General features: G+C 42.3%; 1 long non-coding RNA gene across 1 annotated transcript; it reads left to right on the forward strand.

Annotated features, from left to right (window-relative positions):
- The first annotated feature begins 5383 nt into the window (after positions 1-5383).
- Positions 5384-16508, forward strand: LOC103163249. The gene is made up of 4 exons (XR_003481928.2): positions 5384-5512; positions 10900-14169; positions 14728-14832; positions 15176-16508. It is a non-coding gene; the product is annotated as an uncharacterized LOC103163249 (long non-coding RNA).
- Positions 16509-72089: the final 55581 nt, after the last annotated feature.

Raw genomic sequence — 72089 nt, forward strand, 5'->3', positions numbered from 1 at the left:
AATGTAGAAAATAAATTAATTTTAAAAAATTTTTAAAAAGAAGTGACTTCACAAGGTACTGGGACACATGTGAAGTCTATACTTCACAATGAAAGTATTTTTTACATGTGTGCTTGTGCATAGTCACAGACCACAACTCACCTTCTACCTGCTGAAGCTGTGGCTCTTCAAGGACAATTTTCCTCACATAAGTATGGATATAGCACATGTTCCACCATGTTGTGTAGAGTTTCTTCTTTTCTTTTGCCATTTTGAATACTTTGAATCTCACACATACTTTACAGGAACTCTATCATTGAGTTACATTCCTAGCTCTGCTTTTACATTCTATCTTGAGACAGGATGCACTCAGTTGCGCTAATGGCTATGACTTGGACTGGGCATGGGTAGGCTGTTATAACTAGGCTCCTTTTGCTGTGATAAAGTTCATGACGATTAGTAACTTGGCACGGGAGGTGGGTGATGCTCAGAACTAATGGGCTGTTCTTTGGAAGCTTGGAAGAGGGTGCTACGAACAAGGCAATAAGCAACATCCCACAGCCTCTGCACCAGTTCCTGCTCCCAGATTCCTGCCTTGAGTTCCCGGACTGACTTCCCCCGCATAATGGACTGCAAACTTTGAGAGGAACTAAATAAACCCTTTCCTCCAGGAGATGATTTTGGTAATGGTGTTTTATTACAGAAACATAAGACGCAGGCCTTCCTTGGACTTGTAACTCCTACCTCTGTCTGCTGAATAGCTGATACTAAAGGTGCCACCAGACTGCTGTGGGGTTCTCTTAAATGATGCTCACAGATCTCTGGTGTTCTGGTTGAGAATGTGTGTCTTCTCTAGCAAGAGAGTGTGTGTGGTGTTTTTCCATACGTATGAGAAATGGGCGGGGGGGGGGGTAGGGCAATAGATAACTCACATTCCCACTGACTTTAACTCCCACGACCAGAGTTACTTGAAGCTCTCTCCTGAAGGTTGAGAGCTACCTCACACTATCATTTGGAAGTGGAAAGACACAGTCTGTGGCTGTGATTCATAGGACACCTGCTTTCCTTTTGTAAATAAAAAATTCTGAGTCTGAGCTTACTCATGCCCTGCCCTGTAGGCTCTGTTCTCCAATTTTGCTCTCACTTTTATGAAACTACACTTCACTACTACTTAGTGGCCTCAGTGCCTTTCGTTTGCCAGTCTTGTAGAAGATCTACAAGATGGCCCTTTCTTCTCCATAGCAAGGCTAAAACTTTATACTACAAACAAGGCAACACATATTTTAAAGTCACAATAATATCAACAGATCTCAGGAAAGTGGGTGAGGTAGGTGAAACATGGACTTACATCAAAAGGTCTTCCACTAACCCTAGCAGGAATTTTAAGAATTTTTGGGTTTTCCACCTCAATTTTCTCGAAAGCACAGCAGTGTGGGTAACTACTAGAAAGGGCTACCAAATCAAAAAGAATAAAGACGGTACTCCCAGCAGGCTGCACTAGAGTGCCCCATCACCAGACAGTGTCACAACACTAACCCTGTCTACTAACCCTTTGTTCCAGGAGTTAGTGGTACTTAGCAGGCTTGTCTAGATATGGTGGGAGTAGTGAAGGGTGAAAGGACAAGCAGGACACTGCCTCTAAAGACCTGGCCTGGCCACTGACACACTAGCAAGCCAAGGACGTCTCTGTATTCTCCAAAGATGTTGAAAGCTGTGAACATAAAAGTGCTTTGAACTATGAAGAGTTGACAAGACTTTGCACTCACCAAATTCAAAGCATTGCTTCCCTGCTTCCCATTATTTTAGAAAACCAACTGCATGCTAATGAAATATTTTTAATCCAAAGAACAAATATAATTTTAATTTACTTTAAATATGTATTGAAATGATGGCATCTAGTTTGTCCTGATGAGTACAGTCGGATTTTTCCCCTATTTGTTTCTGCTTTAGGATTTCAGTGAAGTTGGAACCTGGAGCTCATGGTCCCCATGCAAAGTCAGACAGAGGGTGACTGAGCAGCTGGAACCTGGAGCTCGTGGCCCCCATGTGAGCAGCTGAAAGAAAAAGCTAGCTCAACAAGTTAGTTACTCACAGAAAGAAGGTAACTGATCTATATCTTTGAGCAAGATGTTTCAGTGTTGTGTTGCTGTGCACACTTGAGAGGACTGCCTCATGTCCCTCGTTTAATGACAAGTGTGTCCACCCAAAATTGTCAGTGACTGAAACAAAAGATCCACTTGATTTGTGAAAGTATTGCTAGATCCAAACATGGAGAGAGAAGCAAAACTTCCTGGCATAAAATAAGATGTCTGGTCTACCCACCCCTCACTTCTCATGCAAGTTTCATTTTCATAATTTAAAAGTAAGAAGTCAGGAAGAACCAGAAACATGGCTTCTTCTCTCTGGTCTCATACCTTCCCTCAAGACCAGGATTAGACATAACTCATAGGAGGGAGGAAAGAGAAATACCACAGTAACTTAGTGGCCTCAGTGCCTCTCATTTGCCAGATAGGAGACAGGCATTTTGCCTATCCTTTCTTTCCTGTGATGACCCTCAGTCCATAAGGGACGCTTCACGAGGCATTTTATGCCTGGCAAGCTTGTGTCCTGGCCACTGTGAGAACTAAAATGAAAGAACACGCAGGCCTGTGATCCAGAGGAGACCTGGACACGTGAGAAGCTGGGCACATGTGCCGGGTGAGAGGCTCTAAAATACAAAAACAGCTATGGCTAACGAAATGAAAAGACCAAAATAAGATGGCTGCCTTCAGACCCCAGAGTACTCCAGAGAGTGAGGGCTCCTGGGAACTCAGTACAAAGTAAGACTTTAAAGAAAAAGTCTCATCACACAGTGAGTGAGCTACGCAGCAGCAGCAGACTTCCAGCCACTGTGGAGGGAACGCAAGGACCAAATAGATTTTCTTTTTAATTATCAAATCAGATGTGGAAGGACCTGAGCAAAGTCTTATAGCATCCTGATACCGTGTGCAAATAGAAAAACAAAGGTAAGTACGTCAGTATTCATTGCCACTGGACTTCCCAAAGAGCTTTGTAAGTGTGGGTAGTAGCCACCTTATATGACACCCGTTACTACTGTTCCTTTCTGAGGGTGTCAGGAAAAAAAAAAGAGAGTGTGAGTTGCCGTGTGCATGTGTCTCTGTGTGTTCAGCAATAAGTATGTACATATATGTCAACATCCTCCCCACAAATAATACAGAAATAAAATATAAAAAGCAGAAATATGTTCGATGCCTTTGTTGATTGCCTTGCCCTATTTTGTTTGTTTGTTTGTTTGTTTTTCCGAGACAGGGTTTCTCTGTATTGCTTTGGAGGTTGTCCTGGAACTCAGTCTGTAGACCAGGCTGGCCTTGAACTCACAGAGATCCGCCTGCCTCTGCCTCCCTAGAGCTGGGATTAAAGGCCTGCATCACCAACTCCCGGAGCACTGCCCTTTCTTAAGTAAATCAACATACAAGGGAGGACAAGGCTCCATTGGGCTCAATGTTTCTCATGTCAGAGTCTCAGTGAGATTATTTGACTGAATCAAAGAGAGAGGCGGAGGAAGAAAGAGGAGACAAAAAGGAGGGAGGAGGGGAATGGAGTACGGCTAGCACTACGGAGGGCCTTAGGCTGCAGGTGTTTTATATACATTTTATTTGGTATACATTCTTATCCATTTGAAACATTGTTGCCATCTGGATGAGTTCAAATGAGCTCAAACCTGTGAACAGTAGTTAAGTAGCATCGCTGCACTTTACAAAGCGTGGCTGTGTCCTCCGTGCAGAGAAGGGTGGCACCTGCCTCACCAGATAACCCCAGACTGCAGTGAGCCCCTTCAGACACATTTGAATATAGAAATGTTTAACTATTCTGATTCAAAGAAAAATCAGGGTGGATATTTCCTCAATACAGGTTGGACAAAACAAGTTACAAGCAATTCCTACGCAGGTACCAATCCAGCAAAATGCATCACTTCTCATAGGGAGGATGAAAGACACGGCTTCCGGTCCAAATCACCCAGCTACGGGCACTTTGAAGAATTCATGATTATTGCCCAAGAGGGCTTTCATTTACACAAGCCCAGGAGCGATCATCTAGAGAGAGGAATCAATACTGTCTATAGAGAAATAAATAGCCCTGGGATTTAAAACAAATAAATAAAATGTTTCTGTGGCAGCCCGAGCTTAGCAGGGAAGGGCTGCGCCCAGCTCTTGTAGTTCAGATGTCTGTCCTCCTCAGGGTCCTGCAAAGCGCCCTTTTGACACTGCTGGCTGGAAAGCCACTCTGTGGCAATACAGGGTCACTCCCTCCCTCAGGCCATGCAAGAAAGGAGCAGGGCCATTCTCAACTTTCAGCTGTTTCTGGGGAATCTGCTCCAGCACAGGGCCTGCAAGGGAGGCGATGCCGGTCCACTGAAATGCTGAAGGACAGGATCCACCGCTCAGCATCCCTCCTGGTGCTTCTGATAAACAGAAGCAGTGAAGCAGTGAGAAGACTCCCGCAAGCTTGCCCGCAGTCCTCACTTCCTCTCTCAGATCCTTTCATTATGTTGTGAGCTAGCTGCCTTGCCTTCTGCCTAGGCTTAGCCGGGCGGGAGATGAACCTGCTTCCCCAGCATCCTCCTCCAATACAGCCGCATCCTTGACCTGCTTCACAGGTCTTAGATTCCAGGCCCTCGGCCTGAAGGCTCAACCTTCGCCTTGAACCCCTGTCGGGGCTGGCGGCGCCCCCGCGTGTGAGTCTGAGGATTTATTGGCACTTGCACAAAATCCTTCTAAAGCTGGAAGAATGTGTCATCGACTGATAAAAATGCTAAATGACAACTCATTTTCATTTTGCAGAACAGAATTGTTTAATATTTCATTCCTATCACCTGCTCATTTTAGGGCAGCCCACACATGACAGGAAGGGCTCCCCGGAGAATTGCTTAAAAGGTTAAAGCTTCCGACAGACAGCCATCCTGAGGCTCTGTTTCCCTGCTGATGCGCGCCCAAGATCGCCTTCGTTGATGTCTCAAGGCCGCCCTCTGCTGGCGGATGGCGTACCGGCAGAACCTGGAAATGAGACGCCATCCTGCAAGGCCAGTGTAGCTGGGTGAAAGGTTTAGCAATTGAAAGTCTGAAGTTCACTACCTCCTCTGAGGCATCCTGACCTCTGTGCGGGGTCATTCAGCTGCTCTTTCGCCAGCATGGATCCCTCTACCAATTTTCAAGTTGTTTGAGCACCATCAATGGGGAGAAGCCACGTGGCCAAAGGCTTTCCTCCCGGAAGGACTGATGAATGTGAAACAAAGATGTCTGACAGGCGCAAATGAGGCCAAGAAGGAAAGAGTCAAGCTGCGCAGAGTACAGAGGCCCGATATGGAGAAATGATACAAACTTTTGACAGCAGCCACCAACCCTAAAAATCCTCACAACAGGAACTCAATCCGTCCACTCCAGCTGGTGCAACCCACAGCACTTTCGCAGTCTTCACTCTCCCGGGTTTCAGTTACCGACCCCCTACCACATTCTGAAAATGATATAAGAAAGTGGTGAGTTTTGAATTGCATGCTGTTCTAAGCGGCGCCTTGAAATTTCACAGCATCCAGTCCCATCCTATCAGGAATGTGAACTATACCTTTGTTCTGTGTATCCACGCTGTGTATGCTACCTTCCCATTAGTCACTAAACTACCAGATTGACTGTTAGAGTATCGTTGAGTTTGAGCTCAGGTAGACCCAATTTACCTCTATGATGCTTACTCTGAGCAAGAGTGATGATGCTATAAATTTGGCCGTGCCAAAGGCAAGCTGTAAAGTGTTTTTTATAAGTGAAAAGATACACAGTCTTGGCTTCATAAGCAAAGAAAAACATCTAGTGACATTGTTAAGATCTACACTTACTGTAAGACGTTTTGAAAAAAGGAGAAAGTAACTTTACTAAAGTTTGTTGTGATTTTCTACTTTACTATTGCCGTTTTTTAACCTTTTACTGAGCCTAATTTGTAAATTAAACTTTGTTGTGACTAAGTATAAGTAGAACTATAGTGAGTATATTATAAGGGTTCAGTATGATGGATGGTTCCAGGCATCCTCTGGGGGCTTTGGAATGTTCCCTCCACAGACCCCAAGGAGACACACTATTCTCCCTGTGGGAAAGTCTCAGCTCCTCTCCCCGTCTATCACATCTCCCATTATAGTGGGAAATTACCAATACGGAGTCAGGTAGAAATATAAGGGTATTTAATAGGGAAAAGCCTTACTTACAGAGCGACCTAGCCAGCCGGTGGGTCAACAGCCTGTACAGCAAGTACCAAAGAGAAACCGAAACCGCAAATGCAGTCACACTACGTCACTCTGACCACGCCCTCACAAGCCTGGTCAGGCACACCTGTAGCCAGCCCCTAAGAAGGCGTGGCTACAGCTTCCCCTACATCCCATCACAACCACATCTGATGTGCCCCCACCTCCAGCCTTGCCCTCCTCAGGCCCATCCTCCACATTACATCAAAGAGACCTTCCCTAAACAACCATTTCATATTCTTAATACAACACTGAAGACAGGCTCACCTTACACTTTTGACTGAATTTGGTTGCCCAGAGGATACTTTTAAGGATTCCTAATGCACTGAATAAGATTAGCAAATACCAACAGAGCATGGTGGCACATGCCTGTGACCCCAGGGCGTAGGTAGTAGAGGCCAGAGGACCAGAAACTCTAGGTCATCTCAATTTCATAGAAATTTGAAGGCCAGCCTGGGCTACTTGTGAACCTGCCTCGAAATAAAGAAAACAACAATTAAAAATGAAAGCCACTAGTCTGGGTGAAAGTCAGCCTTACTCTTCAAATACTTCCAAACTTGACAAATCAGCTGCTCCAGTTACTTTCCCTTGTCATGTTTTATGTCTTGTTGTCTTTGGCATCATGTCACTATGTAGCCCTAGCTGGGCTAGCACTTGCTTTGTAGACCAGGTTGGCCTTGAGCTCACAGACGTTTGCCTGTCTCTGTCTCCCATACTGGGATCAAAGGCATGTGCCACACCTGACTCTGTTACTGTAACAAGACACTATGATGAAAGAAGAAGTTTATTTTGGTTTACAGTTGGGGGGGAGTCCATTGTGGCAGGGAGATGTGTCAGCAAATAGCCAGCATTCTGGATAGATCACATCTTCAAACACAAACCAGAGAAGCAAACCAGAAGTGGGGCACGGCTATACTCAACACTTCCTCCAGCAAGGCCACACCTCCTAAACCTCCATAAATAGCACTGTCAACTGGGGACCAAATATCCTGGCATAGGGGGTGATTTCTCTTTCAAACGCCCAGGCCAGCATTACAGTTTTCTGGGTTTCCAGATATACCTGGGTCCCATTCTCCTTTGATAGTAATGCTGCCCTTGCATCTAACTAGCCCTCTCTTACCTTAATTCATCTTTCTGTGAATGGAAAAGGAAATGGGAAAGAGGCAGAGAGAAGCAAGGCTGGGAAATCACACGCAGGCAATAGGAAAGGCACCTCAGTAGCACAGAAGGCCCAGCAGAACCAACACTGGGTCACTTCTGAGATGGCCTTGTCACAAGTTGTGACACCCTTTCTTGCTCTTGATTCTTCAACATGTGCCCTGCACTGTGAAACAAGGACCTGAGGTTCTCAGTCTAACAGCCCTTAATGAACAGAGAAGTCTGTTCAGAACCATGTCAATGAACTGGAAGCTAATTCTTCAGTCCCTATTGATCCTTGAGGTGCCCACAGTATTACCTGACAACATGATCTCATCCTTTTAAGAAACCTTAAGCACAAAAACCCAGCTAGGCTCCCTCCTAGATTCTTATTTGAGAAAAGATGAGATAGTTACTCATGGTTTTATGCTGATGTTTTTGAAATGACTTATTATAAAGAGAAAGACACCTACTCACACATTCACAAGGTGAATGCTCTTACTTCACTTGGGTCTCGTATCATCATCTCTTAAGACAAAGCCCTAATCTTACTGTAACTTATTATGCCGTGTTTGGTTGATATCCCTGGGAGGCCTCCTCTTTTCTGAAAGGAAACAGAGGAGTGGATCTGGGGGGAAAGGGAGTTATAGGGGAGTGACTTGGAGGAGAGGAGGGAGGGGAATCTGCGGTTGGGATGTAATTTATGAGAGAAGAATAAATAAAAAAGAAAAAGGTCATCTTTCAGGACTCAAACTTTCCCAATGAAACTTCTCTGTTGGTTCTCTTGATTCAGACACCCTATTATTTTTTTCCTTTTATTAATTTAAATTAGAAACAATCTTATTTTATATATCAATCTCAGTACCATATCCCTTCCATCCTCAAATGCCTCCCACTGACTCCCAACCCATACCCCTTCTGCTCCATGAAAAGGGTGAGGCCTTCTATTTGGAGATCATCAAAGTCTGTCACATCATTTAGAGCAGGGCCTAGGCCCTCCCCCGTGTGTCTAGGCTGAAAGAGTATCCCTCCATGGGGAATGGGCTCCCAATGTCCATTCATACATTAGGGATAAGTACTGATCCACTGCCAGAGGCCCCATAGACTGCCCAGGCCTCCTGACACCCATGATGAGGGGATTTGGGTCGGTCCTATGCTGGTTTCCAAGCTGTCAGTATGGGGTCCATGAGCTCCCCCTTGTTTAGGTCAGCTGTTTCTGTGGGTTTCCCCAGAATGGTCTTGACCCCTTTGCTCATCACTCCTCCCTCTCTGCAACTGGATTCCAGAAATTCTGCTCAGTGTTTAGCTGTGGGTCTCTGCTTCTGCTTCCATCAGCTACTGGATGAAGGCTTTAGGATGGCATTTAAGGTAGCCATCAATCTCATTATAGGGGAAGGGCATTTAAGGTAGCCTCTCCACTATTGCTTAGATTCCTATTTGGGGTCATCCTAGTATATTTCTGGACATATCCCTAGTGCCAGATTTCTCCTTAAACCTATAATGGCTATAAATGTCTTAAACCTATAATTAAGGTATCTCTTTCTTGCTCTCCTCTATTCTTCCCCTGACTCAATCTTCCTACCCCCTCCACTTCTCCCCTTCTCTATCTCCTAACTCCCTCCTCCGCCACCTCCACCCCCACCCCCATGCTCCTAATTTGCTCAGGAGATCTTGTCCCTTTCCCCTTCCCTGGGGGACCATGTATGTCCCTCTTAGGGTCCTCTTTGTTTCCTAGCTTCTCTAGAGGTGTGGATTGTAGGCTGGTAATCCTTTGCTCTATGTCTAATATCCACATATAAGTGAGTACATGCCATGTTTGTCTTTTTGTGACTGGGTTGCCTCACTCTGGATGGTTTCTTCTACTTCCATCCATTTGCCTGTGAATTTCAAGATCCCATTGTTTTTATTTTTTCTGCTGAGTAGTACTCCATTGTGTAAATGTACCACATTTTCTTTGTCCATTCTTCAGCTGAGGGACATCTAGGTTGCTTTCAGGTTCTGGCTATTATTACAAGTAATGCTGCTATGAACATGGTTGAACAGATGTCCTTGTTGTATGAATGTGCATCTTTTGGGTATATGCCTAGGAGTGTATTGCTGGATCTTGAGGTAGACTGATTCCCAATTTCCTGAAGAACTACCATACTGATTTCCAAAGTGGCTGTACGAGTTTGCACTCCCACCAGCAGTGTTCCCCTTTCTCCACATCCTCTTCAGAATAAACTGTCATTGGTGTTTCTTATTTTAGCCATTCTGACAGGTGCAAGATGGTATCTCAGAGCTGTTTTGATTTGTATTTCCCTGATGGCTAAGGATGTTGAGTACTCTCTTAAGTGTCTTTCAGCCATTTTACATTCCTCTAGTGAGAATTTTCTTTAGTTCTGTACCCCACTTTTTAATGGAATTATTTGGTGTTTTGGGACTAGCTTCTTGAGTTATTTGTGTATTTTGGAAATCAGCCCTACATCAGATTTGGGGTTGGTGAATATCTTTTCCTTTTCTTTGGGCTACTGTTGTGTCTTGTTGACTGTGTCCTCTGCCTTACAGAAGCCTCTCAGTTTCAGGAGGTCCCATTTATTAATTGTCAATCTCAGTGTCTGTGCTACTGGTGTAGGAAGTGGTCTCCTGTATCAATTCATTCAAGGGTACCTCCCCAGATGCCCTATTTTTTATGTCCCAAATTCACTATTCTTCATTATAACTTTGCAGAGTTGCTCAATAGACTGTTTGTGTGTCCATCTTCCCTTTTTGTCTGAAATTCTTGAGTGTCAGGACCATCTGATTCACCATCATATCTCCTGTTCCTAGTACAGATCATGAATCATATGCTTGAGCGTCCCTACATCTCCATCACTGGAATAAATGAGGGAAAATTCTTCATAAGATGAAGTCTCGAATGTACCTTCTTGCCCCAGCCATCTCCTTCTACTTGCCAGCTGGATCCTCTTGGAGCTCACTCTGCCCGTTTGGGAGTCCAAAGGGGCAAAACAATTACACATGGAAGGCTCTGGCCTCTCAGGTTCACCTGGAGCATTGGACTCTAATTAGATGGCAAGGTAGCATCCAGCTTAGCATTGGTAAAGATTATCATTGGTGGAGTGAGACAAGAAATTGCAGAGGCTGGGGACTTAGTAGAGATCCAGTCTGACAGGAGTGCAATACTTAAGACCCAGGAGAGCTACTACAGTGCACTGGGCACATGGGAAAAGGAGATTGCAGAAGTTAGTAGATAGCTTAAGAAAAGGAAAACTTAGGGGCTGGAGAGATGGCTCAGAGGTTAGGAGCCCTCACTGGCTGCTCTTCCGAAGGTCCTGAGTTCAATTCCCAGGAACCACATGGTGGTTCACAACCATCTATTATGGGATCTGGCACCCTCTTCTGGCATGAAGAGACACATGCAGGCAGAATACTGTATACATACTAAATAATAAATTTTTTAAAAGAAAAGGAAAAATTAACTGAGTATATTTTATATACCAATTTCTTGCATTCTGTTTCAGACTGGTTTTGTTGCCATGACAGAATTGGACAGAGTGGATAACTGATGAACGGCAAGAAACCATTTCTGAAGTTCTGGAAGCTAGGAAGACCAATGTCTTGCTTCCTCATAATGTGGTAGAAGAAATCACAAGGAAAGAGTGCAATGGCTAAGAAGGGGTCTTCTCTCCATACAGTCCCATCCCAGCACTCTTTCCTCTGGTTCTCATTTTGCCTTTATTTACTCCCCATTATCCAAAGAATATCAATGTGTGAACTCAGGGAGAGAGCTTTTCAGAAGACAAAGTCAAAGTAGAATGTATTCTAAGGCCTCGTAACAAACAAGAAAGACAGGAGGGGCTCATGAAAACTAAGTGTGACCATAGTGGCTCAGCTGCATCTCATTCTGTATCTGAGGTCTCGAAGCTGTGAACACATTCAAACTCAGCCTCTGGCATCTATACTCATGTTTTTTCACTAGAAATCTTCCTCTGCTGTAAGAAGAAAATCAAAGACGGCAGAATCAGGAGTGTGGCTACCTCCAGGTGAAGAAGATTGCACTTCCTCAGAGATGCTCACCCTCATCTGGACCTTACTTCGGGTTCAGGTGGACTGTTCCATCTCTCAAATCCATTGCATTAATACTGAGACTCACTTATAATCCAGATCCCTTGGAGCTCTCAGCCTCACTGAGCCATAGTCAGAATGGGGAGAGGTATGGCTTTGTTTCCCACCCTATACAGAAGACACCCACCCTTGCCCACTTTCTCCCTGGACAAGTGTGATGAGCTTCATCATCATGTTCTCTCCCACAGTGATCTCAGCGCTCCTGTAGTGATTAAGGAGATACAATAGGCAATTACAACTTCCAGAAAAAGGAGGGTGTGTGTCTTAACCCATATCACATAGTTATGGTGCAATTGTGGGATGAAGCAAGCACTGGGAACTATGAATTTGAGTGTTTGCGATTTTCAGTAGAGAAATCACAGCTCAGCTCCACCTTGACCTCAAGAACTACTGGATTTGACATGCATCAAATAAAATCTTTTGAACAGTACTATATCTGGTAATAGAGACAGCAGCCTAGAACCATGGTTCTCAAGCTTTAGAGCACACAACAGCACAAGGGGCCTGGTTAAAACCACAGATTGCTGCATCTCATGACAAAACTTTTCATTTGAGATCAGTTCCCACATGATACAGGGGCTGATGGTCCAAATTTTCAAACCACAGTTTTTCTCTTTTCTTCACATATTTCATGACTAGCCATATGAGATCCTGTTTGCACCTCTTCAAGGCATCACAGACCTATGGCAGGAATTTTAATCCTGCTTTCACCACAGGACTGTCCTCTGAGGTGACTCCTAAAACCAACCTTGCAAATTGCAATCTCTATTTCCAATCCTTCCAACCCACTTTGTAGCACTACTGCAGGTCTGCTGCCTTCCTGGTAGTGTGTCCAGCTGCTTAGCAGGGCACCAAAGTCCCCCAGGACCTGGCCACTGCCTGACTGTCCAATGCCTACAGCATCAACTTCATAGTCTGTGCAGTTATGAGGGTTTACGTTTGTTCTCAATAAGCACAGGTGGTGCCAAACCTTAACAAAGACCAAATCTGCAGGTGCTCTAACCCCTTTTGTAAAACTGTGTAGTGTCTGCAAGTGACCTACACACATCTTCCCGCACACTTTCAAACACCTCTAAACTATGTATAATATTTACTACAGCATAAACACACTAAATTGTTATTGTACCGTGCCACTTAAGTGGGGGAAAGTCCATGTGTACTCAGCATACATGAAAGTTTTAAAGTATTTTTTGGCCTGAAAGTTGAATCCAGGCATGTAGAACTTGTGGGTGTGAAGGGACCATGGCCTTCACAACTTCAGGGTAAGCATTACTCCACCATGTCCATTATAATCTACACCCTGGCTTCTTCCTAAGCTTTGGCAAATAATTGCCTATGTGACTAATTTATGATCATTCTTCAAGACCCTGTGGAGAAGGCTGTGGATAAAGCTCCGTGGTGATAAAGCTCTTATCTAGCATTCACAAGGCCCTAGGTTCACTGGCTGGCTCCACAAAAATGAAACACTATGGGACATATCCCTGGTACTAGGTACTCTCCAGACAGAATTAATACTTCCATCTTTGTGTGTGTGTGTGTGTGTGTGTGTGTGTGTGTGTGTGTGTGTGTGTGTGTGTTTTGCACTTATCTAATTTATATATTATAGTTTTGTGTTTAACTCCATTGAAATGTTTTTTAATCGTGTCTGCCATCCCAGTAGACTAGGAGAGTCCTGAAGACAATATGAGGTGGTTATCCCAGGGTCATCAGAAACCTGCCCTTAGTAAGTGCTTCTCCAATGTCTGTTGATGCCTTAAGTCTTGGACTCACAGAAGTGCCCACAACAGGGTCAGGAAAGAACTCTGGTTCTTGCATGCCTCAAACACTAGGAGATAGTGTCGCTCCCAACCAGAACCCTGCTGCTTTGTGACATGAAGAGACTTCTGTTGGCCAGGTTTGCAGAGAAGGGAAAGTCTGCCCTATGGGGCCTTCCATACCGTGCCTGGTTACACTGAAGCAGCAGGCTGATGCCTGGGTCCTGTCAGACAGATGAAACCAAATACCCTGTGTCACCTTACACGATGACATGCTGTGTGCATTCTAAGCTGGATCTTTGGTATCATTTACTTATGGACTTGGGTACAGGGTCCCAGCAGGGACACCAGAGCCCCTATCACTCATCAGCTAAGGCAGTCCACACCCTGCTCGAAGGGCATCTGAGGTTCTTGCTAGCTGAACAGCTTTGAGCTTCAGGGCAGCTCTGAGTCAGTCACACAAGGCTCATTACTCACTAATCCCAGGAGACAGACTGCTCCCCTGAAGAAAACAGACAAAAAGCCTGAACTCTAAAACACAAAGTGGTCAATGCTACCAGAGCCAAAATCTATGGCTGAAGGAAGGACATAAAACAGAGTTGTTCCTCCAATTTTGTGAAATTTGGGGGCTGCATCTTAGGGGCAGGTGACTGACAGCCCACAGGCCCATTCTCTCCTCCAGACTCAGCCTTCAGGTGCCTTCCTTCAGCCTCAGCCTATATGACCCTCAGTATCATGCTTCTCCCAGTCAAAAGGTGTCTTGGAAATCCCTCGGAGCCCTGTTTGTTGTCAACAACTGCTGTGTCTTCTCTGGTTTCCGTGTGACTTACTCTAGTGTTTGGTGGCAGTGTTCCTCATCCTCATCATCTCCTTCCTGACCAAGTTCCAAGCCCCCACTGTAAGGAATATTAGGTAAGATTGGACCAGTTTAGGGTTTTTATGTCTTGGTCTTGCTAACTGAAGGATTACAATGATGTCCTAAGGCTGAGCTTGCTGGGCCAGGCCTGGCCTGCCCTTTCTCTGTACAGCAGCTGTTAGCATACGGGAGGGAAATGAGATGTTTCCACACAAGTGTCCAAATCTAGGTATCTAGGATATGTTAACAACACCTTCACCCAGTAACTGTGGCAATCACATGACCCCTTCTGTTCCCAAGGGCCCTGTGGAGCACTAGGGGGAGGTCCCCTTTCCTCGTAATGAAGCCCATGTGGGTTTGAAACCTCCAGGTCGTACTCACATGCATTTCTTCTAACTGAGCAAAATTTGATCTACCATGAAAAAGAAACTTCATGATCTGCCTTTGTTCTCACCAGCCAAGGCCTTGACCTGGTTCTGTTAGCTAGAGTCACATCATTTCTGTAAAGTTCCTCCACTTTGGATGAACTGTGACAATTCCCAAAACTAAAGTAATGTGGCTTTTACAACTAAAGTAACTTTTTTCTCGAAATTATTGTCCTCTCTCCATTTCAGCCACCAGTAATGGCAGCCAGAGATGATGCTTACTCACAAACCAGCATGCTTTAGTTCACCTCTCCCTGGTTATCCCTACCAACAGCCAACTGCACACAAAAATAGGTAACTTTTCATCTCCTTATACCACGACCCACGTTCTGCACCATAGGTACCCGTAAGTAGATGGGATGGTGTGCTCTGGTTCTTCCATCAGAGACCAAACCCGCAGGATTTTCCCCCCAATAAAAGTGTGTATTGTAGTGAAATCACTCACTTTCTATCTTTCCTTCCCACCACCTTTACTAGTTTTTCGTTTTTTTAAAGGGAAAATATTGGGACCAGAAGACTATCTAACAAAAACCCCAGCATCAGGCATGAGAAGCCCTCTTTTGAGTTGTTGGTGGGTTGTCCAAGAGACTGCCGAATCATTATTGACTATTCTTATTGACCTTGTTTGCCCCCAAAGGTGAAGACACCGTGCACTTCAGAAGCAGGGCCCAAAGGTCCACGAGTTGCATCTGACCTAAATGCATCCTCTCTGACAACCAGCTCTCCTGTTACCAGAAGGCACCGTACAAGCTTCCAAATGAGGGAAGCAACCAGCGGTCCTAACCAGTTACGATGCCTATGAACCACATCAGCAACCAGCACAGCCCGATAACCCTAAGTAGAGGCATGCATACCTTGGTGCTATCCAGTTGAACCTCAGTCCCGTTCAACAAGAGGGAAATCATGACTAGTACATGAAACCTAACCAATTTGTCAGGACTAGTACAGTCATGGATCTTGAAGGAGCATCTACAACCACCGCTTTACTAAACATAATCCCTAGCCACATTGCAAATTTTCGTCCCTCTTTGCAACTGAAAAAAAGACCATTACAGAAAATCATAACCAATCTGAATGCAGAGTTGTGGACACCAGTCCCAGTAAATACACCTACAAAACATTCCCATACCAAAATGCCCAGGGAACATTTTGGATGCGAAGATGGGAAGATTGGAAGAGCCAGAGGATCAGGGAATTTTCTGTGGAATTGTGTTGCCTAGTGATGTAAGTCTCCCCAGTATGACTGTCCAACATGAGCTAAACAAGGACAACAGCAATAATCATCCTAACTTGGATGGGTGAAAGACCACAAGGCCTCAACCCTACACAAAGATCTATAGGCAACTTAAGAAAGCTAAGAGTGGGAGAAATAGTCTTCATCAGGGAAGAGCACCCCAATTGGTTATCCAATGGCCACATGGTCAGTCCAGAAAACATACATACAAGTAACATTATACAGACTGAACAGACAGATGTATTTAGGAATACATATGTATCTACATATAAGTGCATAACAACAATTAATGAAAAGAAGCAGCCATGAATTTGAAAGAGAGCAATGAGAGGTATAGTGGAGAGTTGGAGGGATGATATAATAATATTATAAGCTAAAAAAATAATAAAAGAAGTAACTTTTGAAAAACCAGGCTCAGGTAAGATGATGCATCACCTTTCATCACAGCATTTGTGAATCAGAGGCCATGAGATCTTTGTGTCCTCAGAGCCAATCGAGGCTACATAATGATTTCCATGCCAGCCGTGGCTATCCAGTGAGACCCTGTCTTTTTTTTTTTTGAATAATCTATACATCTAAGTAAGTATTGCTCCCTTCATTCTTGCTACGAAAGAAACAATGGTTCGACACAAAATCTTCTGAGATCCACTGAGAAGAAACTTCTTTGCAGTGAGCAAACAACCTTCTGACCCTCAGTTTCTTCTCTGCCTATAATAAAGGTTGAGTGTAACCGTCACTCTCTCCCATCCTGAGCCCCTTCATTTTTCATCAATTGATATTTCTTTCAATGGGTCACACTCTGACCCCGCCCCCAGAGAGAACTGCCCTCAACTACAAGATGCTTCCCCATCCAACACTGTCTATTGACCTCAGGTAATGTATATAATTTCAGATTTGTCCCACAAGCTCACACATGTGCACTGCTGGCCACCTATGTCACCAATGCCACCTGAACGAGGTTGCAGTGACTCCTGGAGTTACAACATGTCATCTCATCGTCTCCAAGCTTTCCCCACTACTCTGGGGAAATTTTCCTGAAAAGCACACACATACATGCTCAGGTCAAGCATCTTTGATGGAAAAAAAAAATCTTTGCAAATATAGGGCTGTAACCCTAGGCCACAGTTGGGAAGATGACCCTAGAAAAAGATGTTGGGTGCCATCAGACAGGGACATAATGGTAAGAACCTGTCATTGGGAGCCCAGGTGCAGGACTCTTGCATACATAGAACATTCACTGGTGTGCCACTTGGCAATCCCAAGAGTAACCTTGGAGTAGATGAGAACCCAAGACATTGATGTGTAAATGGAGGCCAGACTCAAGTGATCCTCTAAAACCCTTTTGAGCCTTGGGTCAATGAGAATATGATGTTATATGTCTAGAAATTTAATAACTTATTCCTCATACTGGATTGCCTTGCCCAGCCTTAATACAAGGGGAGGTGCTTAGTCTTACTGCAACTTGATATGCCATGCTTTGTTGACACCCATGGGAGGCCTGCTCCTTTCTGAACAGAAACTAAGGAGGAGTGGATTGGGGATAGGGTGGAAGGTACCAGGAGGGAATGGTAGGAGAGGGCGAAAGAGAAAATGTGGTCAGGTGTAAAATAAATTAATTAAATAAAAAATGAATGTAATAACTTCTTAGTCCTCTACTCTGGCATCAATTTCACAGAGAAGAATGAAACCCATGGTGAACCCCAGGAAGCGTACAACATTATCAGCATTTCTGCCTTCCTCCTTAGCAGTGGGTGGGCTGCTGCCTGCACAACACAGACACTTGCCAGGAAGCCTCCAAATGTGCTTCAGAAAATATCCTCTACCCTTGTGTCTCTCATCAAAACAGACAGTTACTTGAATATATATAACTGTCTTTTAACTAAATTATATATACAAATAAAAACAAAACAAAGTAAAACAAACACTACATTAATTATGTTTTAGAAACACATTTCCTCACCCAATATGCCAAGTTATAATTCATGCTGTTGGCTTCTAATCTATTTGGCTTAAAAGCTCCTTTGATTGATGACAGATATGTGAACTAATTCATTATATATTCATTCTTTCATTCTGTTACTCTTCACTTACTGTCCACAGGGTGCCTGACATGAATGGGGCCCATTTGATGTACTCACAAAGGGTCAGTGCTGTTCCTGAGATGCCCGATCCACTAACCTGCAATAGAACCTTAGAGTGAGTGTGGGCTTTTTAAAAAATTCTTTAAATTAACTGATCCACTAGGATTTTCTTAAAAAGAGGGGCTGCAGACAGTTAGACTAACATGGGAAAAACATATTTTAAAAAGTAGGGCCAGTGAAATGGCTCAGTCAGTACAGAGGCATGCGAGCGCAAGCCAGATGACCTGAGTTCAATTCCTGGATCCCACAAGGTGGCAGGAGAGAACAGATTCTCTAGAGTTCTCCTCTGCCTTCTACACATGCACACTGGCCACAGGTATCTGTACCAACACAGCCACTTGTGTTCCGGCATGTATACACACACACACACACACACACACACACACACACACACACACACACACACTAAAAAGTTAAAGTACAAAGATGTATTAACACTGTCTTGAGAGGTGAGGTACTTTTAAAATATCTCTGCAGACTCTTTCAAAGCTTAAAAGGTTTCCCTACAGCCTGATGCAGTCTTGTCTTGTATGGCTGGCTAGCCAATAGGGTATGGCAGAAACGGCACCATGGACTGGGGAGGATACATCATAGCAAGCAAAGTGAGCTCTAGCTGATCCTTTAGAGTGCTCACTGAACACTAGTACTACTTAGTATTTCCAGCAACTGAAGCCGCTGTGCTATGAGGGGACCCAAGCTACCCTATAGGGAAAGACTAAATAGTTGTCTCTGAGACTGCCTAAAGAAAGAGAGACAAAAGAGGCCTGCCCTGGCAGCTCCTACCTTTCAGCTCCCCACTGTTCTAGCTCCAGCCTTTGTCTCTCTGGGTCTCCTGGGGCCCTGGGCCAATTTATGTGAGTCATCCTGGACCTTGACCTTCACACCCCAAGACTACTTATAAGGTGATTATTGTCAGAAGCCATTAAGTTGGGAGTGGCTCATTACAGTTTGGGAGCGGCTGGGCTCCTTACAGGAAAGTCTGTAATAGAGAGCAGGAGAGGGGGCAGGGCTAACTAGGACTCTATTAGGATTGAGCCAGAAAGTGTTTCTCTTAACTGCAAATAATCTGCCACCTTTTTCCTCTAATACTTCAATGCTTGTCTGAGTAATATTCTTTGCTCCTTAGGTGACCTGGGCATCTATTCATTCTGGAAGCTAAGAAAAATATTCATAGCAGGGAAAGACTCTGCTAAGGTCTGAATGTCTCTGTCATACCTAATTCATAACTGAAACTTCATCCCTGAGATGTTGGTAAGAAGAGGTAGGGCCTTATGAAAGTGAGGTCACAGGGGCGGGACTTTGGGACACAGAGTTAATGCCCCAGAATTGATGCCCTGACTTTGGACTTCCAACCTCCAGAATTGGGAGTCATATATTTCTGTTTCTTTATAAGCCACTCAACTCAGAGTCTGGAAGTTTATTGTAGCAATTAAATGGGCTCAGGCAGGCTCCAACTTGCTTGCATTTTCAGAAGGGACAGATTGAGAGGAGGAAGCAGTAACTACAAACCTAGTCAGTGAGTCCCTAAGGGAGCAGAGCAGAGAGCCTGGGGCGCTTTATCCTCCACAGAGCAGCTACACAGCAGGCACCCCAATCAATGTTCTCTAATCATCACACAACCTGCACAGCCAACATCATTCTCTTCCCCACAGGAAACACGCCCATCTGCCTCTCTTTTGGAACACAGAATGTGACAAATGACTGTTAAGGTGTCTTGGCAACAGCAACAAACATTTATCCAAACTAACCAAAAGGTAGAGAGTGAACATGCAAGTTAACAAAATCAGAAATGAAAAGGGGGCATAACAATGGACACTGAGGAAATCCAGACAATCATCAGGCCATACTTTGAAAACCTGTAGTCCACACAATTCAAAAATTTTTAAAATATGGACAGTTTTCTGGATAGATATTATTTACCAAAATTAAATCAAGAACAGATAAACGATTTAAATAGATCTATAACCCCTAAAGAAATAGAAGCAGTCATCAAAAGTCTCCCAACCAAAAAAAGCCCAGGACCAGATGGTTTCAGTGCAGAATTCTACAAGAAATTCAAAGATCAGCTAATACCAATACTCCTCAAAGTATTCCACACAATAGAAGCAGAAGGGTCATTGCCAAATTCTTTTTACGAGTCTACAATTACCTTGGTACCCAAGCCACACAAAGACACAGCTAAGAAAGAGAACTGCAGACCAATATCCCTCATGAACATTGATGCAAAAATTCTCAATAAAATACTGGCAAATTGAATCCAAGAACACATCAGAGAAATCATCCACCATGATCAAGTAGGCTTCATCTCAGGGATGTAGGGATGGTTCAACATATGAAAATCCATCAATGTAATCCACCATATAAACAGACTGGGGGAAAAAAAAAAAAAACATGATCATCTCACTAGATGCTGAAAAAGCCTTTGAAAAAATCCAACACCCCTTTCATGATAAAGGTCCTGGAGAGATTACGGATAACAGGAACATATCTAAACATAACAAAAGCAATATACAGAAAACCAACAGCCAACATCAAACTAAATGGAGAGAAACTCAAAGTGATTCCTCTAAAATCAGGAATAAGACAAGGCTGTCCACTCTCTCCGTATCTCTTCAATATTGTACTTGAAGTTCTAGCTAGAGCAATAAGACACAAAAGGAGATCTAGGGGATACAAATTGGAAAGGAAGAAGTCAAACTTTCATTATTTGCAGATGAAATGATAATTTATATAAGTGACCTGGAAAACTCTACCAAGGAACTCCTACAGCTGATGAATACCTTCAGCAAAGTGGCAGGATACAAGATTAACTCAAAACAATCAGTAGCCCTAATATATACAGACGATAAATGTAGCCACAAACAACATAAAATATCTTGGTGTAAAACTAACCAAACAAGTGAAAGACCTGTATAGCAAGAACTTTGAGTCTTTAAAGAAAAATTAAAGAAGATACCAGAAAATGAAAAGATCTCCCATGCTCTTAGATAGGTAGGATCAACATAGTAAAAATGGCAATCTTGCCAAAAGCAATCTACAGATTCAATGCAATCCCCATCAAAATCCCAGCACAATTCTTCACAGACCTTGAAAGAACAATACTCAGCTTTATATGGAAAAACAAAAGACCCAAGATAGCAAAAATAACCCTATACAATAAAGGAACTTCCGGAGGCATCACCATCCCTGACTTCAAGCCCTATTATAGAGCTATAGTCCTGAAAACAGCTTTGTATTGGCACAAAAATAGACAGGTAGACCAATTGGAATTGCATTGAAAACTCTGATATTAAGCCACACACCTACAAACACCTGTTTTTGACAAAGAATATAAAATTGTACAATGGAAAAAAAGAAAGCATCTTCAACAAATGGTGCTGGAATGACTGGACTCTGGAATGTAGAAGTCTGCAAATATATCCATATGTATCACCATGCACAAAACTTAAGTCCTAATGGATCAAAGACCTCAATGTAAATCCAGCCACACTAAACCTATTAGAAGAGAAAGTGGGAGGTACCTTTGAACAAATTGGTACAGGAGACCACTTCCAGAACATAAAACCAGTAGCACAGACACTGAGATCAACAATTAATAAATGGGACCTAAGGTAAAGGACATAGTCAACAAGTCAAAAAGGCGGTCCACAGAATGGGAAAAGATCTTCACCAATCCCACTTCTGACAGAGGACTGATTTCCAAAATATTCAAAGAACTCAAGAAGCTAGTCACCAAAACACCAAATAATCCAATTAAAAAGAAGAGTTCCAGTCACAAAAAGACAAACATGGTATGTACTCACTCATATATGGATTTTAGACATAGAGCAAAGGATTACCAGCCTACAATCCACACCACCAGAGAAGCTAGGAAACAAAGAGGACCCTAAAAGAGACATACATGGTCCCCTGGAGAAGGAGGATAGAACAAGACCTCCTGGGCAAATTGGGAGCATGAGGAGAGGGGATCGGGAGTTAGGAGAAAGAAAAGGGGAGAAGAGGAGGGGAGAGGAAGACATGAGGGAGCAGGATGATTGAGTCAGGGGAAGAATAGAGGAGAGCAAGAAAAGAGATACCACAATAGAGGGAGCCATTATAGGTTTAAGGAGAAATCTGGCACTAGGGAAATGTCCAGAAATATACTAGGATAACCCCAAATAAGAATCTAAGCAATAGTGGAGAAGCTACCTTAAATGCCCTTCCCCTATAATGAGATTGATGACTAACTTATATGCCATCCTAGAGCCTTCATCCAGTAGCTGATGGAAGCAGAAGCAAACACCCACAGCTAAGCACTGAGCCAAACTCCTTGGAATCCAGTTGCAGAGAGGGAGGAGTGATGAGCAAAGGGGTCAAGACCAGGCTGGCGAAAGCCACAGAAACAGCTGACATGAACAAAGGGGAGCTCATGGACCCCAGACCAATAGCTGGAGAACCAGCATAGGACTGACCCAGATCCCCTCATCGTGGGTGTCAGTTAGGAGGCCTGGGTAGTCTATGGGAACTCTGGTAGTGGATCAGTATTTATCCTTAGTGTACGAATGGACTTTGGGAGCCCATTCCACATAGAGGGATACTCTTTCAGCCTAGACACATGGGGGAGGGCCTAGGCCCTTCTCCAAACAATGTGACAGACTTTAAGAATTTCCCCCCCCATGGAAGGCCTCACACTCCCTGGGGAGCAGAAAAGAGATGGGATAGAGGGTCAGTAGGGGGCAGGGGAGGAGGGGAGGGAGAGGGAACTGGAATTGACATGTAAAACAAGATTGTTTCTAATTTAAATTTTAAATATATAGAAGAAAAAAGAAAGTATAAATCACAAGAGATGAATTATGAACTCTTAATGGTTGTTAAAAATTGCTGTGAGGTATTTACTGGCTATGACCCACAGTTATCATCGGATCATCAACTGAATTAACAACTCAAAAACTGAGTAATTTATTTCAAAGCTTAAAAGGTAATAAGGACTTAGATAGTTGAAGAAACTATCAGCTGAGGTTAAGAGAGAATTGACTATGGTAGAAAAGAAATTACAGGATGTACATGTGGATGGCTTAGATCCAGAGCTTGGTTGTATTCTGGTTATTTTACCTTCTGCACATTCTCCTACAGGAATTCTTATGCAGAGAGAAGATAATATCTTAGAATGGATACTTTTACCACACAAACAGAGTAAAAAATTATAAACCTATTTAGAAAAGGTTTTTTAATTGATTCTGAAAGGATAATTGAGACTTTGTCAATTAGTGGGAATAGACCCAGCAGAAATTGTGGTATCTTGTAGTAGTGCTGAAATTGTTTCATTAGGTCAGAAAACGAACATTGACAAAGAGCTCACAGTAATTTGAAGGGAGATGTTAGCAACAAATATCCCAAAAGAAAGAGACTTCAGTTTATAAAAAGAACTAATTGAAGTCTCCCTCATAAAATAAAGGGAACACCAATTTATAGAGCCCCTACATTCTATACTGACCCAAATAAATCAAGAAAGGCAGTTTATAAATCAGGAAAATTAAGTAAAGTGGCTCAAAACTCTTGTGATTCAGTTCAAAAATCAGCATTATATGCTATCCTCATGGTATTATTAGATTTTCAAGAACCTCCTAATATAATCACTAAATCTCAATATACAAAAAGTTGTTTTACATATTAAAACTGCTAAACATATTCCAGATGATTCAGAATTAACTTTGTTATTTACTCAATTACAACAAGTAATCAGAAATAGAAATCATCCCTCGTACATAACACATATCAGACCCCATATGGGTCTACCAGGCCCTATAGCACAAGGTAGTGATGAAATTAATCAGGTACTGGTAGTAAGTGTGCTAGAAACCTCAGAATTTTCTAAGAAACACCATGTTATTGGTGGGGGAGAAACACCTTCCCCCAACCCCCATCTATCAATGCCTGAGGCAGGTAGGAGTAGTTGCCCTGAGGCCATAAGTGCAAGAGAGCTGCCCTGTCCGTGCCAGCTGCACCACTTGGGAGAGCAGGCCCTGCACCTCATCTGGGCAGCACAATAGAGCCAACCTTATTGATGGAGGTGTGGATGATTCAGTCCCAAAATTGTGAGCATGGGAGCACTGTCCCCATTACTCATCTGTCATGTGATTGCATGGGAGGAGGAGAGATGCCCTCCCCCACCATGATCCATCAACACCTAAGGCAGGTGGGAGAGCTGTCCCTGCCCCTCATCAGCTGCAACACTCAGGAGAATGGCCCCTACACCACACCTGGCAGCACAATAGAGCTGGCCCTATAGGTGAGGGAGAACTGACCTGAGGACATGAAAGCAGAATAACTGGCCCAGCCTCTTGCTCACCGCTGCAAGGGCCAAACTATTCAGGGCAATACAGGAGAGCTCACCCTGGTGGTGAGGACAGAGGAGAGCTGGCAGGCTGACCAACCATGCAACTACCCAGGCCCAGAACCAGGGCTATGAGCTGGCTCACCCCATCTGTGATATGCTGTAGCACATGAAGGGACCAGTTCTTCAGACCCATGACACAAGGTAACAACAGGATAACCAAGAGGAGTTCCAGTGAGGGCCCAGCAGTAGTGTAACAGAAACCAGAGGCCTCAAGCCATACCAAAGACTCTATGCAAGATATATGGATAAAAGGGTTTGCCGCATGGCTCAGTGTGTCACACCACAGCTTCCATGACAAGACTGATTTTTCTTTCCTTTCTCTTAAATTTTATTTTATTTTATTGGGGAGGGTTGCAAGGGCAGTGGGTAGATACAAAGGGACAGGGAAATTAATGGAATAGAGATGGGTGATGAGAAACACACAAAGAATAAATAAAAAGGTTTTTTTTAAAGAAACACTATGTTAACAGTAAAGGTTTAAAGTAAGATTCTTCTATCACTTGGCAACAATTTTAAGGAAATTATAAGGAAGTGTCCTACTTGTTCTTTGTATAATCAAACCCCATTACTTGTGGGAAGTAACACAAAAGGTACTCAAAGAAATGAAATTTGGCAAATGGATGTGTTTCATTTTGCAGAGTTTGGAAAATTAAAATATGTGCACTATACCATAAATACATATTCAGGAATTCAATGGGAAACTGCTTTGAGTTCTGAAAAGACTGATTCTATAATTGCACATTTATTAGAAGGCATGGCCATTGTGGGGTTACCTGTACAAATTAAGACTGACAATGCTCTAGCATGTCTCTAGTAAAAACAGTGTTTTGTATTTTACAACATAAAGCATACTAGAGGTGTTTCATGCAATCCTATCAGACAAGCAGTTATAGAAAAATCTGATCACACTTTTAAAAGTATGCTTAATAAGCAGAAAGGTGTAATAATGACCCCCAGATATAGATTACATAATGCTTTATTAACCTTAATTTTTTAAATACTAATAGGAAAAGAACAACAGCTGTGAAGAGACATTGGATAATAGAAAAAAACTGCTTAATTAAATCACCCTATATACTTTAAAGATATGATGACCTCATAATGGAAACCAGGATATGTGTTATGTTGGGGAAGAGGTTTTGCTTTTGTTCCCACAAGAGAAGAAAAGACTGATAAAGTTTAGATTTGAACTATAGAGGCTTCTTTATTAGGAGAGGCGATAGTTCATCAATGTTTGGTTATTCAATCCAAACTAACTTATAAGACTAGCAAATGCCTTTCATTTGAACAGGTATGAAAAATTAATTATTTTATTATTAAAAGATAATACTTTTCTTTTACCAGAAACCATTGTGTCTTAGCAATGATATAACCTGCCAAAAAAAGGAACTCCACCAAGTTAGCATTGGGTCATGGTTTTGTTTTTGTCTTTCCAGGAGAATAAAAGCATTCAATTAAGGAATCTGGAGTCCACTGGACAAATGAAACATATAAAGAAGGACAAATCTGCAAGAGAAAATGTTCCAAGAAAAGGAATAAACTGATCTAATGGTATAGCACACCTCCAACAGTCTAGAATTTCATAAATCTTCCCAAATATTTGTTTCTGTTGCTCTATGTAAACATAAAAGGTAAATGGTCTTTTGTAGTCCCAATTTGATTAAAAATTAAAACCGGCTTTGGAGCTGGAGTGTGACTCACTCCTTCTCTAAACCCTAGCATGCTTGTTAAAGAAAAAAATCCAAAATGTCTGTCTCATGTCAGAAGATCCACCTGGTATGGAACAGAAGAAAAACCAAAATTAATGGACTATTCTATTGTCACTAATCTCATAATCCTTTAGTTTCATTTTGATTCTTTAAAACTTTTCTTAAAGTATAAATATCATCAACTCTAAATTTGCAAGATTATTACATATGTATTTAAACTTTCTGCAGTGATATTAACGGGTATTTGGAGTGCTAATTCTAGAAATAGGCTTCATCTAACTTCCTGTACATGACTTTGGACTTGAGTCTGAAGCAGATAACTACAAATTAAGTTTGTGTACTGCAGATATATTTAACAGATTGTGGTCCTTTAACCTGTCTAAGATCTGATGCATAAGACATTTAAAACATTTATGTTTTCTGCAATAAACTGTAACCATTCCTAACAGAAACCTTTGAAGTCTCCAAAAAGATGATGGCGCCCCTTGACTATGGTAATGACACTAAGCTGACAAACACCGATAATGACCAGCTGTAGACTACAAACTGCTCAGAACAACTTCAAAGCAATTAGCTAAGATGGTCCAGCCTCAAAGACTACTGTAGCCACAACTTCAGATAAACCCTGCACTTTCCAATTATACAGAGACTGAACAACAAATGATATAGTTAGCTCTCCTTGGACTTTACCATTATCTCAATTTTCTCAGGTTCCCCTAAAGATGCTTTTGCCTCCAGACAACAGGAAGTAATTTTAGGAACATGATGCCCACATTCCCAAGAGGTGGAGTGGTAGTTTTGGTCATTCAGTGGGTTACAGATATTTGTCATCATTTAGGGGGTTTGTTTGCAAACTGTTACTGATCATGGTAAGGGAGGAAACTAAGCAAGGGAGGTTGGATTCAAAGATCTCTTTCTGAAAAGGAAATGTGGGGATATGGGGATGGCAGGATAAAAAGGTAGATTATTGAATCAGCTTTTAGACCAAAAAGCAACTACTAGTATCAAATATTTTACATTGGCATAGATTTTTTGCATATTGATACAAATTTAAGTTTATTTTTGCTATAATATTATAAATATATACACACACACACGTGTGTGTGTGTGTGTGTGTGTGTGTGTGTGTGTGTGTGTGCTTCTACTATTGTTTAAGTTGTACCTATGCAGTTCATTTAAAAATGTAATGTAAAGTTTCTAGTCCTTCAAAGTTATTATTATAAACCATTTAGGATGGTCATCTATAACAATAAACTTAAAGTCATGTTAGGTATGTTTTCCAGGTCATACATAGATATATTTTAGAATGACAGATAGTCTTTGAACACTTCAGAGACCTACAGAACAAGGCATTTAAGATGTTTTTTAAATAAATAAATAAATAAATAAAGCTTTTCATGACGGTGAGATGCATATGCTCCTGGAAGCACCAATATATTTCAAAAAGAATAATGGGCATCAAAAAATCCATATGGAGTTTTCTTTTATTGTGTCAAAATTAGCCACAGGGCAAGAAACTGCTCTTGCCTTGACTTTTGACAGTATGGTATTTAAATTGGATTGCTTAGATACAAAGGAAGTGACTGCCTAACTTTGCCAAGAAAGGGTAGAATAGTCCTCCAAACTTCCTGCATCACAGAAATGTCTGTCAGATATTCTAGGCCAATAGGCAGAAGATGGATGTCCCAACATTGCAGAGGAAACTTTGGGCGACTGTTCAGGCAGCCAGTTGTTTCTATCATTTCTATAGTTTTGGAAGTTGCTTACTTGGCATTTCCTGTTTACTCAGGTAATATTATATTCTTCTTGGGTCTGTGATGGGGTTGAAGACTAGATAGTATATAGTTTTCTTGTTATCAAATTTAGAAAAGAAACTTACATAAGAGGTGTAAAGTTTATAAGGTTGAGAATAATAAAAGCTTAAGTTATTTATGTTTTAAGGTCTAAAAAGATATTTTAGGATGGCAATACAAGTTATGATAGAAAGTGGTTTAGGTATAAAACTTTAGACTCACTGAAATAGGATATATAATACAGTACTTCTCCAAATTTGCCAAATACAAATGGTTTGGACATTGTGAATGTAATTTTTATCTGATAATTGTTCTTATTATGTATAGTATTATTATGTTAGAGTTAAAACCTTTCCTTTTTATCTAGACAAAAGGGGGAAATTTTGTTGGATATTTGTACACTCTGTGAAGATGTATTGCTGTGATTGGTGAAATAAAATGCCAAATGGCTAATAGCTAGGCAGAAGGTATAAGAGAGATTTCTGGGAAGAAAAAGGAAGAGGAGGAGAATCTAAGTGCTCAAGAGATGCCAGTAGACACAGACAGGAAACAGGAGGTGCAAGATGGAAAAGAGGTAATGGCATGTGATAGAACACAGATTAATATAAATGGGTTAATTTAAGTTATAAGAGCTAGTTAGGATAACTCTGCCAGTGTGGGAGGGCACACCTCCATAGGGTTCACAAAAGCATCAGATCAGGTAATTTCTAATTCCCTGTATAGTTGCTGGAATTCATGACTGAATCCTAATCTGCATTGCATTTGGAATCAAAGGAGGAAAAAAAACCTCGTGCCCTTGAAAAAGACGATATTTCATTTATCAACTCAATAGGCTTGATATTTTTCATTAATTGTTGTTTTAATATTAATTAAGAACATTTATATAATGTTGAAAATTCAAACTGAAATATATTATCTGTCGCCATATTTCACTTTGTGTGTCTTGTAGCAGGGTCTTCCTATTAATCTCCCACTGTATTTGCATGTCCTCTGTTAAGGTTCCCTCATAACAAGCCTTGTGGGTACCAAGTAGGAACTTGTTCTGACCCTGAAATAAAACAGTGGAGCAGTGAAGTCTTTTCCATTAGAAAACTCGCTCTGGAGAGTTTTATTTTAGATCCCCCAAGAAAGAGAGTCTTGCCTCTGTTTTGTTACCCACTGTACTTGGGATCTTGGACTTTTAAAGGGATTGGAGAGAAAAGTGTGATGATATCTTTTTCAGTTAGACGGTGTGAGGAAAATAGTATATATGGCACAAACAGACCCAAATGTGGGACTGATCTGCTCTGTGTTTCTACCTTTAGTTCTTAATAACCCTTCCTACATAAGTCTTGTGTGGGACTCTCTGAGCCTACCTGACAGTTTACATCCTGCTCCCTCTCCGTCCCTGGCTCCCCTGACAACCACAAGGATCATTTCCATACTGAACTGACTGCTTCTTCTAGGAGACACAACTCGAAAGGGGAAGAGGATGCCTGGGAAAGAAGAGAGCCTTGGCTTTCTATTGGCCCAGGTGGACCTTAGACTCTATGACCCTGAGGAGGTTACATCTTCTGTGTAGGCTTCCTCATCCACTTCCTCAATTCAGAGAGTGACAAGAGGCACATTGGGGAGCTGAGATGCTGTGTCGAAGTGAGCCAGCATTTCACCTACATCTTTCACTCTCCACTGTCAGCTTTTGCTGAAGGCCCCCTTGTCATCTCATTCCTGCTTTCTTGGGGGAATTTTATGCGCCAGAGTCTAGATGTTCATGGAAGGATCGAGAGAAATAAAATTAATTCACTGTAGTTTGCTAATGCAAAGAAAGCAAATTTAAGAGAAAAAAAATCAGCTGTTAAAACTAATGGTTTTTAAAAGATAAAAACAATTAAGTTTAATCAGTATGTGGCCCTAGCATGTTCCATGTACAAGCAAGGACATGTTTGTCGAGACATGCACAGATCATCTTTAAGACAAAGAAAGGTAGTCAAGCCCACTCGGACAAGGACTACCAGAGATGGTTTACCCTGTTCCAGGCAGTATCAGCCACGCATCCTGTAATCTCCTAAAAAGTGTTCTGAATACAAATGTTGTCATATGACTGTATGTTCAGTGCTTCAGTTAGAGTTGCTGCTTTAAAACTTAGTTGGTGATTCTGGATTTCCCAGTGTTTTTCTCTTACGAAGATTTAAGTGTGGAAGCATAGCCAACAGGAGAAAGCCATCCTGTTGGCTAATACCGTGGAGATGTTTTATGGACTTAGTCTTTTTTAATGACCAACTTGAATCCATTTCTTTTAAGCTGAGTAATTTTTGCATTGAAGATAAGTCTTTTCATCTCTGTGCTTTTGTTGTATTGGAACAAGATGTTTCAAAGCCATTACTGAGAATCAGACTGAAGTTCATTCTCTCTTCTTACATTCATAGCAAAGAAACTCTCCATTGCCTCTTCCCTAGGATGCAATGCTCCAACTTGAGTTTTTGTCTGATGTGATCATGGGGCCACTCCAGCACCAGGGAAAAGCTGCAGTGTAAATATGGACCAAAAGGCTAGAATCCAGACTGGCCAGCTAGAAGCTGTGGTTGCTGCCATGCACAGACAGGGCTGTTCTGCATAGGGCTTAATGCCTGGACATCATTAGATCCAGAGGACCAGGAAGTCTGCTGTGAGATTGTGCCTCCTAAAAATGACACCCATGATACCTCAATAATGTGGCTATATAAAGAACACCTGATAGAGAAAATGTGGTACATTTACACAATGAAGTACTTCTCAACAGAAAAAAAAAAAAAACAATGGAATCCTGAAATTTGCAGGAAAATGGATGGAACTAGAAGAAACCATTCTAAGCGAGGTAACCCAATCACAAAAAGACAAACATGGTATGTACTAACTCATTTTTGGATTTTAGACATAGAGTAAAGGATTGTCAGCCTACAATCCACACTGCCAAAGAAGCTAATAAACAAGGAGGACCCCAAGAGAGACATACATGGCCCCCTGGAAAAGGGGAAAGGGTCAAGCTCTCCTGAGCAAATTGGGAGAATGGGAAGAGGGGGGAGGGAGCTAGGAAAATGAGAAGGGGAGAAGAGGAGAGATGCAGAGGAGCAGAAAGATTGAGTCAGGGGTAGAATAGATGATAACGAGAATGGAGATACCATAATAGAGGGAGACATTTTTGGTTTACAGAGAAATCAGGCACTAGGGAAATGTCTGGAGATCTACAAAGATGACACCAGTTAACAATCTAAGCAACAGAGGAGAGGCTACCTTAAATGCCCTCCCCTGATAATGAGATTGATGACTGTCTTATATGCCATCCTATAGCCTTCATCCAACAGCTGGTGGAAGTAGAAGCAGCCACCTACAACTAATCACCAAACTGAACTGGAACCCAGATGCAGAGAAAGATGAGTGAAGAGCAAAGGGACCAAGCTGGTGAAACCCACAGAAACAGCTGACCTGAACATTGGGGAACTCTTGCTCCCCAGACTGATAGCTGGGATACCAGCATGGGACTGATCCAGACCCGAGGAACATGGGTTTCATTGAGGAAACCTTGGAAATCTATGGGACCTCCTGTAGAAGTTCAGTACTTATCCCTAGCATAGGTGTGCACTTTGGGAGCCCATTCCACATAGAGGAATTACTCCCTGAGCCAAGACACATGGGGGTGGGCCTAGGCCCTATCCCAAAGAATACAATAGACTCTGATGACACCTTATGGAAGGCCTCACCATCCTGGGGGAGCAGAAAGGATATGTGATAGATAGGGTTTTATTTGGGGGGAGGTGGTAGGGGAGGACAGGAGGGAGAAGGGAACTGGGATTATCATGTAAAACAATCCTGTTTCTAATTCAAATTTTAAAAAGTTGGAAAAAAAAACACCTGAAGAATGATAATATCAATAAACATGCTCACAGGAAAGGGAAATCTCACAGTGCCTCACCCCTAGACAAAGAACTTAGGCAACTAATGACTGGAGAGAAGGAGAGTTAGACTTTCTATGGGACGAGCTCCAAAAATGGGTTATCTAATGGGAGTGAGCTATGAAATCATATACACCTAAGCCACGTGTATGTACATATATCTATGCATGTAGATGTAACAATAGTAATCAAAAAGAGACCACCAGTTTGAGAGGGATGAGAGGGGACATGGGAGGAATTGGAGGGAAGACGGGGATGAGATGAAGTAATATAATTAAACCTAAATTTTTTCAAGAAAAATGAAAAAATAAAGCCCATAAAACCCTACAAAAGAATGAAAAACTCGCCAGGCTTTGGTGGTGCACGCCTTTAATCCCAGCACTCGTGAGGCAGAGGCAGGCAGATCTCTGTGAGTTCGAGGCCAGCCTGGTCTCCACAGCGAGTGCCAGGATAGGCTCCAAAGCTACACAGAAAAACCCTTTCTTGAAAAAAAAAAAAAAACATACAAACAAACAAACAAAAAGAATGAAAAACTCACCCTGACAAATACTTTTCCAATTTGGGGAAGCCAAAGTTTCTTGTCAAACTAATTAAATAAAGAACAATATTTCCAGCAATTTCAAAACCATTAAAATCAAGGAAAAATGAGATTTTTTTCTTTGAAAAAAAAAAAGATTTAAGTTTTTTCTTTTCACTCAAAATGAAAGTCTGAGGAATAATTTTAAACATACCAATTATGTTTTTTAGTTTATTATAAAAATGTTTTCTGGTCATAAAATGTCACAGTGTCTTTTACCCTAAATCAGGAACAGGAGACTTCAGGTAGTTACAAAATCACCAGTGGCATTTAACCTGTTTTTTTTTTTTCTAGACAAAAAGGCCTGAATTATAAACTTTATGACACATCATATATCCCTCTGGTTTTTACTAATTTATGAAAAACAGACAAACCTGTAAAAATGGAAGAAACCATGAACATTAACACAGAAGACAGTTACATTTTCGTTGCCTCGAGTCATCAGCCGAGAGTCCTTCTCAGAAAAGGTACCTTGGACTCTCTGACTAATATCATCCACTTGTGTTCGTTCTGAACTGTCCCTTCCTCTGGCGGTAAAGCTTATCACTTTCCCAGCTTCTGAGAAGTCATAAGATCAAACTCGTCACTCTTACACAGTCTTTCATTTCTTGGTTCCTCTTTTTCCCCCAGGGTGTCATTCTGGAGCTCAAGCTGCCCTCAGATTTGCAGCAGTCGCCATGTAGTGAATGTCTTAAGGTTGAGATTACAGGTGTGAGGCTGTCGAACTTTGAAGAGTGGGGCCTAGCAGGCTGCAGCCCCCTCCTTCAGCCCCCTGAGGAGGTGAGCCCCTCCCTCACCTTCTCGAGTTAGCTTCTTGGCTGTGAAAGGATCCATCTTGTTCACCATGTGCTTTGGCATCCTGAGAAATCAGGGACCCCTAAACAAGACCAACTGGCCATGGACTGAAACCTTCAAGATTATGATCCAAAATGAATCTTTTCCTTTCATAATCTTTTCCAAGTTGAAGGTTGACTACCACACCACTAGGGAGGGCTTCAGATTCTAAGGGTCTTACCATTAAATCCAGAAGGGACTGGCACCAAGCTTCGGTGCTGGCTTCTCACGGGAACTGCCACGTCTTAATTCCAGTTCCTTACCTTTTACCTCCCCACTCATTACTCTTACTGCTGCATTTCAATATCTTTATGTTCCTAGCTTTCTTCCAGAAGGCAGCTTTTCCAGTCTGAGTACAGTCCATATATTTGTGTGTATTTATTTCAGGATAAACCTCAAGAAATCGCATGCAAACAAGCATAAGCAGAGAACTACATCCAACTGTCCTAACGCCTGCCTGTGGGTGGGTGGGTGGGAATGGCTCTGCTGTGATCTGCTCTGCTGTTTCTGTATATAGTTTGCTTTGACAGTAAGCAAAAAATAGACTTGATATACTCACCACCTTTTTGTTTCTCTGGCTCCACAGGCCAAGGTGTCTGTTCAGTCGCATTCTGACTCTGCTACACAAATCATGAAGTCTTTATGAGAATTTATTTACGAGAATGGCTCCATATTTGTTGGACTGTGACAAGTTTAAAGTTTTCAATGATTCTTTGTGGAACATATTTCAACACATACTTTACTTTACACACAGAGAGAGGCACACATACATGCACATACATGCATGAACACACAAAGTCCAATAGTCAAAATAGTCAGAGCTGCCATTTTTAGCCTTACCAGGTACCAGACATTTTACTAATTGTCTTTCCTATGATCTCTCATTCTGTTTAACAGTATTAGTGAAAGATAGCTACCAGCCTCATTTTACTCTTGAGAATACTGTGGTCTAATTTGTCCAAATGCCTAAGTGCTATAAGTAGCAGAATTGAACTTTTAGCAAAGGCTCTGCCCAGTCAGCCCCTCTGTTCTTATGCTTTAATATCTTTCCCCTAAGGGCTGGGCCACTTCCAAAATTGTCTACTGGGGAAAATATGCACCCCTCTTAGCAGGTTACAGATGTCCAGATTCTCCTGTGCCATCAGTGATTGACAGTGACAGTCCAGAAGGCTTCATGATTCTTTTTGCCACTCAAAGGGCACTTCCTGGCTTTTTGACACTAACTGCACTTACATAAAGATACAGGAAGTTCTATTCTTTCATTTGTTATTTTTTAAATATAGAGTGACTTAAAAGTATAAATAACTCTCAGAGTACAAAGATAAGAAATAAGATGGCTCTTCATTTGAGAAGGCTAAAAGGCTACTCACTTTCTTTAAATGTTTCTAAGATGTTCTCTATACCAGGAATTCTTTTGACAATTCATAGACCTCTTGGTAAATATGTTCCATTTACAACTATTCCTTAAGATGGCAGAATGATGCAGGAGATGCTCGCCATCTTCCCCAAAAGGAAACAAATATTTAGCAACTAGCATGCTAGTGAATACTGCTTCATCAGTACTCAGGGATACTGAAGGCTGGTGTAGCTCAATGGTAGCTGTACAAGGCTTAAGGTTTGATACTCAATACCACAAAACAAAACCAAGAGGTGACTGGTGGTTTGCTTTTTGTTTTTCTCTTTTGTTTTTTTGTTTTGTTTTGTTTTCTCTCTTGAACTGTTAACAGACTGCAAAGTGGTTTAGACATTTGTCATTTCTGTTGAAGTCCTTACTTGAGAGCAACTGTGTGAAGATTCATTTGGTTCAAAGTATGGGAGATTCCTGGGCAACTTGCTTCATTGATGCTTTGCAGAATTTTCATCAAGCTCTTCTGAAACTGAGTGGTACATCTGTGAGTACAGTTGATTCTACCAGAGAAGTGCACATTGGCTTGTAAAGAGGGGTCAACAAAAGTCTGTTCCAACATCTATTGTTGCATGGCCTACAAGCTGCAAATGGCTTTTTGACCCCCAGTGACTGGAAGAGACAAAGAATATTTCACAAGATGTGAAAATGTCCAGAATTGACATTCTGGTATCCATAAAGCTTATTGGGAATGCAGCCACTATCATTCATTTCTACATAGTATGTGGCGATTTCCACAGCTTGATGACAGTGGTGTCTCCTAAAGGTCACAAAACCAAATATATTTATTACATAGCCCTTTTCACACAAAGTTAGCTGACTCCTTGTATAAAGAACACACACACACACACACACACACACACACACACACACACACACTTATGTATATCCTATGGCTTGTGGGCATGGTGCACAGACAAACATGCAAGCAAAAGCCATTCATACACATAAAATGAAATACATATTTAAAATAAAACTTTAAAAATAAAACATAAAAAAGCGATCATTCTATTACTTAGCTACATATCTCAGGTCACAATCCATCACAGAAGGAAGGCAAGGCAGGAAGTCAGTGGAGGGTGGGAACCTAGAAGCAGGAACTGAAGCAGAAGCTAAGTGGGAGTGCTGCTTGCTGGCTTGCTCTCAGCCTGCTTTCTATATATTCCAGGCCCACCTGCTTGGGGTTGGTCACAGTGTGCTGGGTCATTCCACATCAATCATGAATCAAAAAAATGCCCTACAGATGCACCTCCTGTTAATCTTCTGGGGATTTTTCTCTGTTAATATTTCCTCTTTCTTTCTTTTTAATTTTACATGGGTCAAAAATAAAAGGTAGCATTTGATACAAAAAAAAAGATTTCCTCTTTCTATATAGTCTAGGTTGGTATTGAGTTGACAAAAACCAACCAGAATATCTCCCAAAGCCAAATTTGCTGGACACCTTTGCCTGCTGACTGGAACCTTTGCACCAGTTATTGTCTAAGATGGGAATGGGGTTAGGTCTTGGTACAGGATCCATGGTCTGAGTTGTCCCTGCCAGATGACAGTATGCTACATGGCAGCTAACTTAGGAATTTTGGAAAAGCTTTCCAGTCCCAACATGTTTTAGGTCCTTTGTTTATTTTTCACAGTGGAGTGACCTATGGGCAGTGCAGTGACACCACATCAAGAAACTGTCTTCCTTGTAGCAAATGAAATTAGAAAATCTGAAGCCAACTCCTCCCACATAACTGTGCCCAACCGCCACCCTAGAAAATAGCTGCACCACTGAAAACATTTGCTTCTGCTGATCCAGACCCCATGTTCTAGAGTTGAGTAGCCTGTGCATAGAAACAGAGTCACTTTTTTCTATATTTGCCCAAATTCCATACTTTTATTTTTTTGAGATTATAATATAATTAAGTACATTTCTCCCCTCCCTTTCTTCCCTTCAAACCCTCCCAGATAACCCTCCTTGCTCTCTTTCAAATTCATGGCCTCCTTTTTCATTAGTTACTATTACATGCATATATCATATATTCCTAAATGAAAACCTGGATGTTACTTCGATGCTTGTTTGGCTGCTTAAAAGGGCCCCAGGTTCCTCTAATATTTCTACTCTTTCCTCTAATATATCTGTACCCAGAGATGTCCCCAGGTGCTCAAGGGTCAAACTATGTGCCCGGTCACCCAGGAGTACCTACCTCATTCCCCTAACACTCTCACTAGAGACCGTGGGTTTCCTCTGTAAGGTAGTGTTTGGGGGCTGCTCCAGTGGTCCAGAGCTGCCAGCAAAGTTCCTACTGCTCTAAATGCCACAGCAGTTAATGAAGAAGAATGCACGGATAGGTATCTTCCCAACCTGATGTTTCATGTACCAGATGCCCAAACTTACACTCATGATGGCATCTGAAGCCTCCCAGAAACTGCCAGGTACACAGCTAGCTCAGATGACACTGGTACAGTTTTGTTTAAGGATGTGACCCCTGGCAAGTCTCACACTCCAGTGCATGGCTACACACCTAGGAGTGCATAGGCAGCACTAATCAGACCAAAGAGAAGAGGAGGAAAAAGAAAGAGGAGGACACAAAGTTAGGTGGCTATAAAATGTGAAGTGGGTCTGGGAGGAGACTCGGGAAGGAATGAAAATGGTCGAAATACAATTCATGAAATTCTCCAAGTATTAACAAAGTATTTTTTAAAACCAACTTGTTTGGTTCTCACTTGATTGTATGGTTTTCCTCCACTCCTCCCAGGCCTGGTGCCCGCATTTGCTAGGTGAATGCTACCCACTGACATCACCTCCAACCCAGCCATGTATGGAAGTTCAGTGATTATCCCCACTTTATAGATTAAAATGAGATCTTTGCAAGGTGGACCAGTTTTTCTGGCAGCAGCAGACTCCAAGCTGGCTACAGAGCTCGCCAGTCCTGCTTCCTCCCCAGTCTGAGGTGTTTTTCTCTCTTTCAAATCTATGAGAAGCTGATCTCTGCCCTGAGTCTTTTAGAAAAGTGAGAAGTGAGGCAGTCAGGGTCTTGGTGCTGATTTACAATCTGTATGTGCTGTGTTATCTACAGAGCTTCACATGGCTGGGGATTTCAAGCCTTTAAGGAAAACGTAGTCTGATCTCTCTGCCTACTTGAATTATTCCAAAACTTGCAAAATGGTAGAAATGTGTTCATTACTATGTGATCAACACAGCAAAACTAAGAAAGTATCTTACACGTACCAGGAGAGTAAAGACTGTTACCTGCAGCAGAAATTAAAATTGCACATGGTGCTAGCAAATATAAGCATGAAATGTAGCCAATTTTAAAAAGCATGTAACAATGAATCTATTTTTTGCGAGGGGGGGGTCTGGAAACACCCTTATGATTAGAGCAGAAACACACTAGTGTGTGCATGTGTTTGGAAACAGTGTTTGAACCTGCAAGTAAGTGTGTGTGTGTGTGTGTGTGTGTGTGTGTGTGTGTGTGTGTGTGTGTGTGTGTGTGTTTGTGTGTGTGCACATGCTCAGGAAGAGAGAGGTACCTATAATAGTGGTGGTCATCTCATCATGACAATAGGATTGTTCAATATCATTTTCCTTTTCTTGTTCCTTGAAAAAGGTAATTTGAAATATAATGAGCAGATTCCACTCATAAGAGAAAAGAGAGAGCTAGGCATACTGGTATACTCCTGTAATCCCAGCATGTGAGAGTCATAGGTAAAAGGATTAGGAGTTAAATGCCAAACTCAGTTACATAGTGAGCTTAAGACCAATCTAGTTTGCATGAGATCCTACCTCAAAAGAAAAAGAGCAAAGAATGCTGGCCTAGCAAGTGTAAGACCCTAGGTTTCCTCCCCAACATTGTGGGTAGGAAAGAGCAATCAAAAACATAAAACACCTACATTATACTCAACAAGAAATCTTGAGGGCTAACCTCAAGGGACTCCTGAAGTAACTTGTAGCAAAATTCATTACCAAGACTCTTTTAAAGTCTATAAATTTAATGTAACTTCAATCAAAATTCCATATAAATATTTTAATAGCTATAATATCTTATGGTTCTACTTATGCAAGGCACTTAGAGTCGCCAAGTTCCTAAAGATGCAAAGTAGAAGGATGATTGCCAGCACAGGGGGGAGGCAGGAAATAGAGTCTTGCCTAATAGGTCCGGAGGAGCAGTTTTGCAAGATGAAAACTGTCTAGACACTGATTGCACAACACTGCCAATATATGTAACACAACTGAACTCTACATTTAAGAAATGGTTAACACAGGACATTTTACACTGTGTTGTTTTAACGTTTGCAAACAAAAAGAAAAAGAAAAAACACTATCCATGGTTTTTAGACCTTAGAATCTTTTTAATCACACGAAGAAGGATTCCAACTTCATTGATAGTTGGGTTTAGTTGGCTTTCAAGAAGAATTAGAGCTTGACATGAGGATGCTGTGGGCAGAAGTAGTTGGGAAGACGTTGTCTTAGTTGAGTGTGCTGGCAGCCTGGAACCCAAGGCAGCTCACCAACTATGCCCACACTGGTCTCAACTGGATGCCTTTTATGCACCCTGACAGCTGGGGCCATAGCCTGCCCCAGTGATCATATAATGGTGGGAAGAGTGAGCGATTGCTTCTTCCTTGGAGGCCAGAGAGAAGGAGCAGCTGGGAGCAGTTCCTCTCCCCTCCCCCGACTCTGTCCCAGAGCAGTGAACAGAGTGGAAGGAGACAGGTTCTATGGCCTTTTGAAATGTAGATTTCAAGTGAGCAAAGGAGCAAGTTTTATAGAAGTATGTCCTGTGCAATATGCATTTTAAACATTTACACTTACATAGATATGTCCTTTATATTTTACTTTACAGTCTATGATCTATTTGTTACATTTATGAATAAGGAGTACCTGTTGCTCATCCAACATTGTAACTTTGGTTGATGTTACATTCTTGGGTTCTAAATTAGGTGAGGGCCTACTGCAATCATTCCCAGTGCCAGGCACTTTTAAAGACCTTAAGTCAGATCTTTAAAGTGGTATTTTTGTTATGTTACAAAGGAGAATAACAGAGTCTCACAGATGTTACTGAAGAAATAGGATGAAACTCAGTTATAATCTTCACTCCTCCCCATCATAGCTGTTCCTCAGACTGGGGTCTTATGCAGAAGAAAAAAATCCCAAAAGGAAAATTGTGTATGTTAATCCTAGGAAGGCAGAGAAAAATTCCTCCTTGCTCCAGTCCACCTCCAGAAATCTGACTGAGAAGAATGTTCTCTGCATTTCTAGAAGCTCTGTGATCCTGCTTAAGGCAACATGGACCCAACAGAGGTGAACCTTCTGAACTAGGAAGCTGACTTGGGCGCATGCTCAGCCCCGGACTCAATGGTACTTCCTGTCCACTGCAGAAGAAAGGGCTTTCTAAGGCAATAAGCCTAGATTCAGAGCTAAGCTTTGTAATAAATAGACAGACAAGGACACATCTGCCTAAAAAGTTTACAAACATAAAGAAAGGAACAATAAAGTCAGGATAAAATGTCGATCCTTGGACAAAAATTTGTATTGAATCTGGTTAAATCTTTAATATCTTTGAAGTTCTAATGGCTCCACTGAGTCTTACACGTGAAAGTGTAATAACATGTGTCCCTTTCATTCTTCCTTCCAAACACTCGTGGGAAGGTCCACATTATCTGATGACAGATGATGAGGAGCGAAGGGGAGGATGCAGACACTAAGCGAGGCAGAGGAGAGACTGTGATAAGTTGAAGTAGAGATCTGTGAAACCACCTTTTACTGAAACTGCAAAATCAACAATAATGGATGGCACAGGAAAAGTTCAAGCAGACATCGGCCCTTTCATTGCAAATGGCTTTAGCTAGAGCCTATTTTCAGCTATCATTATAAATTGTATTGTTTCAGATATTGAGCAGAGGGACATTTTCTGTGTTCTTCCCTGAGGAATTCTGATTGCCTTTAGGAGTGCTAGAATAGACCCTCAATGACTATTCACTGGATGACGTAAATTTTAAGTTACAAAGCAAGAGAACAGAAAACACGTTGATTCGCAAATATGCTCCATTCAAAGGAACGGGTTCGAGAGGTAAATTCTGAGGCTGCAAAGAATGGGAAGGTGCTGCAAAGATGTTCAGGTAACATCCCAGCTTGATTCATTGGCTGGAGTTTCCCACCAACTCATGTGGTTTGAAGAATGGGGATTGCAGACAAAGAAATGGTATAGTTGTCTTCAAAGAAAATAGCCTGTCATCTCTGGGTTAGGCTTTGCTATTCTCTGCATGGCTTCATGCCTCCAAACTGATGCGTTGAAACTAGGCTCCGAGGTGGTAGCACTTAGGAAGGTTACAGCATCAAGCAGGGACAACTGTCATGAACTAGATTAGCGCCCTTCCGAAAGAGGCTGGAGACACCCCACCCCCTCCACCTTGTGAAAAGGGCACAGTCTGAATGGTGAGCCCCCTTCCAACACAGACACTGTCAATATCTTGATCTAGGACTTCCCAGACCCCTGATTTTGGGAGCCACAATTTCTGATGTTTATATATTACCCAGCAAAGATATTTTGTGTAAGCATCCCAGAGCAACAGAGATTCTTCATAGACCAAGAACCAAGTGATTATTATTTGGTTTGTAAGTAAAAGAAACAAAAATGTTTCTGACAATTTTCTTTGTCTAATTTTTAGTCTCTAATGTGCTAGCTAGTGCTTTGAGTTTCAAATTGTCCTGGTTTTTACCTGGACTGCTTTATGGAAATAATGGGAACGTAGAATTAGTGGTGGCACCTAAAGTCCATAGGGACAGTTTCTAGGAGAAGACACTGCCGCCTGATTTCAGCAGCCATCTGAGGCTACATTCTCTGAGATTTAGGTCAGTTGTGGCCTGAGTGTTCCTGTTTGTTGTGATATCACAGGTAACCATGCAGCCACACACCAGCTACCTCACCTGTTCCTTCCCATGAGTGCTGGGAACCTGGTCCTCTGCTCCCCAACAGTCTTCCAAACCTAAAAGCCTGTCTTTTCTTCTCAGTGTAATGGAGAAACATAGCAATCGGTGGATGCAGGCAGGGGTGGCTGATCCTCTCTGTGAGCTCCACAGTACCTGTAGGTTTAGCCTAGAAAACTTCATGGCCGTGTTTATGAAGGATGGAGAGAAAGGAAACCCAGCTGTCCCTGTGGGTTTCTGTCCTGGGCTGCTTTGTGAAGCTGCCCCAGGCTTGAATCCACCACCTACTCAATGGAGGCAGCTGCTTCCTGGTCTCCTTCCCAGGCTTGAACTCAGGGCTTGTTGTCCTGGTGTCTAATCCTCTCTTGGTACTACTTTTTTGTAGAATTCCAAACCACACTTCAGCCTTCTTATGTTAAACCCTTTAAAATATTATGTTTTCTTTCCCCAGATCCTTTTTTTTTTTTCAGTTTTATCAGAGATCTTTTTCTTGGCTGTTAAAGCACTCATCACCCACTCAGCCCATGCTTACAGATTGTTGGTGGTCTATTACAGTTCTCAAGAGTGCTATTTATGCCCCATCTTTGCTATTTTTCAGTCCTGGTAGTAGCTTCTTGTTTTAACACAGTTCACTGAAACAAACCCTAACCAACCAAGAACCCACAGAGCACCTCTCTAGTACCGATTCTTCCATTAGCTGCTAAAGGGTGGGGGGCTTCTGAAGGGAGGAGAGGCAGACAAATGATCCCGGCATATAACAATACTGTGGACTACATGGGCACAGGGTGCTGCTGGACAAGAGAAGGCCCAGCTCCCCTGAATGAATTGCACCTAGAGGGGAAAAAATTCCTGGACTCCAGCATGGACCATTAGCTGAAGATAAGAGGTTGAAGGAGCTAAAACTGAACTAGAGAGACTGAATTTGATGGGCCTAGGAGCCATGTTGTGTTGCTGTGGGTCATGAACTATAGCCGCAGTTTGTGATTTGTCCCAAGGTGGTGATACATAGCTGTTGGTCCCTAAGTGTTTGGAATTTGAAGATTTCTCTCTCCCCTCTCTTCTGGGACCCTCTACATGAATATGGTTGTTTTTAATATTAAGAAAATGCATGTGGAAATAAACTAAATGGGGTCTGGAGAGCAGGTTCAGTGGATAAGAGGGCATACTGCCCTTATAAGGACCCAAGTTCAATTCCCAGCAGCCCACAACCGCCTGTAATTCCAGTTCCAGGGGATCTGACACCTACTCTGGCCTCCAAGGGCATATGCAGTTGGTCAGAGACAGACAGACAGACACACACACAAACACACACACACACACACACACACACACACACACACACACGTAACAGCAACTAAAGAAAAAAGAGGTCGTGAATTTGACAGAGAGTGGGGTAGGGGAGGAAGTGTTTGGAAGGGTTTGGGGGAATGGGAAGATGGGGGAGATGGTGTATTATAGTATTAACTAATTTTTAAAAGAATTTTTAAAATGGTCATACATTTTTATTGAAATGGCAGTGAGAACTTAAAGCCCTACTACAAAAATGAAGAATCATGCATTTCCAAACAGTGTTCACTGCTAACAGACCCTACAGACATAACATAGAAATCCTCTTACTGAACAAATATCTACCCAAGGCAGTAGACAACAATGTGTCTATAATGCTTTCTTCTTTTTTCACAATTTGATGTTATTTTTTATGTCTGAAAATGTATATGGTTTGGGAATCTTGCATCTTCTGGACTATAAGAAACTGATATTCTACCTTTTACTCTTTCTCATAAATGCTTAAAAGATGAAGAATACAATTGTGACTTTTTCTTGAATACACTTGTTTCAAATGTAGTTTAAAAGTTCAACAGAAAATGTTTTATACTGGGGAAGGAAGACATATGCCACCACTCCTGGAAAAATACACCATTTGTTTTAAAGATAAAATTAAATATGCCTGGAAACATATTTTAACTTATCACTTGGAAATTGCATCCTCTACAAGCCTGGCCTGGCATGTGATATCTTAAAAGGGTCAAGGTGCTTGGCCATACATGGTCTCCTTGCCCCCCTCCCCTTCCCAACTCCCGCTGCCTAAAATGCTTGGGGCTGACAATCCAGGTTCTTTCCCTCGATGAGGTTTCAATTCAGGCAGGAATCAAATGTGTCTTCTGTCTTAGGAGTTCTTTCTGTCAGGTATGAAAAATGGGCAGAGTGAGAAAGGACCTGAGGACACAGAAGTCAGGTATCAAGCCACTTAAGCCCCATGACCGCACCTGTCTTCGAAGCCTACTGGTCGGGGTATGCTTCGCACAGCAGTTCTGTGTGTGCTAAGTGGTACAAGATTGTTTTTTCATTCCTTCCCAAGAGTACTGACAGAGCATTTTTTAAAACATACTTTTTAAATATGTCTCTTACACTCAATCTTCTACTACAAAAAATTAAAGTCTTATCTAATCCTTTAAAAATCTCTTATGCTATTGATTTTAAAAAATGCCTTCTTCTATTGGGCAAGTTGAGTGTCTGGGAGGTAATCTGAATGTACATCCTGATTCAACAGGACTACTGGAGCTAATGACGTTAAACCGTGTGTGTCCTTTGACATCTAAGGTGTGATTTTTATTCTATGAAAATCACATCTACTTGAGTCAATGACTGCATGGCATTCCCTAGAGTTTTCCATCCTTCCTGCCCAAAGCCAAAGAGATGTGTACACTGCCTGTGCACCTTTGAAGTCCATCAGTTTAAATCTGTCGGAAGGACTGTTTAACCCTCTTTTCAGCTCAGAGGCTTTGATGTTGGCCAAATAACAGATCCAGTCTGACTTTTTTCTGTGGACCAGGTTTCTCCCTTATGCTGCCTGCAGCCTGGGTTTTTATTATCTACACTAAGAAGTCTCCAAAAAACAAAGCATTTTTCAGGATGAGTTTGTTTTTCAAGAACAATAAGCTAATTTTACTGACGTTCATGCCTTCTGACACCCCAGTGTCCAGTATACTGTTAATGAAAAGTGAGAAGTGGACAAAAGTATCAGATTTTGATATATGTCAATTGTCTATTGTGTCCTGGCCCTGGATATAAATAGCCTGAAGACTTTGTAGTTGGTGCAGATGAGCGATGACATAAGGAGACCTCCTCTCCACCCACAACCCCACCCAGCAGCAAGAATAGACCCCTGATGTTTGCATTCTTTAAGCCAGCCCTTGCCTAAAGTTCACCCCTTCCTGCAATTCGGCTCAACTGTGTAGCACATGTCGACCCTGCGGTAATGAATCGGCAGAAGCCTAATTCTCATGATGATTAATGGGGCTTCTCAGATGCAGCCCATTATTTCATCCAAAGTTAAAAGAGTGATTCATCATTAATCACTGTAAGAAATGGGCTCCGTGACTCATAATTCTGGGCCAGCCCATTTCCTTAAGGGTCCTTCTTGCCTTTTGTTATTCCAGAAGTAGCACAGTCCACAGCCTCACGCTGCCTGCTCTCAGACATGCTCATTTGCTGATTAATTTTCTTTAGAAGTCATATACCTCAAGGATACTTACTGAAACTGAAAGCCCTCTGAAGAATCCTTCTGTTTTCAGATACCAGGATCCAACTGGCCTCAGTTCATCTGAGTTAAAACAAACATATACACTCAGAGACTGACAAATCCATTCCAAGTCTGTAGTCCTCCTTGGTGTGTTGTGGCCCCATTATACTACAGCATTTGGAGGTGGGCCACTGAAACAGACTCCAGCCCCTTACTTGCCTCTGCACTCTCATTCCTCGTCCCAATTGGTCCACCACAAGAATCCAGGGAAACCAAGCATTGATGTAGTCAATGTCATTTCAGGCCCCTGAACAAAATGGTGTCACCACTTTTTATGTGGAACTTTACACAGCATGACTGGCCAGCATGTTCTCTGATGCTGCCTGAAGAAGTTACTTTTCTTATTTGCGATGGCCAAATACTTGACAAGAGTCAACTTAAGGGAGGAAGAGTGAGGACTCAAGGTTTGAGGGGACATTGTCATTATAGTGGGAAAGTCATGGAGGCAAGGAGGGTATGGTTGGTGACTGAGAAGTAGAGAGCAGCTGAGAGATGGTTCAGAGATTAAGAGTACCGGCTGTTCTTCCAGAGGTCCTGAGTTCAATTCCCAGTAGCTACATGGTGGCTTACAACCATCTGTGATGAGATCTGATGCCCTCTTCTGGCATGCAGGTATGAGTGCAGAGAGAATACTGTATACATAATATGTAAATAGGGGCTGGAGAGATGGCTCAGAGGTTAAGAGCACTGACTGCTCTTCCAGAGGTCTTCAGTTCAATCCCCAGCACCCACATGGTGACTTACAACCATCTGTGATGAGATCTGGTGCCCTCTTCTGGCCTGGAGGCATACATGCAGACCAAACACTGTATACATAATAAATAAATAAATCTTTAATAAATAAATGAATACACCTTTTAAAAAAAGAAGTGTAGAGCAGACAGGAAGTGATGCTGGACTATGAGATGTCAAGACCTGATCCCAGTTCCATACTTCCTTCAGGAAAGCTCTACCTCCTAAAAGTTCCAGAAACCTTCTTAAACAATGGCATCAACTAGGGATGAGGTGTTCAAACACATGAGCTTGTTAATACTCTGGCCTCTCCAGAATTGGAAGAAAAAACACTTTTGCCAGCATAAGGGGATGAAAGTCTTGTATGGTGGTTTGAATAAGAGTAGCCCCATAGGTTCATATATTTGAGTCAACAGGAATGGTGCTATTTGAAAGGATTAAAAGGATGAGGAGGTGTGGCCTTGTTGGAGGAAGTGTGTCATTGGGGTGAGCTTTGAGGTTGCAAAGGCCCATGCCATGCCCAGAGGCTTCCTGTCTCTACCTCTGGATCAGGATGTCACCCTCAGTTACTGCTCCAGCACCTGCCTGCATGAATCCATGCTCGCCACCATGATGATAAGGAACTAAACCTCTGAAACTTCAAAGAAACCATCCAATTAAATGCTTTCTTTCATAAGAATTGTCTTGACCATGGTGTCTCTTCATAGCACCAGAACAGTGTCTAACATAAATTTCCTATGCTGCACCTCCACCCTGCACTGCCTCTTGAGGCAGCAGGAACACCATGCAGAAGCTCTTTTGGCAGCAGGGGTACCACATAGAAGAGCTAACAGCTTCATTGCAGGCACTCCATCTTTTCATCTTCTTTTCTTCCACCAGAGTCCTTTCTCCTTTCATGATTCTTTACTCTTTCACGCTCCCCTTTTTATGTCTCCTATTTTACCCCTTAAGAATCTCAAAGTTGGTGCCAGGATCATAGCTTAGCCCATTCATTGGTGATATTGTGAGTGGATTATCTTGGGAGGGGCATGAAGCTTTTCACTATAATCCACAACATCTCTCAAGAAACTAAGATTCCTAACTGGAACATGAAGGCAACCATGTGGGATTGCAGTCTGGGTGGAGTTCAGTTGTTGAGTACTATTCTAGGATGCAAGGAACTTCAGGTCCTTAGGTTCAAGACCAACGCTCTCCATTCCTAAGGACTGAAGCAGCATCTGTGGAGCAGAGGCAGCATCTGGGGGGTGAGGTAGCATCTGTGGGGTGGGGCAGAGCCTGTGCAGGAGGGCAGGAGGGCAGACAGAAGTGCAGTTACCTCTGTTCACGGATGTCTTAGCCTGGCATAGAAATCCCTACAGAATCCACTTTTGTGAAATTTCTGTTAGCGCTAATAAATGAGTTTAATGAGGCTTTAGGAATCAAAACATATTTAAAACTTAAATATTAAATTAAAATATTAAAAAAACAGTTGTATCTGTATGTCAACTAAAAAAGGAAATACAAAAAAAATTCCCAGGTCAGTATGATGGCTTTGAGAGTAAAGCAATATTGCCAAGGCATCAATGTGAGTTGAGTATTTAGGATCCACATGGTAGAAGAAGAGCAATTACTCTTGTCAGTTGTCTTCTGACCACCACTTGCATGCTGTGGCACATACACACACACACACACACACACACACCCCACATACCACCCACACACAAACACACCACACTCCCACCACACATACCCCCCCCACACACACACACACACTCACACACACACACACACACACCACACACACACACACACACACACACACACACACGCCAGGTTTGGGTTTGCTTTTTTTTTTTTTTAATTTTACTTAAGACAGCGGCAACAAAAACAAAATGCTTAGAAATTTTTAGCAAGTACCCGTACAACTTTTCTTCTGACAATCGTAGTTAAAGATGTCAAAGACTTAAACAATTGTAAGACTTGGTTCGTGAGGTGGACGACTTGAAGCTAGTGGGGAAATGTTTCCCCAAATGTTCTACTCTTCTTTGTAATCCAGAATACCAGCTAAATCACTGCTTTGTAGGAACTGATGATTCAAAAATTCACATGGGAAGTCAAGAGACCCAGAACAGTCAAAACAATACTGAAAGAGAAGAACCAAGTTGGAGGACTCACATATCCCAATTTCCAAATGTATTACAAAGCTACATTAACCAAAACAATGAGGCACTAGTATAAGGTAGAAAAATGATCGATGTGATTGAGAGCTCGGAAAAAGCCCTCACATGGCCAGTAACTGATTTTGACAAAGGCACCTAAACAATTAATGATGAAAAGACTATCATTTCTCAAATGGTACTGAACAAGATATCTCCATGAAAATAGATAAAATGGTCAGGCATTGGTGTTGCATGCCTTTAATCCAGCACTCAGGAGCCAGAGGCAGGTGGATCTCTGTGAGTTTGAGACCAGCCTGGTCTACAGAATGAGTTTCAGGACAGGCTCCAAAACAATACAGAGAAACCTTGTCTTGAAAAAAAAAAAAAAGACAGAAAGAAAAAAGAAAATAGCTAAAGTGAAGCACTAGGTTAGAAAAGGCCTCCATGACTTTGTAAGGCAAGAAAGTCCAGTGGGCACACTCTTTTACTCTTTCATGTAATGGCCCACATCATTTTATGACAGAGAAAGACTTTGTAGAATTCAGAGCTCTGAGAAATGTATCCCTATTCTTTATGAAATCACCCAGTTAGTGCTATTTTGTTGTAGTCACAGAATACAGTCTAAGGTAAGGCCCAAGACAGATTCCATTTCTCCCATAATTATGCTTAACTCTAGAATTCTAATTTGTTGTCTTTTTTTCCCCTCTGCATTTCTATTTTTCTTATTGTGTAAGTCCTAATGAGGTAATAACTACATGCCAAACTATATCACTACATATCTTTCTAAGCTTATCTGGCCTTTTTGTAACAGATTATAATTTGTTGAAGACCAGAACCATATCTGATGTATCTGAGATGTGCTTCAGTCAGAAAGAATTTGCTTATGCATATTAGAAGCATCAATCCTGCTACTGGGGAATACATCTGTGTGAAGGCTTTCTCCCCAAAGATGGTCCTTGAAGTGTAGTCATGATGACCCCTCAACAGACTCTTTCATTCATCGGACTTACCCTCAATATCCAAGAATTCTCTTTGGAAGAGTTCATCACGCCATTCAAGCAAATCCATCCTGATTATATCTAGTAAATATTTCTACAGTTCCTAGTTACTTTTTATAATTATTCTTTGCTGGCTTATCTTTGCTCTTTGATTGCAGATTCCAAAAGGACGATTATGTTATTTCATCCACCTCAGAGTTGCATTGCACCTAGCCAGTAGCTTCATGTAAATGTTTGTGAACTAAAGAGATCATAATGAAGCGCCAAGGCCCAATGAGACTCATGACTTCTCAATGAATTGGCTTTCCTGCCCTTTGACCCCAGGTGTCTGGCTTTCAGTAGTTCCACCAACAATAACAATACTCTTTGACTCCCACCGAATCACACGAAGGCCCCTCCTCTAACTCCACAAAAAAACAACAGTGAAGTTCATGTGAAGACAGCCTGCATTGAAGTGAAGCCAAGGAGAAATGGTTGTTTGTCAAATTTAAAAGACAAACGTTAGCATGCCTCCATTTAAACAGTTTTGAGACTTGTAAAGTTCAAGTTTCATTTCTGCTTGGCTAAGTGGAATTTCCTGGTTCAATGTAAGAAAAGTTTAATGGTATCTGTTAGAAGATGCTGAAGACCTTGGGGGTCTCCAATATTACTTCGATGATTATATGTACACCCTTTCCCCTTAAAAATTACAGGGGCATTGATTTTGACACGCTGTCCTGAATGTTACCCAACACTGTTCACAGACAGGTAGATATGATTCCCAAGGTCCAAGGGTGACTATATTTCTATGATAGGAGGAAAGAAGGTTCTGAGAAGCAGACTGGGGGTGGAACATGAGTGGGTTCTATTGTCTATCCAAATGTGATTCATGTAACATTAGGGCCGTTGCTGACACCCCTGTGCCTCTATGTCCCTGTCTGGAAAATGGGTTAATCGCTTGGCCTCCCAAGGGTGTTGCAAGCTTTAATGAGTTAATGATGCTTGAGCACTTTGAGCTTCAGATGAAAGTGATAGCTCAGAACAAAGCCTGCTGGTGATTATGCATAATTACAGCTCTGGTTGGAAAGCTGGCCTGAAAGCCACCACAAGAGAACTCAGACGTAGAATAGACCCAGTGTGCAAATCCCTGGGAGTTTTCACCCTGTCACGTGATTCAACTAAACTAACTGTCATGTTTCATGTTTTGTGAGCAGAGACCTCAGAATCAGTGTAGGGAAACTTACATTGCCATTGTCACCCTGAGGTCATGGCTACTGCCCTGACCCTTGGGATATGTTAATCAAAGGGTAGCAATGCTCACCCACTCCAGTGAGCTTTTCTTATTATTATTCCTTGTGTCTTTCACATCATACCTCCCAACCCCACCCATCTCCCTTCCCACCCCAAAATAAAATTTAAGAGAAAAAGAGGGGAAAGGGGTGAAGAAGGGGGAAATCCCGTCATGGAAGCTGCAGTGAGACACCGTAGTCATGCAGTAAACCACTTTATCCACATATTTGTATATGCAGGTGTTTATTGAAAATAATCGTTGGTCTTGTTTGAGGGCCCTGGTCTCTGTGGCACCACTGACACTGGGCCCTCACTGGGACTCTTCCTGGACATCCTGTTACTACTGCCCTGTGTTGTGGAGATCCTGCAGCCCTGGATCCACAGGACTCTCTCTCTCTCTCTCTCTCTCTCTCTCTCTCTCTCTCTCTCTCTCTCTCACACACACACACACACACACACACACACACACACACACACACACACATACACACACACACATGCTCCAGCAGATCACAGATGGTGTGGGTGTTGGGTGGACCAACCCATAACCCTGGTTCTGGGCCTGGGTAGTTGCAGGGTTGGTCAGCCCGCCAGTTCTCCCCTGTCTCCACGACCAGGGTGAGTTCTCCAGCATTGCCCCTTTGCAGCAAGTTGAGCAAGGGGCGGGGCCAGTTCTCAGACTTTCCCATCCTCAGGGTCGGTTCTTTCACACCTACACCTTCAGGGCCAACTCTACTATACACTGAGCTCTTTTTAAAATCTACCTTTCTAAAGAATTTTAGGGACATCAAACAGACCACTGCCAGCCACCTATCCCTCATGTGATCACAAATCCCTATAGTTCCCTTACTAGTGGAAAACCTTTTAAATTACAGAGAGGAACACAAATACTTCTCATGGTGTAAAGGAAAGTACTGGTTATGCAAATTAGAATCACACAGTCTTAAATGAGTACAAACTAAAGCCTCCAGCTAGCACAATTCAAAATAATAATAATAAAAAATAAAAAGGGAAGAGGACATTGAATTCAGCAATGCAGATTCAGACTTCCAAAATTAGATGGATGGAATGACAGTTTATGCTGGAGAGGATGTGTGGAGAAAGGGGAGCACTCCTCCACTGCTGGTGGGAGTGCCAACTTGTACAGCCACTTTGGAAATCAGTATGGTGGTTCCTCAGGAAATCGGGAATCAGTCTACTTCAAGATCCAGCAATTCCACTCTTAGGCATATACCTAAAATATGCACATTCATACAAGGACATCTGTTCAACTATGTTCATAGCAGCATTGTTTGTAATAGCCAGAACCTGGAAGCAACCTAGATACCCCTCAACTGAAGAATGGATAGAGAAAATGTGGTGCATTTACATAAGGGAGTACTAGTCAGTGGAAAAATAAAACAATGGAGTCTTGAAATTCACAGGCAAATGAGTGAGGTAACCCAGTCACAAAAAGACAAACATGGTATGTACTCACTCGTATATGGATTTTAGACACAGAGCAAAAGATTACCAGCCTACAATGCACACCACGAGAGAATCTAGGAACAAGGAGGACCCTAAGAGAGACATACATGGTCCCCCAGGGAAGGGGAAAGGGACAAGATCTCCTGAGAAAATTGGGAGCATGGGGGGAGAGGAGGAGGAGTTAGGAGAAAGAGAAGGGGACAAGAAAAGAGGAGAGGAGGACTTGAGCAGGAAGATTGAGTTGGAAAGAATAGAGGAGAGCAAGAAAAGAGAAAACATAATAGAGGGGGACATTATAGGTTTGAAGAAAAATCTGGCAGTAGGGAAATGTCCAGATATCTACAAGGATGACCCCAACTAAGAATCTAAGCAATAGTGGAGAGGCTACCTTAAATGCCCTTCCCCTATAATGAGATTGATGACTACCTTATAAGTCATCCTAGAGCCTTCATCCAGTAGCTAATGGAAGCAGAAGCAGACACCCACAGCTAAGCATTGAACTGAACTCCCAGAATCCAGTTGTAGAGAGGGAAGAGTGATGAGCAAATGGGTCAAGACCAGGCTGGAGAAACCCACAGAAGCAGATGACCTGAACAAGGGGGGAGCTCATGGACCCCAGACTGACAGCTGGGAAACTATCATGGGACTGATCCAGACCCCCCTGAACATGGTTGTCAGTTAGGAGGCCTGGGCAATCTATGGGGCCTCTGGTAGTGGATCTGTGTTTGTCCCTGGTGTACGAATGGGACTTTGGGATCACATTCCACATAGAGGGATGCTCTCTCAGACTAGACACACAAGGAAGGGCCTAGGTCCTGTTCCAAATGACAGACTTTGAAGATCCCCCATGGAAGGCTTCGCCCTCCCTGGGGAGCAGAGTGGGATGGGATGGGAGTCGGTGGGGGCAGGGGAAGAGGGGAGGGAGAGAGAAAGCTGGAATTGACACATGGGACAAGCTTGTTTCTGATTTAAATTTTTAAAAAGTATGAAAAAAAACAGATGTATGAGACACCAAAAGAGATCCAGATCCCAAAGACTTGACACGAGGCCCTGCACCATACTTTGCAAAACAGAGAGCTCTTTCTTCCCTGCCAGAAACCACCCTACAGCAATGCACAAACCACAGGTCGTCGAGTTCTCCAGGATGAACCAGCCACAGCCTGTGCAGAGAAAGGATTAAGCCATGGAGGCCTAACATGACCTCACTCAGCATGCACTACCTGATAGCCGAATACTGTGTTTTATTAGTAGCTTGGGAGCTGTGCGAAGTGTCTGAGTGGGGAGTGGGGAGAACAGAGCACAGAGCCAGAGAACCTCTGCATTAAGACACGGGAATGGCAATATGGATGGAGAGCTAGGACGGGGGGCATAGCGTGGGGGACTGTCACACAAAGACTTAGGCTGCTGGGGGCCTTCGAAGGGATGGAAGGAGCCTGTGTCAGCAAGCAAAGGAAAGCAGCAGCCTGAAGGGTAAATCCGAGAACCACAATCAAAGTCTTCACAGAAGTGCCGCTTTGTGCTTTGAGGGGAGAATTAGCTTTAGACCAATACAAAGGCCTTCTCTCTTTGTTGTTTCCATTTGGACAGGCTTTCCCTGTGTGCTCAGGATGGCTTGAAGTTGGAAATCCTCCCGAGAGAAGCCCTCTTCTAACAGCACCAAAGCGAGAAGAAATGGACTGTTCACGGGCTTCCTGGGCATGAGCAGAGAGGCAGCTACTGGGTGTAGTAACTTGAACCGTTGGCCTTTTACAGGGAAAAGCACTGAGGGATCTCATTCTGCTATGAGGGAAAGATAAAACTAAAGACCCGTGTAGAGCCTTGGCATCATCACTTCAGGAGGAGCTGTGTGAAGCAAATCTACTCAGGGCTACAATGTCAGTATCTGTCTCTCATTTCCTAGACACTCATCTGGGAGAGTTTAGGAGATCATTATAAAGAATATTTTCCTTGAAAAATACAAAATTCCCACTTCGTATTTCAAACAAAATCTGTAAAATCAAACACACAGACTGAATGGCATTAAGGGACAGGCCCAGCAACCAGCTGCCGGGGCGGTGATATTCACACGCCGTCCTCTAGGTGGCAGCATTTAGTTATGGCTGCGCGTCCTCGTCCACTTTCAATGGCGGCTGGAGGACGACTGGGTTGAGCGAGTTTGACTTGGTCCGCTTCAATTTTCAAACTATCGAGCATAATCAATGAAAATTTTAATATCATTAGGTGAATGCCTCTGCTGGGGAAAAACAGTTGGAATTCAGCTCTGCCTGACAAAGAGGAAGCGGCCTATTGATCACACTCAAGGTCGTAGCTGGCTCAGAATCGCCAGCCATATCACATTTCCTCAGCTCCTCAGATATGCAATCTTTTCTTTTTTTCCCCCTCCTCCTTGAAGGCTACATTAACGCAACATAAACTGGTGATGGCTATTCTTTTATCATCCCCAGGTAGTTTTTAAAGAGATTGACGAAGCTGCTAACTCTATCCAGTAAAAATTAAAAAAAATAAAATAAAATGCTATGTACTGTGCCCAAAGCTGAAATCAGGGCACTATGCTAATACTGCATATTATTAAAAACTAGGAAAAAGACTTATAGGAATTTTTTTCTTAGAGACCAAATGTGCCTATAAAGGCCAAACAATCAGATCTCTGCAGGGGTCACTATAATTTATTAATGTGAAGCCTCGTTGTAGATGAACATCCAGTTGTCATTTGCTTCTGTCCCTAGGAAAACGGTTTATGAAGTTGTGTAAGATCCTCTAGGGCAGACATTCCCAACCAGTAGATCAGGGTTGACAGCCAGGCTCCTAGCTCACCTGGGGTACTGCCAAGGCAGAGCTGCCCACGCCCTCCCTGGCTCAGCCGGTTTCTATCCAGTGCTTCCAGTTAAGAAAGGAAAGTGCACAGTCCCCATATTGCTTCTCACTGGGGCCATGCACACTGTTCTGGCCAGCCCAGGCCTGAGCTTGATGTCCCCTTGGAAATTGCTCTACTTCTCTGATGAGGGTGCTAGCCACTGGCCAGGGGTCAGAAAACCCCATTCATTGGGGAGTTTCCAAACCTTTGTTTGGCTTCCTGAAACCTTCCTTCCACCTCTAGAAACCAAAAGCTGTTTTGCATAGGTATGGGTTGGGTTTTGGTTTTTGTTGTTTCTTTAATAAAAAAATAAAAATAAAAAAAAGCAGGCTTCAAAAACTCCATAGTTCACCTGAAAAATAAGTAATCAGGACAGCATTTGTTGAGTTCTGAGTTTGTCAGTAAATACAAACAGGGAAGGGAATAGAGAAACAGATTTCTACGAGGAGTGCTCCCCATATACGTGTATTACCAAAAGTGCTTATGAACAGCAATGGGGTTTACACAGACAGGCTTCCCCACTTAAGTGTAGCTTCAGAAAAGTCACTGTGTTCCTTTGCTCCGCTGCCGTGACAAAGTGTCACAGGCTGGGTGGCTTCCATAGAAATCTTTCTAAACTCACAATTCTGGAGGCCAGAATCAAGACCCAGGTGTTAGAAGAGATGGTTTTGTCTCCTATGCTGCTTTTGTTTTTGTAAGTGCTCACTCTGTGGCTTGCAGACAGACTTCTGTTTTCTTGCACTTTGTAGTCTTCCTGTGTGTGTGTGTGTGTGTGTGTGTGTGTGTGTGTGTGTGTGTGTGTCTATATCCTTCTTTTTTCTTTAAGAACTGTATGTATACAGTTCACCCATATGGCTTAATTTTGGCATCAAGGATCATGTCTTCCAATACAGCCACATTCTGAAGTTAGGACCTAAGCACATAAAGCTAAGGGGGAACAAAACTCAGTATGTAATAGTTAGCCAACCTCTCAAGCCTCTGTTCCTTCACATATGTATATGTATACATGTGAACAAACAAATATGTACATGACATCAACAGCCTTGGAGTGCTTGTAAGGATAAACTGAGCACGAGTTACAATGCACTAGGTTCCATGCACAACTGAGGGACACTAGACAAAGTCTTTGTCACCCTTACCAACAAGGCAACGGTTACAGGAACATACACCAATGCAAACTCAGCACCTCAGATCAGAGCCACTCGAGTTGGGTGGGGATGGGGAGAGCAACAAGAGGGATTAAAACTAGTATTTACGCCCCTTGCCCTACCTCCCAGACACCGTCAGCTTAGACTCAATTCTTGTAAAGGATGGTCACAGGAGACTCCTATAGAAAGAGGGCATTAAGAGGCCTGACTTCAAGGATGCAAATCCAACTAGGGTTCAGTGTGAAAGCTAGAAAAGCCCCCAGGATCCAGTTCCTCCTAAAAGGGTTAGTGGCACTGCAGAGAACAAGTGATGGCCAAACAACCAAACCCCGGGGGGTCCCGGCACAGTGACAGGGACAAAGTTTTAAATTCAGGCATCTCTCAGAAGAGACAAAGGCATGTCTGTCTGTTGCTGCTTCTCCAGGGAAAATGACTCAGCCATTAACCCAGTCACCGTAGCAGTTGTGACACCTGATGCTGGCCTTGCAGTAAGCCCCCCAACAGCATTGCTAAAATGGCCGGAGAGAGTGAGCTGAAGCAAGCCAGGACACACACATGCAGTGTCTTCTTGCTGGGGGAGGGGAGATAGGGGCAGTGAGCCAGGGCACCCAAGCATGTGTGTTCCAGAAAGAAAAGCAAACAGAGATCCACCTGGTGCTTTACTGTGTCCCCTTCCCCAAGCCTTCTCACTGTGCTTGCTTTTAATTTATGACATGAGGCACTAAAGGGACCATCTATAGATTTAACATTGACATTTCCTTCATGCTGTAATCCTTTGAATCCCACTTGCTATAAATCTCAAACCAAATGGCAGAAAAATTACTTTTTTTTTTTTTTTTGTACTAGTGAGGATATTCTAATGAACTCTCTTTTCAGTATTTGAGAAAGACTGAAGGAGTCCCAGAGGTTTTGGAAACCCACATTCACTCCTAGGCTGTCTTCAGGAAGAAGGCAATCATGAGATTCTGCTTATGAATTGCCACTCAATGCACTGGTTGGAATGGGTTCCTGCAGAACTGTTCTAATCTCGGTTTTTCCCACTAAAATAACTCAGATGTCACATAGGCTAGGAGGTAGATTTTTATGTGGCTCTTGATGTCAATTCCAATAGGGCTGGGTTGTTTGTTTGTTTGTTTGTTTGTTTCTGACTGCTCTGGTAAACTTTGCAGAGCTGCATATAGTTGGTGTGCATATAGTAAGGTACACACAGAGGAAAAACACTCCCTCATGTGTCCTAGAAGGATTTTGAGATTTTGTATGAGCAGAAGAGTTTCATTGTGGGAAGCCAGGCATGCCCAGGTCCCCTTCACACGGCCCAGTGAGGCAGTTGGGTATTTCTTTCTCCACCCTTACTCATACATCTGCCCAGCACCTCACCATCCATTGCTGTAGTCCATACTCTGACGCTGTTTCCTCTGGTCTCACTGGTTTCCAGTCCAGTGATGTCTCCCAAAGATGCCAAAGCCTGGATCCCTGTAAACAGAGAAATAAGGTTACAAGGGAAATAAGGTCTCTGGTCAGAGACTATTCCAGATTTTACAGGATATCATAAAGGACTTCAGATGTGGGTGGAGAGATAGAAGAGTCGAGTTCAAAGTGTCTGATGTTGGAAACACTCACCCTGTGGTTTCTGGCCTTAGGCATAGAGAAGGGCCCATAAGCCAGGCATCACTTTCAAGGCTGGAAAAAGGAAAAAGCACACTTTCCCTTAGAACTTCCAGAAAGGATGAAAATCTTTCCAACTCCAGGGGCCCCATTGTGAATTCCAAGTCTGGAGCTAGAAGTCAGATACCAATGCTGTTTGAAGCATGGAGCCCACAATAGCTTGTCGCGGCAGCAGAAGGAAACATGCATTCCTCCACCTGTCCAGCACTAAGCATGGGAGCGACAGCCTGTTCTTCTCAAATAGTTCTCCTACTTCCTCGGATCCTTTTTAATCACGTATGTGTCCTACATATCTGGTTTCTTTGCTAGACTGCCTCACATGCTTCACATAAATGCAATCCATTGTTCAACTAAAACAGAAAGAAAGAGAAAAGGAAAGAAAAGAAACAAACAAAAAACAAACCCACCAAGATAAAGGAACAGCAGCCACTTCTAGAGCATCAGTACTGCAATGGTTCGGTATAATTTTCCAGTGGAAACCATTCACATCTCTTTTCCAATTAAAGGACACACATCCACACTAAGTTTAGATAGTCCAGACACTGTGTCCTTGCACATCTGATAAAACCAGGGAGAAACTACCAGGACTGTCTAGGATGGATGTGACTTTCTGAGGGCCAGAGGGCAGACTGCAGTCTGAAGAATTTCCAAACTCCCTAAAATCGAAAGCTCTCACACTTTCCTTATGTCATGATAGAACCCCAGACTCATTCTATGGCAGCAGCCTTCCAGTGTCTCACCATGACCTTTCTCGAGCCTTCTTCTCCAGTGTGCCTCCATGGAATGTTAACAACATATCACTGCCATTCTGACAAAGGAAGTTTTGTGCCTCATGGTTTCTTTCTTTCCTTAAAAACTTTTAGTTTTCTAGAAAGAGATGTCTGTCTGTCTCTCTGTTTGTTTATTCCTGTCAATTGAAATTTAAGACTTTAATAGAATCAGAAGTATTCTTCCCCCAGATAGTAAATTAAAGAATACTTTTAAGAAGACTTTAAACAACCCGGCTTCTTTTTTCTATTTGTCTAAGGACATTATTTTAAGATAATGGACATTGAATACTATGTATAAGACACACAATGTCAGATGAAATGAATCCAACTGGGGAGATTCTGCTTCCTCATTCCCTTTCCCTTCTCCTCTGCCTATATTTCTTGAATGCGTGGAAGCATCTGACTGCTGCTATAACAAATTTCCAAAACCAAATATATCGCCTTCTAGAAGCCATAACAAAACGAGTCTTGGGAGGCTGAATTTGAGACTGGCTTCTTCAGAAAGATGTAAGAATTTGCTGTGAGATTGTGTCTCCTAGTAACATCAGAAGCTACACCCATCAAGTCTGGCCAGCCTGACCGCTCAAATGTGAGCTGAATAAGGACAACACTGAACAATGACATGCCAAAGTGGATGGGGGTAAAGCCACAGCCCTACATACAGAACGACAGGGAACTGAGTAAAGCTGGGAGTGGGAGAGGAGGTCTTCCCCAGGGAGAGCACAAGAATTGGTTGTCCAGTGACAAATGGCAAATTCTGAAAACATACATACCAGTAACTTTGGGCTGAACAGATTGTATTTAGGACTATATGTGTATATACATAACAAAACAAACGAACAAAAAACTGGTTTCTTCTGAAGGCTCCAGGGAAGGAGGAAGGGAGGGAGGTGTGTGTTTTTGTGTGTGTGTGTATGTGTACACGCATGCGAGTGCGCGTGCTTTGTTTGGCTTTGTTTTGTTTTAAGACAGTATTTCTCTCTATAGCAGTCCTGGTTGTCCTGGAACTTGCTCTGTAAAACCAGGCTGGCCTCAAACTCACAGAGATTATCTGCCTCTGCTTCCTGAGTGGTGGATCATGTCTTTCACATTCTAGAGAGGCTCCAAATATTCTGTCTCCTGGCCACATCATTCCAATCTCTCTGACTCACCCCACATTTTCTCATAAGGACCATTGCTATCCCAACAGTCCAACCTAAATAATCAAGGCAGTGTCTCCATATCAAGACTCTTAGCATAGTTACACCCACAAAGCCTCTGTTCCCATGAGAGGTAATGAAGAACCATGGCTTCTGGAGATTAGCTGTGGCTTGTGAACATATTCATTATTCAGACTACAGTCTACCCTCTGGCCCTCTGAGACTCACACCTATCCTACATGTACAGTGTACTCACCATGCCGTCTTCTCCAAAGTCTGAATCCATTACAACTTCAGGTCTGAAATCATATCAGTTCATTAGCTCAAATGTTCCAAGTCTCCTCATCTAAATTGGGTGTTGATGAATCTTTGCTTGTAATCCATCCTAGAGAGAAACTCTCCTCTGTATGTGAAGCTGTAAAATGACAAAACAATGTACAAGGTTAAAAAAATAATAGGAAAGGCAGAGGACAACTGTCCTGAATACCACTTGTCCAGGGGGAGAAATAAAAGCAAAAAGTGAATCGCTGGGCTCAAATAACTTCTGAGAAAGCAGGCTGTCTGTAGTCCATCCTAGGGCTGGCATGATCCTCTGTAGTTCTGGGCTCCCAGTCCCCTCTCAGAGTCACCCCCTTTTCTACAAGGATGGCATGTGTTTGCAGCTGAGTAGCTTGATCAGCCTACTTTCCTGCCTGTGGAATTTGGGGAGCCAGACTTCCTGCTTTCATTCATCCTTTTGGGTCCCTTTCGTTCCAAGCTGGCAGTTTTTCTGCTGCTGTAACTCTCTCAGCAACCAGACGTGCTGTTATTCAGCCTGACACCATCATGGGCAGAGTAACTGATAAAATGAACATGATTTTTGAAGTTTGAACTTGACCCTGCACAGAATACAATTACTCAAGTTGTTAAATGTGCATTAAACATGGGTAAGGTCTTCATATGATCTTACCTGAAAGGCTTTTCATCTGTGACCCTTACAGGGAAAAATCAGAAGGAATGTTAAAAAGGGAAGCAGCTGCCAAATGGATACTGATGGTGGCTAGTGGGTCAAAACAGAGGGAGCCCTCAAATCACTGCTTCAAGCAATAGGGAGAACTTCTAGGAAATCAAACTCATATCAAAACAGTACTGTTCATTTAAACAGATTCCAAACAACACGCTTTCCTGAGTGGCAGCCCCCATTCCTAGCAAGCTAAATAGTAAGGATGCTACAGTTGAGCCACCCAGGCTCAGCTACGGGAGAACAAAACTCTGGATGGAAATACAGGCAGGCATGAGGCCCGTGAGGACTAACTAGGTCTTCTATATCATTGTATGTGTCCCCAGAACCTGTAAGTTGGCTTTGCTCCATAAGAATTTGTCATGTATTCTGATTGATCATTGGGTCATATATTTAACACAAACCATAACAAATGGATAAGAGGGTTGGAATCTGATTCAACTGCTTTGGAAAGTTGGTAGTGATTTAAAAGTGATGTCCCAAATCTAGCAATCCTACTCTTAGCTACACACCCTTAAAAAACCCTTACACATAAGCCCTTTTAACAAGTACAAAACAGCTTGTATACAGCAGAAAATGCCAATAATTCAAATATTTACAGACATCAAAATTGATCATTGCTGTGTTACATGTGCCCACCATGAAGCCGTGCTGCAGTAGACATGAACAAGTTACAGCTATAAGCTTCAACACAAATGACAGCAGAGCTTTAACACTGAGAGAAATATGCCAACCATAGCAAAGAACATGGCTTATCATTTAATAAAGTGCTAGCTGAGCAAACAAAACACACTGTAGAATATAGCATGTGTCACAAAATGGTAATTTTAAACATGAAAACAAGTATTTGGTACTGATTAACTGAGGGTCAGATACAAGATTGCAGGCCATGCCTCCATCATAAAAATTCCCCCAGATATTGTATATAACTCAAGCAAAAGCTATCTTTGTTCACGCTTCACGAGGAATCTCACAGCTGTATCACTCAAAGGCCAGCTTCTCCTCTTTCCACACATCTCCTCCACCACCCTCAAATTCCCTGACTTGGAGCAGTAGGATAGGGGACAAGAGAATGTACACATGAGCTACAACAGAGCATCTTAAAAATCCTTCCCTTCGCAACCTCTCTTTATCAAAGAAATAGATGATCCTGGTATATAAAGTAGGCATACAAATTAAATATGTACTAGTACTACATCATAAGGAAATGTATTTTAACGCAACTTGGGTATGTATGCATATAATTTTAGTATTTATTAAAGTTGAAAACAAATTTGCATGCTAATGAGATAAAGGTGCTTGCTAATTTTTACACAAAGAATTCACTCGGCTGAATATTTGATACTGCCAGAACACAGGGTAATTTCAATGTCATTTGGAGTTGGTCGATATTTTCATTTATAATCGTCAATGCTGAGAATGTCACTTTGAATAGTGTGTAGTATAACTCAGTAGACATACGTTTAGGGGAACTTCAGAAGCTCTTGGTAATTCTATCATAATCCCAAGACAAAATTCAGTGAATGAACTCAAACAGTAATTTTTAAAATGAGACATTCTAACATAAAACAATCTGTAGACATTCTAATTTGATACATAGTGAAGGCTGACAGTAGGAGAATATTCAAAGTCTTTGTTTTCTATAACAATCATGTTTCTGTGACAGCAAAAGACTTTGTATATCGGGAAGAAAACACTGAAATGATAATGAACAGTAATTAGAATCTGAACCAAACTGCTTCAGGCAGCATTCACTGGTGATATACATGCCTTACATGTCTCAAACTGCATGTTGTATGTTCAGAGTCAAGGGTACAACAAAGTCATGGTATGCACCATGGGAGAGAACTTCCAGAAATACTTTGGAGTCACTGTTTGATTTTCATTTAATTTTTGGCTGCTGTGTGTTAAGAAATGCTACAAGGTCACCACATTTCTCATGACCTCGCCTTCAGTGACATGGCCCTGTATGAGGTCACACAGTGAATAGCTTAAGGAGCCAGGAGATAGATCAGATGTGGGCTGGCTTTGAGATCTTTGGATATTCTAGATTCCAGTATGGATCCTCTGATGGATCTTTGTGGGTGCCCTCATGAGAATCCAGGGTAATATTCAAATGGTAGGTTTCTTAAACACCCATCACATGTGAGTTCTCTGTTGGGATCCCATGGCTCTTGCAGAGCTTCACTGGCTCTCTGATTTCTGTAGTCAACCGTTCAATAGGAAATACACATGTGCCCTAGCCCTGCTGAAGGCAGCAGCAAGCACTCCCCTCCCCCATAGCTCCACTGTGTCCTGCCCCTGAGCAATCAAGCCCATCCCTATTTTTCTTTTGAGTTTTAGGCTTGAAGGGTAGAGGTCAGGCTATAAGGACTAGTTGGTCCCTTCCCTGAACATCAGGCTAATAACACCTCCCACCCATCTTGGCGAATGCTAGAGTATAGACGTCACAGTCTTTTATTAAAAAATATTTATGTATGTATTTTATGTAGATGAGTACTCTATTTGCACGTATGCCTGCATGACAAAAGAGGGCATCAGATCCACCATGTGAGAATGGAACCTGGGCCCTCAGGAAGAGCAGCCAATGCTCTTAATGCTGTGCCATCTCTCCAGCCCAACATCAAAGTCTTTTTTTTTCTAACATTTTTTATTTGAATTAGAAACAGGATTGTTTTACACGACAATCCCAGTTCCCTTCTCCCACCCATCCTCCCCTACACCCCCCCTCAAAGTCTTCAATAAAGAAACCCAGCCCAAAGTTTCCTACACATGACTGGATCAAAGGACCTCTAGGAAAAGGACACTGGAATATGCTTGGTCATTTCCTTTTAAAAGTTACACGTGGATACTTGTTTCTCAGTCAGCTTGAGCATCTGCTGTCTATACACATTAATGCCTTAGGCATTAATGGACATCTTGAGGCAAATACCAAATATTTAATTCTTCATACGGAAGGCTGCAGCTCTGTGGTATACTACAAGCCTGTCTGCCTTCCTAGGCTTTGTGGTATCAGACCTGGGATCAGTGCCTCAGGCTTCTGTCATTTCTGGTCCTCCTCCTTAGGCGGCATCTCCTCAATTGCATCATGCTAACACAGCATCACTTCCGAGCTCACTTTGCTCACTTCAGCAGCTGCACTGCAATAAGCAGTACATGGACAGAGAAGGGACAGCACTGCATAAATATAGCTCATCTTTACCACTCTGATCACAACTGCTTGACAACGTGGAAGTTGGGTTTACGAAAATGATCATGGAAGGTAGGATCAGGTCTCCTAGAAAAGACAAAAATAAAATAAAATAAGCTACACTTCAACTGTATATGAGCAAAATCCTAGAAGATGTTTGTTACTAAAACTTAAGAAATCTTATATTTGAATAACAGAAGTGGGAGCAACCATCTTTGTCTAAACCATCTTCTCCCATTCAGGCAATACAGCTCTTAGGATATGGTATAGGGTGAAGGCGCCAGGAAAACACAGGCTTTTTCCACTGAAATTTAAATTTCAGATAAACTATGAATAAATACTTGTTTAGTAAAAGTATATTCTTTACAATTTGAGGGACACACATGTGCAAAAAAAATGAAATGAGTATTTATCTGTATCTCAAACTTAACTAGGTGTTCTGTAATCTTACTAGCTAAGCCTGGAGAGCCTGGTCTCAGGAAGATGCTTCTTCCACAGGCTTTATGTTCCAGGGCTGCATCTCGTTTCAAGCAGCCTTCACTGGTTTGTAAGACTTTCATTTCAGCCTTACACTCTACTTTGTTTCTTCTGCAGCTAGGCTGAAATAGAGCATACAGTTTCCCGGACTGCTCACAAGTTCTACATTGCCAAGAGCTGTCTTATCTTCATAGCTAGTCTCTAATTATAGATCAAGAGGCTGTTGTTTATGTTTATTTAGTAACCATGCATAGGTCATGGGTAATGTAGTCATCATGAGAGGAAGTGGAATCCTATCCTCCTAGAGGTCTGGCTCTGTGGAGAAGATGAACTGAACTCAGTCATGCCCATGCAGATCTACTTGCTTGTCTTAGAAGGGAAAGTGACAACTATGTTGTACTTGCTCATGAAAGACACTGAGCTAAACCACATGTATTCATTGTCTTCCTTACCTGTCTTATGGCTGTGACAAAATTGCCAACAAGAAGCAAATGGAAGGAACTTTGGCTCATAGTATAAGGGTACAGTCCATTGTGACGAGGGATTTGCGGTAACAGGAGCTGGCCACATTGCATCCACAGGCAGAAAGCAGCGATTGATGAGCACTGGGCTCAGCTAGATTTTGTCTCCTTCAAATCTAGGACCCTAGCCCAGGGAAAGGCAGTGCTGGCCAGTGAGGGTGCATCTTCCACCTCCATTAAGTGTGATTTGAGATCATATCAAGTTGCTAATATTAACCATAACACTTCCTAAAAGACTGGGGAATTTTACCCTTTAATAACATACAGAAATAAAACAGTAATATACAACTGTCTAAAGTTGACCAGGGCAGATGGGAGGCTGCTCCCCTCCCTTGACCCACACCATTCCCTTCCTGTCACAGGTCTGATCAAGTTGCTACCGAATGCTTTTCGGCCTTTGCTATGGAAGATCAGATGCTTTTCCATGTTATCATCAGCCTCCTGTGGCAATTATTGGCATAACTGCTTTTCACTATCAAATGAAAAGTGCCTTATGCCTTATGCCCTGATCATCTCCATCCTACCGCAACAAATTGAGACCTTTAAGAATGTTTCAATGCCACATTGGTTTCATCTTCCTCCTGTCCCTGCCACCGTGACTAGGTTTTATAGGACAGTTTCACATCTGCAGCTCACTAAGGTTTCTTTGCAGCATCCCTTCTACTTCATGAACTTCTGTAAGCCCTCACAACTGAACAACAATCTTTCAGGAGCTCTTACATTTAAATGTGGTATATGCAAATTTCCAAGGTCTCTCCATCCCTCATTATCCTCCCCTACTCAGGATTTCTCAATGTCTGCACCACTGACATTTGGGAGAAGAGACCACTCATTATAGAGGATTTTTCTATGAATTGTGGAGTGTGTGGCAGCACTTCTGATTTCTACCCACTAAATCCATGTAGTTGATCCCTCATCTTAACTCAGTTGTGACTACAAAAATCATCTCCAGACGTTGGTGAATTCTCTGGCAGAGAGCACCATGAGAGAGAAAAGCAAAACCACCCATTTTAGGAACCTCCTTGTCAAAGCCTCTACTGTTTTTCACCTCCTGTTTCTTTGCATAAACTATATTTTAGGGTGACCAGTCATCTCAGCTTGTCTAATACTAATGAACTGCCCAGACAGTAGAACTTTTGGTGATGAGTATACCAAGTTCTATAAAATCCAGGACAAGCTAGCTAATGTGGTGGATGATATAACTTTAAATTCCCATAAATTCACTGATATATTTCCTTCACTCCATCAAAACAATGTTATCCAGACCAGGTATTGGATGGTCAATTATGAAATGTCTTGAAATATTTCTAGATATTCCTAGGTCATGGGACAAAATCTAGTTCAGTCTGATTATATTTGTTTTAGTGTTTATTTCTTTCTCTTAACTGTGTTGGCTAGTTTTATGTCACTATGACACCATCTATAGTTATCTGAGAGGAAGGAGCCTCAGTTGAGGAAATACCTTTATGAGACTTGGCTGTATACAAATCTGTAAAGTATTTTCTTAATTAATGACTGATGGGAGAGGGCCCGTTCTATTTCAAGTGGTGCTATCCCTGAGCTGATAATCCTGGGTTCCATAGGAAAACAAGCTGAATAAGCCATGAGCAGCAGGCCAGTAAGCAGCACCCCTCCATGGCCTCTGCATCGGCTCCTCCCTCCAGGATTCTGTCCTGACTTCCTTCAATGATGAACAGTGATTTGGATGCATAAACAAAATAAACCCTTTACTTCCCAAGTTGCTTGGATCATGGTGCTTTATCGCAGCAATAGAGGTCCCAACTGAGACATTAACTGAAAACTAAAAGTTTATTATCAGTACATTAAATTAAGAATTTTGTAGAAATTCATTAATATATCCTTATGTCATTCATTCCCACTCATCAGCTCCACCTGGACTTAATTATTGTTCCCCAAATAAAATACCAGATAATCCAGTTAAAAGATGGGGTGGAGAGCTAAACAGAATTCTCAAAAGAAGAAATTTAAATGGCTGAAAGACATTTAAGGAAGTGTTCAACATCCTTAATCATCAAGGAAATGCAAATCAAAATGACCCTGAGATACCATCTTACACCTGTCAGAATGGCTAAAATCAAAAACACTGATGACAGCTTATGTTGGAGAGGATGTGGGGTCAGGGGAACACTCTTTCACTGCTGGTGGCAGTGCAAACATGTACAGCCATTCTGGAAATCAGTATAGCTGTTTCTCAGAACATTAGGAATCAATCTACTTCAAGACCCAGCAATATTATTCTTGGGCATATACCCAAAAGATACTCAATCATACCACAAGGACACTTGCTCAAAAATATTCATAACAGCATTATTCATAATAGCCAGAAACAGGAAGCAGTTTAGATGCCCCTCAACTGAAGAATGGATAAAGAAAATGTGGTACATTTACACAAAGGAGTATTACACAACTGTAAAAAACAATGACATCTTGAAATTTTCAGGCAAATGGATGTAACTAGAAAAAAAACAAAACAAAACAAAAAAACATCCTGAGTGAGATATGAGATAACCCAGACTTGGAAAGACAAACAACCATGTATGTCCTCACTCATAAGTGGATATTAGATATAAAGTGAAGGGTAACCAAACTACAATCCACAGCTCCAGAGAAGCTAGAGAGCCTTCATCCAGTAATTGATGGAACCAGATGCAGAGATCCACAACCAAGCACCAGGCCAAACTCTGGGAATCCAGTCAAAGAGAGGTAGAAGGGAATATATGAGCAAGGGAGGTCAAGATCATGATGGAGAAATTCACAGAGATAGCTGAACCAAGCTCATGGAAATTCATGTACTCTACACAGCTGTGGAGACTCCATGGGACCAAACTCAGCCCTCCGTATGTGGGAGACAGTTATGAAGCTTGGGCTATCTGAGCGGCTCCTGACAGCGGGACCAGGATTAATCCCTTGTGCATGAGCTAGCTTATTGGAGCCCATTCCCTATGAGAGGATGCCATGCTCAGACTTAACACAGAGGGGAGGGGCTTGGTCCTGCTCCAACTTTATGTGCCAGACTTTGTCACCTCCCCTTACTTGTTGGAAGGAGTGAATGGGGGGCTGGGGGGCAGGGTTATGGAGAACTTTGGTTGGAATGTAAAATGAAATTTTAAAGATAAATAAATTATTATTATTATTCCCCCTTCTGTAGGGAGCCGTCCCTGCATTCTCCATTACAAGATGGCGCCTGCATCCGGCAGGCACCAAATGTAAACAAGTTAGTGCACAGGTGCTGGGTAACTTTCCATCCCTTGGTGTCTGCCTCTTCCGTGGCATCATATGGTCCGATGAGCTGCAGCGAGTCAGGGGGTAACATGTCCGAGGCGGCGGTTGCCAGCCTATATAAGGGATGGGTTCTTGGGAGTTCGGGGTCTCCGCCCTGTAAGCTTATGCTCTCTCTCTCAAGATGCATTAAAGCTTTACTGCAGAAGGATCCAAGTGTCCTGTGTTGTTCTTGCTGGCGAGACGATCGCGTGGGACACCCTTCATCTTCTTTTGGAATTCATTTAGTCCAAAGTTTGAGTATTTCCCATTCAGACAACAGCTCCCCGTGCATTTCCAGGAATGCACCAACTTAGCATTTTTCTTCTCCTTTGTGAACCCACAGGCTACTCTTCAAAGCCCATCAGCCTTCCTCAGTATAGTGCTGTCCTTAAGACAGAAACCTACCTTTTCTGCCCACAGTATTTTTCAGCGATGAGGGTGGGATCTGTGCTTCACTAACCCCCACTTTTCCCGTAACAAACATGATTTGTGAACATTAGTGTTCAACAAACATATATTTAACTTAATTGAAGGCATCCAACTATAAAAAGGCAATCCATGAGTTTGTTAACATTCATTATGGTTTTAGTGTGTTAAGCAGAATATAGACTGTCCTTGACACGCACAAGGGAAATAATAGATCCCATTAGCAGAATTCAGAAACATGTTTTTTGAGTTCTCCTTCGTTATATTTCAACCAACAACTATATGCTGACCAAGTTTTATATCTTTGACCTTTGTCTCTTACTTGGTTATTTTTGGACCCAAGTGGATCACTTCATAGTTGTTATATTGTTTATTGTATAGACACACACCAAGGAATATGTTTTTATTTTATTGTATGTATATATGATATACATAATTTTGATTCTATAACTAGTTAGATAAATAAGCCCACTCATTTCTCCCTCCATCCCTCTCTTTATATCTACTTTCTTTAGATCATGTTTCACCGTATGCTCACCCTCCTACCTCAGTTACCTCAGTACTTAGACTGTGAGCCTGCACTGTCATGCTATATTTTCACATTTTGTTTTCAAGACAGGGTTTCTCTAAAACTTAAGATCCTGTCCTGGAACTCACTGTGTAGACCAGGCTGGTCTCAAACTCTCCAATGCTAGGATTAAAGGTGTGCACCCCCACTGCCCAGCCATACTTTCACAACTTTAGGAGTCATACATCACAACAACAATTAACAGCTACACTCACCGTTGCTATAATGCATTACACTCCTCCTAGTGACTTTCTGACTACGGTATACTACATGTGTATTAGTTTGCTTTCTGCTGCTGTGAGAAAATACCATAATGAAAAACAATTGCAAAGGAAGCAGTTGACTTTTGTTTATGGTTCAGAAGGTTAGATTTCATCATGGCAAGGAAGCTATGGCTTGGAGGCAGAAGCAGGAAGCTGATTGGTCACATTTTCATTCACATACAGGAGGAGAAGGCAGTGAGAGACGTGGAGCAAAGATATCAACTAGCAAAACCAACCCCCAGTGGCATACTTCACCCTGCCAGGCTGCACTTCCTAAAGTTTCAATAAGCATCTCAAACAGCACCACCAACTGGGGTCCAAGAGTCCAGATGCATCTGGTTCCATCAATTACTGGATGAAGGCTCTCTAGCTTCTCTGGAGCTGTGGATTGTAGTTTGGTTACCCTTCACTTTATATCTAATATCCACTTATGAGTGAGGACATACATGGTTGTTTGTCTTTCCAAGTCTGGGTTATCTCATATCTCACTCAGGATGTTTTTTTGTTTTGTTTTGTTTTGTTTCTAGTTGCATCCATTTGCCTGAAAATTTCAAGATGTCATTGTTTTTTACAGTTGTGTAATACTCCTTTGTGTAAATGTACCACATTTTCTTTATCCATTCTTCAGTTGAGGGGCATCTAGACTGCTTCCCGTTTCTGGCTATTGATGAATAATGCTGTATTCAAACCACCACAGCACAGAAATTTTATTCTTAGTGATGTTTACAGTCAAATTTGTGCCACTGTTACAAAATACCTAAGTTAAGTCAACTTACGATAAAGAAGTATTGACTTCAGTGCACAGTTGAGCAGTTTCAGTCTCTGGTTCACTGGCCCCATTGCTTTGGGGCCTGTGGAGAAACAACATACCACAAAAGCACTCCGAGGAATTTGGAACTCCGAGGAATTGTTCTGGCTGGGAAGGAGAGTGAGAGAAACAAGAAGAGACTAGAACCCCGATTTACCCTCTGAGAGAACAAAATGGCCTACTTCCTCCTAGATTCTAGTTTCTACAGGTTCCAGTATTTTCCAATAGTGCTGGTGACCAAACCTTCAACACAAGGGCCTTTAAGAACTAAACTCTAACAGGGACATCTAGCACATTCACCAAGCTAGCAGGGTCTTGAGACTGTGTAGTCTCAGATCTGCTGCCTTGTTTTTCTTTTCCCAGTGGCCCTTTGGTAAAATTAGTGAAGGTGATTTTTCATACTATCAGCAGCTATTAACTTTGTAGAGAGGACATTTTAGATCTCTAACACTCAGCAGCTTTGGAACACAAACAAATATGTAAATCAGAAGAAAGGATGGCTGCTTGGTGGCCTTGCAGGTCTATGCAGAGCCATTCTGAAAATAAGAGATGCATTCAACATGGGCTCCAGGCAGCAGAGTGCTTTCCAGCTCCTGCCATTGTGTTCCCGAAACTATAATAAACCTGGAAGAGGCACAGGAGACCCAAGACCTTGGCACATTTTCACCTAAGCCAAGTCACACCACTGAACCTCAGTTAGGAAATATCAATAACTTCCGAAAAGTGGATTGCAGTTCAGCATATTTCCAGCTGTCAACACCTTGAGAACTGAAGGGAATGGCCAGGGAATTGAGATATGAAAATAAAAGAAAGAAATTGCATGGAGTTCCTTTCATATCATCTCTCACATGCTCCTCCAACCCCACCACACCACCTTTCCCCAGATGAGGAAAACTGGAGTTGGGTATTTCATTTGTAAAGATATGGGGGCAGTGAGATTATAAAATTCCAGAAGTATTAATTCTGATGTCCCAAAGACCACTTTCCACCCTGTGCTTACATTCTATAATCTAATCCAGATGTTTTAAATTTTTCCCAAACAGCTTATTTCAGAGAAATAATGATTTAGTGTTGCATGACTTTCCATCGTAGACACATCATTCCTACCTATTCTTCCTCCTTACAAATGCCAGAAAAATTTAAAACTAATTATCCTGTAACTACACTGATTTTTCAGACTTCATGTTAACATGGAACATCATACATGAGTGGGGTACATATTATTATACCAAAGGGCATGCTGGTCTCCAGTCCCACTCAGTACGGGTGGCTCCATTCAGCTCGTCTAACCCCACCCCTACTGTAAACTTCTCTAGCTCATGGGTTTCCCGCCCCCAGTTTCTAATTCCTATATAACCCTGCCATCTCAGCCATGTGCTCTCTTGGTCCCCTCTTTTGTCTGTCTCTCCTGCTCCTCCTCTCCCGGGCCACATCCCCCACCCTCTTTTCTTACAACCTGGTTCAGTCTACTGACCACGTTTAATCTATTACTTTCTTTCCCTGCTCTGTACTCTCCCAGAAACCTCAGGTTGTACTTTCCCTCAAATCTACAATAAAAAAGCCTTCCCCCAAACTGGGTGGGGGTGTATGCCTTTAATCCCAGGACTCCGGTGGCAGATGTAAGTGGATCTCTGTGATTTTGAGGCCAGCCTGGTCTACAGAGTGAGTTCCAGGACAGTCAAGGCTACAAGATAAATCCTGTCTTGCAAAAACAAAAACAAAACAAAATAACAAAAAAAAACCCACAAAAAGAAAAAATGACTTCCCCTAAATCATTTTATACATTAGGGTGAGATTTTGTTCTTCAATTGTCATTTCATTTTTAAATGTATTTATAGAATTTCTAATGCTACAAATTCTTTAAAAATTACTTGGGAAACAATACAGACAGTTGAGAAAAAGAGAGACTCAAAACACTCAGAAAGGGTTGAGTCCTCCATATTGATGCCAAAGGAAAGGGAGGAAAGCCAATGCGTTCAAAGAGTCCTCCAAACTTGTTCCATGTATAATTAAAGAAAAAAAATTGCCCAGTTTCAGGATGATGGCATTAAAGGTTATAAAGTTTCACTCTGAATCATACAGTTTGCATATTCCAGACTCATTGAAAACCCAATAAATATGGTCATAAAAATAGATAAAAGCTGAAACTAGAAATTTCCACACTTCCTGCTTACAATGCTAACATCTAACCACACCTGGCCTCCTGGCCTGCATTGATCACCAAACCTAGCAGATAAACAAAGGCTCTAAATAACCAAGTATCCTCATCTACACTGGCCCCAATTTAGCAAATAGATGTAATGACTCAGCCCCTCCCATGTCACAGAGCCAGCCAATTTTGCTGTGGCTGTCAAGGTCACACAGACAGC

This window comes from Cricetulus griseus, chromosome 2 (genome assembly GCF_003668045.3).
Source record: "Cricetulus griseus strain 17A/GY chromosome 2, alternate assembly CriGri-PICRH-1.0, whole genome shotgun sequence".
Taxonomy (NCBI): Eukaryota; Metazoa; Chordata; class Mammalia; order Rodentia; family Cricetidae; genus Cricetulus; species Cricetulus griseus.